This window comes from Dasypus novemcinctus, chromosome 24, assembly GCF_030445035.2.
Source record: "Dasypus novemcinctus isolate mDasNov1 chromosome 24, mDasNov1.1.hap2, whole genome shotgun sequence".
Lineage (NCBI taxonomy): Eukaryota > Metazoa > Chordata > Mammalia > Cingulata > Dasypodidae > Dasypus > Dasypus novemcinctus.
This window is the reverse complement of record NC_080696.1, coordinates 34,360,827-34,432,915: the sequence shown is the minus strand read 5'-3', so window position 1 is coordinate 34,432,915 and position 72,089 is coordinate 34,360,827. Positions and strand designations below refer to the sequence as shown.

General features: G+C 44.2%; 2 protein-coding genes across 2 annotated transcripts in view; both read right to left on the bottom strand.

Annotated features, from left to right (window-relative positions):
* Positions 1–23,609: 23,609 nt before the first annotated feature.
* LOC101430260 (BPI fold-containing family A member 3) lies at positions 23,610–53,479 on the bottom strand. The gene is made up of 7 exons (XM_071211817.1): positions 53,361–53,479; positions 53,225–53,231; positions 49,946–50,010; positions 47,971–48,078; positions 47,199–47,345; positions 45,453–45,577; positions 23,610–23,785 (listed from the first exon to the last, which is right to left on the bottom strand). The coding sequence occupies exons 1-6, from the start codon at positions 53,477–53,479 to the stop codon at positions 45,565–45,567; spliced, it is 459 nt and encodes a 152-aa protein (XP_071067918.1). The 3' UTR covers positions 23,610–23,785; positions 45,453–45,564.
* An 11,367-nt stretch (positions 53,480–64,846) lies between these two features.
* The window catches only part of LOC139437496 (latherin-like), an 18,085-nt gene continuing 10,842 nt past the window's right edge, over positions 64,847–72,089 (bottom strand). Inside the window, exons 6-9 of the mRNA XM_071211637.1 lie at positions 70,209–70,290; positions 69,270–69,333; positions 67,758–67,836; positions 64,847–65,077 (exon numbers count right to left, since the gene is read on the bottom strand). Of these exons, the coding sequence (XP_071067738.1) occupies positions 67,796–67,836; positions 69,270–69,333; positions 70,209–70,290 (187 nt within the window). The 3' untranslated portion in view covers positions 64,847–65,077; positions 67,758–67,795. The remainder of the gene's footprint in view (positions 65,078–67,757; positions 67,837–69,269; positions 69,334–70,208; positions 70,291–72,089) is intronic.

The window sequence follows — 72,089 nt, the reverse complement described above, 5'->3', positions numbered from 1 at the left end:
TTTTTACAAAATGAATAAAATTTTTAAAAAATTAAAAAAATAAAAATAAAAATTAAAAAAAGCAAAAACAAAAAACAGTTTCACATCCAGCTGCCTGAGGATGTTGTTGATCAGAGGACACACCTGGGCCATCAGCACAGAGAGAAGGGTCGGGTCAGGGCTAGAAAGAGGCATCTGGAGTGTCTGTGACTGGAAGTGACAGTGCTGGGCTTCCAGCAGGAATCATGCCAAGAGGGGCTCCTTTGTACTGAGCACCAACTGTATGCAAGGCACTTCCGGAGGATTGTCTCCCTCAGACCTTATGACAACCCCATGAGATAGGGACTATGATGGTTCCCAAGCTGCAGGTGGGGAAACTGAGCCTCAGAGAGGCTAAGTCACTTGCTCAAGCACACACAGCTGGTAGATGGCACAAGTGGAATTTGAATTGAGATTTTTTTTCAGGCTCCAAAGCCCAAGGTTTGACACGCTTTTGCTAAATTGCCAATGTATATGCTCTGACTCCCAGACACAAGGATGCCAAGGGAAGATATTTCCACCAGGTATGGGATAACTCTTTCTAGCATCTCTCTGAGTTCAGAGAAAATGTTTTGTCTTTGGCAGGATATCCCTAGAAGGACAGGTGGGTAGGTAGAACAGAGAAATACAGGACTTCCCAAAGCCTGATGCTGTCTGTCAGGTACACCTTACAGAGTCGTTTACACCTCAGCCAGCTGCATGCAAGACAGATCATTGTCAACAACAAAGGCTGACCCAGAGAAGGGGGTGACTAGGCCTGAGGACACTCAGAAAGTAAGTGCTGGTTAGGTTAGAAGAACCAGGGCCAGGAGAGCACCTACACCAGTGCCTCTGAGCATCTCATGTAGCCTGGGCACTCAGAGATTGTCTGACGAATATGCAAGTGGACATTCACCGAGTCTAAGTTGTATTCAGCATTCTGGGCTTTTGGAGGTGAATTGGACACCAATCCTTCTCTTGAGGGACTCAGAGTCTGTTGCGGTTGACAGATGTGGCCAGCTCTAGTTTTGGTCTGGGTCACCACTGTATCCCTTGTATCAAGCCCAGTGCCTGGTTCATAGTAGGTACTTAGCAAATATTTGTTAAATGGAGGAGAGATGAGTTTTAGAAAAGGGCAGGGCACTCTGGTGAGGGATCAGCATCTGGGAAGGCATGGTGGTGTGAAAATCCAGGATGTGTGGACAGGTGGGTCCTTCCAAGAGACAGGAGGGTAAAGGGTTGCAGAGTCAGGCCAGGAGTGACTGTGGAAGCTTGCATTTCATTGTGCATTGGAGAACCACTGGAGGGTGTGGAGCAGGGGCTGGGAAGTGGCCAGTTCTCCTAGAAAATCACTTCTGCTGCCGGGTTGAGAATGGAGAGAAGGAGGTGAGCTGTGCATCAAGGGAACCTGGGCAGAGGCTAGGAGTTGGGCAGTGACTAAGGGGTTGGAAAGGAAAGAGGAACCGAGGACCACCAAGTTACTGAGGGGCAGTGGGGAGCAGGGAGGCAGAGCCTGGTTCCTGGGAGGGTGAAAGGACCATCCTGGGATGGGGGCACAGGAGGGGGATCAGACCCAGGGAAAGATGAGATCTGCTCTAGCCTCATCCAGGAGGTGGTGAAGAGGTGAGGCTGCAGCCTGGGAAGTGGGGAAGGGGCCCAGCCCTGGGGAGGGGACGCTGGTGCCTCACTCAGTTAGGACTCTCACATGGACAATTGTCCTTCACCAGATCTCTCTGGCTGAGTTCATCTTTCTGCAGCCAGGATTCAGCCACGAGATTCACGTGTAAGCACTTGTGTACGATCTTGTTGTTGGTCCTGGGGATTAGAGCGAGGAGGAAGAGTAAGGAGGAGATTAAGAGCAGAGGAGACAGAAGCAGCAGCAGGACCCGGGTTCTTCCCTCCAGTGGGGCAAAGGCTCCGGGCGACGAGCTGGCCAGGGTGCCCCGCTGGCTCCGCGTGACTGAGCTGTGCAGCCCACGGGCAGCTGCTGCTGAGCTGCCGGCCCAGACGGAGCCTCCTCCTCTCAGGGCATGGCTCCACCCTCCACCCCGTGCCCCATCAAAGGCCCAGGAGCTGCACTGACTTCTTTCCATCCCTCACTGCCCTTCCCCAATTCCCCAACTCAACCCATCAGCAGACCATGCTGGCTCCACAGTAAAAGTTTGGCCACTTCCCGTCACACTGACATTTTGACCTGTCCCAGGTCACCACCACCTCTAGCCTGGAGATGCTCCCACCTTCTGCTCGGGCTCCCTGCCACGATCCTGGTCTCCCTACAACCATTCTCCACAAGGCACCGCAGGGGTCCTAACACTTCCCTGCTGTTTGACATCCTCCACTGGTTTCTCATCGTCCTCAGAATAAAATCTGAATCCCCATCCCAGCTGCTGAGGCCCAGCAGAGTCCAGCCCCAGCTTGCCTTGGCAGTTCCATCTCCTACTGCTCTCTCCCTTGCTCACCAGCCATGAAGGGCTTTTTCTCCTTCAATACGCCTCACTCTTCCCTACCTCAGGACCTTTGTACTGACTGCTCCCTCCACCCAACATGCTGTCCCCCTGTCCTTCGTGTGCCCACTCCCTTCTCTTCACTCAAGGTTCTACTCAAGGGTCTGCTCTTCACAATGGACCTCTTGATCGGCCCCCTCCCTGTAACCCTTGCGTAGCTAAATATGTCCTTAAAACATTTCCTTCCACCTGAAATTAGTTATTTAATTTCTTGGCCTATCTCACTAACTAGAATCTAAGATCCCAAAAGGCAGGGACCATGTCTTGTTCGTAGTCTGGGCTCTGGTACAAACTAGGTGCTCAATGAATAATTTAAACAATTGTTAAGAGCATGAATGAAAGGAAGTGACCATGGCTGCATATCTCATCCAGCAGCCCTGCTGGAGAGAAGGAGGGATTCGAACTAGAGAGAAGGGAGCTCGAAGGCAGAGCGGGCTGTTACAGTGGTGTTGCCGTGGCCCATCTTTCAGACCCCGGAGTCTGAGGACCTTCTTGGGACTGAGCGGAGGAGCTGAAATGGAAGGGGGCAGGACGAGCCCAGTTCTGTGAGTTCAAGCAGAGTGACCAATTGTGATCCGTCCCCTCTGTGCACCAGAGAAGTGGCTGCCTGAGACTTAATCCTCACAACTACTTCTGGAGGGAGGACATACAATTATTATTCCCATTTCCCTGATGAAAATTCAAGGCTGATGCCCAGAGAGCTTGGATGCCTGGCCCACAGCCACATGGCTATAGTAGAGGAGAGATGTCATGCCTGATAGAAGCCTGGGCTTTTTGGTACCCAGATGTTTACCGAGCCTGTGCTCTGGGTACTATTTTGTAGGTGAGGCTTTGTGGAGGCGAAGCAATTTAACCAAGTTTGGTGGCAGAATCAGGATTTAAACTCAGACACTTCTATGTCTGAGCCTTCACTTCACTTTGACCTCCTTGATTCTCCTCAAAGCCCCATGCAGTGGCCCACCCCACCCCCCATCCTTGCATTGGGCTCTCCAGCCCCTCTTCTGTCACTCTGCCTTCCTTTCCCTCTCACAGGCCTTTTAGGTCCACAGGCCTACACCCCACTAAACCCCCATCCTCTGACCCAGGGGACTCTAGAAGCCCAGGGCCACGGGTAAGCATGAGGTCTCACCTGCCTTTCTGCCACTGCTGGATGTTCATGCTGCAGATCAGCCAGCCCACCACCCACCCAGGGGCCCCTGCCTCAAGTCCTTCAGACTGTCCAGGAGGCGGATGTTCTGGATTCTGCCCTCTACATTGTGGTTCATGAGGCCCTGGGCAATAACTGGAAATGGACAGTGTCATGGTAAAGGGGGGTTGGAGTCAAGGGGCCAGAGGCAGCTGGTGCACCACCTCTTGTCTGAATGATTGGAGTGTGACACCCTCTCTGTGATCCGACTTCCTCAGCTATGGGGTTATGCTCTGCAGGACTGATGTGGAGAAGAACACACACTGTCCCAGCAGAGGGTCTGTGTGATGGTTAGTCTAATGTGTGGCTTGTAATGGTGCCCAGTTGTTTGGTCAAGCAAACACTGGGCTAATTATAATACAAGGACATTTCATGGACTTTAGTCATCAGTAAGTTGATTGCATAGATGACTGATTACATCTCCAATCAACCAAGGAAATTACCATCAGCAATGAGTCACATATTATCCAAATAGTTGAAGGGCTTAAAGGAGAAAGTGATTTCAGCATTCAGAGAAAGAATTCTCTCTCTGCAAAGCTCCACTTTGCACAGCCAACATCTCCTGGGGACTCATCAAGGACTTTCATCAGAAGGCCTGGTTTGAAGCCAGCTCTGTGGAGTTTGAACTTTTACATCCCCAGATCAAGTGAGAGAATTTTATAAAATCTCATACAATTTACAAATATCTCCTGTTGCTTCTATTTCCCTAGAAACCCTGACTAATACAATCTGGCAGGCAAGAGCTACGTAAAGGAAATGTTTCCAGTAAAATTTCATCCAGCCTGGAGCTCAGAGCCTAACGTGCAGAGCACAATAAATGTGGTTGAGAGAGAAAAATAGGTGAGTTAATAGGGAGAGAATAAATTTAAATCCCCCCACATCATACCTAGAATCAATTACAGGACTAAGTGGAGCATCTTGCAGGAAAGAATGAATTACAAAAAGAAAGGAGATTTTAAAAGCTATGGACAGGCTTAAGTCCTGCCTCTCTCTACTCTAGACCCCTTTACACAAGATGGGGTCCCATTCTGACCAAGCTCAGTGCTCAACACAGAACACATTTATTTCACTGATTTGACCCTCCCTGTGGTCAGAACTATGCGTTAATTAGATAGTTAGTTTGTTTGTTAGTTAGGAGCAGCAAAAACCATTGCTACATGCCCCCTCCTCCAAGGCTAGCCCCACACCGCCTTTGACCACATCATGTTTCTGCCGCCTACAACAGGAAATTGTGTCTGGAGTCACAGATCTAGTTTCAAATCTTGGCTCTGTCATCTCTCTGGTCTTGATTTCCATATTTGTACAATGAGGGCAAAAATCGTACCCCTCATAGAGTTCTTGTGAATAGTGAAACCATTCAATCATTTGTTCATCTAATGGATATTCTTTGATTATCTGATGAATGTCAGACCCTGTACTGGGCATTAAAACAAACTAGTATTTTGTCTGGCAGGAAAGACATGCATGAACCAAGTAGTTCTGAGGAAAATGTGAAACTCTCTTTGCTTAAAAAAATTTTTTTTTGTTAGGCCAGTAAAAAGAATTTATCGGGAAATGGGAGAAAAGAACAGAGCTTGCTGAGAAATGGGAGAGGACAGAAATATGCATTGAGATTTGGTGTGTGTTCCTCTAAGTTTAGAGACTGGGCTTTGGTTTGTGTAGTCACCTTTTAAGTTATTCATCATTCATTCCCTTGCCAATGCTAAGGGGAGGGACCCCAGATGTTATTGGTTATCCCACCAATGGTGCGGGCGAATGGTAAGACCTGTTTGGAATATCTGGGGCCTCCCCTTGGCCCTGGAAAGAGTCCCATCTGGTTCCTCAAGGTTGACGTCAAGGTCTTGGCAGCATCTCACAGCTATGTTGTCTGTTGGTCATGTTGTCTGTCATAAAATTGTTTTTAAAATGTCCATTACTGTTTGCTTTTAACCACTTTTAGTGGTCTTGGTTAATGAGGATAGTAGCCTGGGAATTTGTGAGCAGCAGATGCCAGTAGTGCCTATGCAATACCCATCCACCCTCCCATCCATCCTTCCATTCTGATCTTCCCAATTGAACCCTAATGTGATCCAGTCAGTCTCCACTTCTCCACTCTTCCTGGTCCAGAGGAGGCTTTGATGATAGGAGCCTTCAATGCATGACTCACCCTTGGTGACTCACCCAGGTCCAAAGTGGGCATGTGACTCAATTTGGCCCAATCAGACTGAATAGAAGATACTATGTTCCAAGTTTGGGGAGAAGGTTGCTTTCTCTTTCTCCTACTGGAAAAGAATGAGGGATCCTGAGCCTTCACGGACCACCATTTTCCTGCCACACTGGGAAAGCAGCTTGAGGATGAAACCATGATGACCACATGCCGAGGGAAGGACAAAACCTGGACCTGCATGGCAGCTTTGAGCTGTGATCACACCAAACCTGGAGCTCATCCTACCTATGACTTTCAGTCATACAACGTGATATTATTTATCATTTAAACAAGGTTGAGTTGGTTTTTCTGTGCAGCTAAGCACACTAAATTACACCTGAGGGGTGGCTGGTTGCACTGGTTAATATATTCACAGTTGAAGAACACTTTACACCCCTTACCCTCTCCCCCACACCTTGTTGTTTTGCTCTCTGTGTCCATTCATTGTGTGATCTTCTGTGTCTGTTTCTTTTCACCTTCTCTACTTGTTTTCTTCTCTAGGATTCATTGGGATTTGATCCCAGGGACTGCTGATGTGGGAGAAAGTTTCCCTGTCACTTGTGCCACCTCAGTTCCTGGTTTCTACTGCGTTTCACCTCGACTCTCCCCTGCGTCTCTCTTTTGTTGTGTCATCATGTTGCTGCATCGCTCACCACATGGACCTGGCTCACTGTGTGGGCACTCCTTTACCAGGAAGCCCAGGGACGGAATCCAAGTCCTCCCATATGGTAGACGGAAGCCCAATTACTTGAGCCACATCCACTTCCCTGTACTTCTTTACCTTCATTGAATTCTCAAAAGCAACTCCATGAAATAGTATTTTAACTGCATGTTTTGTACAAACAAGGAGCCCCTGACCTACAACTACACAAAATATATTTGATAATCTAAGGAAGTGGATATATTTATGGCAAACTGTGAAGTGCCAAAGTTATGATGAGGGAAAATGGAAAACATCAATAAACTAGAACCATTAAGAAAGTGAAATAATTGACAATCTAATTGAAAAGCTTTTGACCTAGAAGCTTTTACCAAACTGTTATCAAGAAGTAATTATAAAAGAAAACAGAAAAAGATAAGGATGCTAAATATTTTTGCACCTAGTATAACTTTTTATGTTACAAAACAGATAAAAACCATGAAGAAAATGCTGTACATCCATTTTATGTACGAAACATTTGCTAAAATCCCAAATCAATTATTAGCGAACAAAATCTAATGTATATTATGAAATGCTTATCCCAGAAATGCTAGCATGTACAACACCAGGAAACCTGCTACTACCACCACATTAATGAATTAGAGGAAACTTAATGCATTATTTAGATTTCCTTATAATTTATAGATACCAAAAAACTTTTGTCAATTTACGATTAAGAAAAATCCAGAAACCTGGGAATAAAAGGCAACTTCCTTAATGTGATAAAAGTGATATTCCAAAAATCTATTTTTAACATAGTACTGGATGCTCTGACTACACTGCCAGGGAAGAAAAAGGTACAAGTAGTAAAAGGTTTAGAAAAAAGGAAATTTTTCACCATTTGCAAATGATACAGTCCTCTACATAGAAACCCAATGGAATAAATAATATAAACCATTAAAACTAATAAGAGTTCAAGGCTTTTGCATATCAGATTAATTTTCAAAAATCAGTTGCTTTCCTCTAGTTCATACTAGCAAAAACTGTCTAGAAAATATAATAGATAATTAGATAGCACTGGCAAAAAAGCAATGAATTCTCCAGAAGTCAGTTGAACAAAGCCTGTTCCAGATGTTTATAAGATTTAAAGCTCTATCAACGGACATAAAATAAAAATTTGAATACATTTTTGACCTAACATTGCAAAGATGACAATACTCCCAAAATTAATAGACAAATTCAATGTAATCACAGTCCAATTACAGGTAAGTTATTATTTTTGATGGAATGCAACATTTGGAAGAATAAATATCAACAATATAGCATTTTACAAATACAGAGTATTTAAAATATTATGTTATTGGGCAGAAATAGACACATAGACACAAAATAGAGAGCTCAGACATGAAACCATGTGCGTTTCAGAACTTGATCATTTCGTAGACGGGTCGAGAAAACTGACTCAATCTATGGGGAGAATTGAGTTGGATCTCTACCTTATATCATATATAAAACTTGCTCCAAATGCGTTAAAATCCTAAATGTGAAAGGCAAGTATATAAAATTATGGGTGGGGGGAGTAGACTATGTCTAGGGTAGGGTACAAGAACTTGAAATTCTTTGAAGTCGAACCTTACCATGAAATATTGATAAGTTTGAATATATTCCTGGCCAAAGAGACCCACAAACAACTTAATAGGTCAACATTTGGGAAATATGCTGGTAAACGACAAGGAAGCGATGTCAAATGTCAAGAATAGATAAATATTTCCTCAAATTCAAAGAGAATTTTAAAAAATGGGAAGTGATAGGAAAATGAAGAAAAGATAAGAACAGAGATTTTAAGAAGTCATCAAAATGGCTAACGAAATTTTGACAAGGTGCTTGAATCCCCCAGTGATTAGACAAAGTGAAGCAAAAACAATTAGATGTTACTTGACTGCTCATTAGACCAGCAAAAATTAGAAAGATGGATACTCCCCAGTGCTGGGGAACCTGGGAGGCAGGCAGGCTGGTTCATTGCTGGACTGTAGACTGGCACAACCATTCTAGAGGAGAACCTGACAATCTTTAGTGAAATTAAATTTTCATCTGCCTCAGGGCCCTGCCATTTCCCTTCTGGATAATTTGTAAGAGAAATTCTCCCACAGATCCTTACAGGAATATGGTAGTGGGTGGCTAAAGACAACCCAAGTGTCCTTCCCTAATGTAATGGCCATGTAAACTGAGTGGATGAACCTTATGGACTTCTCTACACCAGCCCAGAGAACATGGATCCAGACGGCATAGTACTGAGTGAAAATTGGCAAAATAGTATCATCTATCATATCTCTCTCTAATTCTATATAAATTAAGGCATCACATGTTTTCAAGGATGGGTCATATTTAAATGTGCATATTAAACACATTGTAGTAGCTGCCAAGCAGTAGGGGAATGGAAGTGTGATAACAGATGTAGGGGCAAAATAACATGAAAGAAAAGAAAGCAAAAGAGGGGTCTTGCAGTGATTGACGGTGATGATAAAATGCTCTGAATTGCCATAGGTTAATCCTCACTTTTCTGTACCTGATGTCTAAGAGAAAAAACAAAAGTAGAGGGTAAGTGACTGCCCCAAGTTCACTCAGCAAGTGCGTGGTGGGTCCCAGACGATGCCCTCCCCTAACTCCTGTGGGCAGCAGGTGGAGGAAGAGGCTTAGCTTATTTCTTGCCAGGGTGGATCCACTCCCTGCGTGGGCTTGGCCAGGCCAGGCCAGGGCTGCCTGTGTAGTGCTGAGGACATGGCCAGCAGGCTGAGGAGGATGAGGAGCCTCCAGAGTGGATTCATCTCGGGTTCTGGTACCTGCTGCCAGGAAGAGTCAGGTAGCAATCAGGCAGATGGCTGCAGGGTGACCACCCAGATGGATGGGCTCATGGTTTTCTGCAGGAGGATGGCACCAGAGTTAGCACCCAGCATGATTTCAGGGATGTTATGATTAGCTGCCACTGGGGCCTACTCACATGGTGAGAGCAGCAGCTGGAAGCCTAGGAGGAGGCCAGGACTCCAGAGGGAGACTTTATTGCTTGGAGACATCCAGCAGAGCCCACTGTTGGGTCATCCACCAGGAGTGCTCTCTCAGACATTGGCATAGGCCGGCTAATGGTGACTGGTGAAAAATGGGTGAATGAATGAGTGAGGATGGCAAACTTGGGGCTTTCTGAAGGGTAAGATCATCCTCAAAGCTTACCACACTGCTTACATCCTAGAAACTGGTGCTAATGAATGTGTGTTGGGTAACTAAATGACTGAATAAATGAGTGAATGAGGGTGGCTGGTCTCTGAATCCCCCACCCCACCCCAAATTGTGAATTTCTTAGGGCAGATGTGAGTTTAATGAAGCCTCACATCCATGGTGCCTCTTGTGATGCTTGCTACATGAAAGTTACAATGAGTGTGTGTTAAATGATACACATGAGTGAATGAATGAGTGGATGGATGGGTGAATGGATGAATGGATTCTGGAGAGATTAAAGGAGGGGCACAGAGAAGCATGTGGCCAAAGCATTGGGTTTATCTTGGAGAGAATTCAGCGCAAATACCCCTGTCCTCCCCATCTCAAGTAATGGCACCACAATCCATCCAGTAGCTCTGTCTGTAGCCCTGGGAATCATCCTCAACTCTTATTTCATCTTCCATTGCCCATCTGTCAGGAAATCCTGTTGCTTCTGTAATCTGACCACTTCTTCCAGCTTTGTCATCCACCAGCATTGGCCATGAATTATTGCAGGGGTGTGCTGATTCATTTCCTAGCTCTTCCCTTTGCCAACCTACAATCTCTTTTCCACACAGAAGCCTGAGAACTCATTTGGACACGTAAAAGCATGTCACTCCTCTGCCCCAAACAGTTCCAAGGTTCCCATGGCATGGAGCAAAAGCCAAACTCAGGTACCTCCTGGGCCCTGCAGGGCCCCCTGCTTTCTTGACCTCACCTCCTACCACTCTCTCCCTCACCTGCTCCACTCCAGCCACAACAACCTCGGGCACAGGGGCCCCCCAAATTCCATTCTTCTGAGCTCTGAGACAAAGGCACTTTCCACTGTCTTCATGCCAACCTGTGGGGGATGTACAGGGTCCTGCCCAGATAAGACATGGGAACATCCTTTGATAATTTCGCAAGAAAACCCTGGGGCCATTCTTGGTCATTGTTTTATAAGATACTTTATCCTAAACATTAATTCACAGCAATGGCTTTCTCCCATTTGAGGTCCTCTCCCATCCTTTGGGAATGTTTGTAGAATATCAGTTACTGTGAAAAGTACATTTCCTTCCTGATCTTTTGTAACCAGTTGAGTTTTGTTATTTCTTGTCAAGAAAATGGAGAAGAATGGTCAGTGTATGATAGCAGAAACTGGTTGCCATTTGGCTCTTCGGGTGTCTTACCAACTGGTATGCGTGTGGGGTGTCAGACCCATCAGAGGTTGTGGTTCTCAGGGCCACAGAGTCTAAAGAAATGATGAAGAGGAGCGTATGGACTTTGGGGGCTTGATGCAGGATGAGGAAGACAGCTGCAGCATGGAGAGGGGCCGTCCTGGACCTGTAACCAGGTCGAGGCAGAATCAGGTGACACTAAGACAATGGGCTCAAATGCTGGCGCTGTCTCTTGGTAGAGTCAATTTCCAAATCAGTAGAAGGAAGGTGACAATTGTGCAGTCTTCAAGACTGCAGCGAGGATTAAGGGGGATTATGCTTGGATCAGTGCTCAAAAATTGTGGTATTATCATCACCGTCAGCCTCCTCTTCATCTCTCTGATCTTCAGCTCCCTTAATCAGGTGGAAGCTGGTGAAGTAAATGACACAAAGCACCGAAAGTCCAGAGGCAGAGCCTGGGACCCAGTAAGTGCACGATGCATAAAGCAGCCGTCTCTAGAGAACACTTTCACAGGTGAGAGTGGGCCTCTTTCAGCTGCTCTAGTGGGCAGGAACTACCCACTGGGGCTGAAAAAACAGTGAACGACCAACTCTGAAAGGAGTTTTTGTATGACATTAGGTGACAGGAGTTGCTATCTTTCACTGGACAGAGAAACCAGCTAAAACGGTTGTGCTCTGATGAGTGCCGGTGCTATGGGTTTTCTGGGGTCGGGTGGAGAGCGGCCAGGCAGGGCCTCACCCTCATGGAGCACACGTGTCCTTGGGGAGGCTGACAGCCTTGACCATCCCTGCCACTGGGCATCTGATGAGGAGGCATGATGGGGCTGTGAAGGGGGTGGGAGGTGCCATGCGAGAGTACTGTGAGGGGAGACCTGGCCAAAGGTGGAGGTGGCGAGGACAGACCACCTTGAGGAGGCAGAGCTTGGGCTGACCTTTCTGTGTTGGGTGGCAGTGGCCGTGCTAAGCCTGCTCCGTGCAGTGTCTGCCCCATCCTCAGCTACACCGGTGAGTAGACAGGGACCCAGAGAGCCCTGTGGCCTGTCTGAGGTCCCAGCCAGGATGAGGCCATGCTGGCATCCCAGCTGCTCTCTCACCCTCCCCACATGTGCCCAAGAGGCTAATTCCAGGGGAGGTGAAACCAACTGACACCCTGAAAACTCACCTATTAGCAAACTCCTTACTTTTTCAAATACGCTCCTTCAGAACATGTTTGCCTTTTGGGGGTGGGGAGCATTTTGAAAGTGTGATGAAATCTTTCATTTGTCTTTCCAGAAAAATAGACCTAGTGCTAAAGTGTTGCTCACAGAACTGGGCTTTTCTTGGTCCTCCAAAGGCCTGCCCATTGACATGAGGTTAAAACTGGCTTTCAAGGAGTTTGACTTGGGAAACATTCATGTATCTATCCATTCATTCGATCATTATTTGTTGTGTGCCAGGCACTGTGCTTGGCTCTAGGCAGAAACAGACACCTGCTCTCCAGGACAAGATGCAATAGGGGACCTCAGGGACAATGGCAGACTAGAAAGACTCAGGGCTCTCGTCTCCAGAAAAATTGCTAGAGGACAGACTGAAATAGCCTAGAAAAAGATCTTCTAAGGTTTGGGACGCCAGGAGAAGTCTGGACACTGTCCAGAGGAGAGAGGGACAGAAGAGAGTTATCATGACCACAGAACTGTGAGGCCAAACCAGTGGTTGCTGCTACTGGCACCCTCGTCCACACTAAAGACATTTTAGAATGCTCAGGCCTCTGGGCCTGCGGCTACCAACCAGGGGGCTCCAGGGATCCACCACCCCAGGAAAGGGGAGAGAGGGGGACACAGCTAAAGCTGACTCAGCTTCTGACACAGTTTTGGTCCACTGTGTCCAATGAGCCCTTCTAGGCCAGGTGAGGCCGCCCCATTGTCTGTCTTGTGAGCCAGCAAGGGACTGGAGGGGAGAGAAAGTATTTCTTAACCAGGCCTGCCAGAGAAGGCTGGAGAACTGTTTCTGAGAAAGTTTGAACCACAAGGCTCTTAGCCTCGAGGCAGGAACCTCTATGACATTGATTTGGTCTGTGTTGCTGTTGTAGAAATTGAATGAGGTTCAATTATTTGTGTATAGAGACACCAGGACTCAGGAATGATTTTGAGAAGGAAAAATGGTTTATTGATGGCCGGCCGGACTCGGGAGCTTTCTCTTTCAATCCCAAGCCCCTAACAAGATTTTCAAATTTCTTTTATACAGAGAGAAAAAGCCGAATGGTCCCTTTGTTTCAGTTTTCAATAGGCTTGAATTAGCATATATATCTTCCATATCTTAGGTAAGCTTTTAGCATGGACTCCAGACATTCTAGATAAGCTTTTAGCATATTTGGTTTGCATTTTCCCTAAATACTTAAAGTTTATAGACCTTGCATTGTTAAACTGTTTCCTGGGACTGGAGTCATTGCCATTGTCACTAAGGGCAGGACTGCAGCCTCTTACCGTGCCACACCCACAAGTCAAACAGCTTAGGTTATCTCTGAGGAGACAAAGAGCTTCCCACCCATAACCCACATCATTTCCCCCCTTTACCAAAGTTTAACTTGCTAAGCTTTGGCATAATTATTGTTGGAGCTATGAGGTGGATGGCTGTTTATTGTTTTGATTGATTATTTATCAGCCTTTAATGCAGCATCCAGGACTGTTTTTAGAAGTTTAGAACTTTTCATTCTGGACAGCAGAATCTTGGGGCAGGGGCCTCCTGCAGTTATTCTGCTGCCACCAGCACTCACGTGGATTTCCAGTCAGGTTCCAGATTCATCTATTACTTTTATTTTACCCTTAAAGAGTTTACACCTTTAATTTAAAAGGGGTGCTGAAGGGAGATGATCTCTTTTCTGTAACTGCTTTCTGCTGGCCATGGGTTGTAGTCATTGTCTAACAAGGTGTAAACTTCTTATTTTAACTGGAGGAAGATGGATTCGGCATTCTGTACGAAGTTGGATGAAGTTTTTATATGGTTAATAAGATGTTCACTCTGAAAGAAACAAACTTAATTAAAAATTTGGAACACCCGTTTTTAAAAGAGGACATTGGATTACAAAGGTAGACAAGGTTAGGTACCTATAAAGATGGCACTTCTTCTTAAAAGCTGGTGGGAACAGCATATATATTCTTTTTTAAGTTATTTATCTTTAGAGAGAAATTGCAACAGACACTTAACTTTGTCTGAAGACACATTCCAAGCTGTTCAATGATTGGCACTCATTTGCTCCTTCAGATGCTCCTGGTCAACTGGCACTCCTTGGGCAACTGGCTTCATTCAGGATTAGAACACTAAATTGGAAATTCTCTTAGTTTTCAGCTGTGGGAGTGATTAGAACTACAGAATAAAGGTTTTTTACACCTTGGTTTTAACTGTACAATTTCTAGCAATTTTGACTTATTCAATAGGTGACTCACCATCAGCAAGCAAGCTTCACCAGAATACAGTAAGTTGACTGAGCCTGGCTGAGACTGCCACCTTATTCTATAGACATGTTTATTAACTGTTTAGAAAATGAATTTACTAGGAATTTAACATGTTAATATACTTCTGCACTTGATTTAAAATAGAAAAGATAATGTTATAATTATTAGGCATATATTTAGTACAGGATAAAAATACAGCACTTAATATTAACTAATGTATTACTTAATGCATAAGGATTCAGAGTTGCAATTATTAGTTTTAAGTTTCAGGTTTGTAATACTTCACATGTTATCTCTCCATGAGAGCAGGCCATAATGCCAATTGTGTTTAAGTTTTACTTACAGTATCTAGTATCATGGCTCCACTTAGCATGTTCTTCATGCAGTGAGCAAGTGGCAGCATCGTTGATCCTACAGAGATTTTCTAGTATTCTACTAGTTTGGTGCATAGTGCTCTCTGGCACTATGGAACAGTGCCAGTCTGGAGGTGATGTCCATTGTACACTTGGCTGTACTGAGTCATCATTGGCTGCTGCAGGAGCTTGAAACTGCAACATAGTTTCCATCGACTTTAGGAGCAGAACCAGAGGCTGATATAGCAAATATTTTAATTGAGGGGTCAGTGACCAGCCTAGTCAATAACTCACATGGAGAGGCAAAATGCAATGTATACAAGGCCTGGTTAGAATGCACAAGAGTTTCATAATGTTAAAGTTTATTCCTTGTTTTTATATATATTTTTTAAACAATTTAATGCAACACATCATATATTAAATGACTGTTTACTTACACAATTTTACCATGAAGATAATAGTAGGTACTTAACTTTAGTAATAGAGGGGGAAAAATTATTTTTCATTGTTAAAATGAAAACAGAATATTTCCAATAGAATCAAGATAACTTTTTATTACCATTTACTTAAATATGTACCTTACGGTGGCCTTCAGACAGGTTTTATCATCACGAAGTTATTTTTTTTTTGCAACCAATACCAATCTAAGTTTTAGTTAACAATGACTTTTAGAACTGGAACTATTTAAACATTTTTAGTTTGGAAGATGTTTTACAAACTCTTTATAATTGACTATAACCACATTGACTAGCCACCTCATGTTTAAATAAACTTATTAAATTACAATTACCAACCAAAGATATTTATTTATTTAAGAGAGCATATCTACAATTTTTTCTTTTAGCCTAATTTCACCAATGTGAACTTATAATTTTATTACTCTAAAGATTTCGTACATATAATGTTAATTTAGTTTATAAATTAACTATGGGAGATTACACTCAAATTAAATAAAATTGAAACCATTATAGTTTATGCAAGGAATGTTCTCTTTTTCCCTTACAGGAAGCTAAAAACTTCTTTTCTTTGTTTAAGTTACGAAAATGAATAATTTAAAAGCATACTGACTACCAGGTTTTAAAACACATTACACAATTACTTAATTTGTTTAATCATAATCCAGGAAAGATCTCTCCATAGTTTTTATGGACTTTTTTTTACTTACAGAAATTTGTTAATAGAGCCACTGATTAACTTTATTTTGTTGGAAAGAAATCTTCTGGAAGAAAATAAGGCTCACCAGATTGTGGAGAAGAAGAAAATAATTTATTCTCAATCTTGCAAGAAGGGAAGCAGAGCCAGATATGGCTGGTGCCCCGAACAAAGAAAAATGACACAGTTTATACCCCTAAGCCTAGCACACAAGCTCTTCCTCTGTTTCTCCATAGATTGGATACTTCAGAAGTTACAGTTTATCTGAGAAGATTTAAATTTACCGTGCAAAATTTGTGATTTAACTGCTTCCTCTATCACATTCTAACCATTATAGTTTTTACCTGTTCCCCTTTGTTAAATAAGGAATAGAATTTAGTGCTGAAATGGCACCGACCTAACTCCTTCTTGGGCAACCTTTTACTGCCCATAGGACTGGCCTAAGCTGGTCTCCTCCACTGCTGTCCAACCTGGGAGTGGGAGACTGAGGCAGCAGGCCACCAGGTTACACCAATCAACTTTTTTTTTTTTATGTGAAAACTAACCTAATCTTTGTTTTTTTTTACATTTTATGGCTGACAAAAAGTTTAAACTGGGAAATTACTGGGCAAACTGATTCTTAATTCCCTAGCCTAGTAGATAGGTTAATCTGCCACACCTAGTCTTGCCTTAAAGCTCTTGCAAAGAGGAGGCCCTTTCCCAATTGTTTCTATAATCAGATTTCTATATGACTTTTTCATCCTGCTTAGTTTAATTTGGGCTTTAAGAATATTTACATAGATAACTGCATATTTAATTTTTAACAATTTGAATAGAGCTCTTTTAAGAATTTTCATTTGTTAATTTGATATTGTTATCCCAATGTATGACGACATACACTGAGCAAATGGGCAGACAAAGAGTTAGACACAGAAACACAACTCATTGATATTACTTATAATTTGCATTATTTTATATACTGTTTAGCTTAATTTGGGGTTCAGAAATATATATTACTTATATAACTGCATATTTAACCTCAACAATTTGAGCAAATAGGCAAACATGAATAGTTTGACACAAAAACTATAACTTTAGTTACTTTAAACATAATTTTTACAAAACAAGTGTGACTGCGAAACATTTCAAAGACTCTTGAAACTTTTCTTAATTTGCACTATGACTGTGCAGTTTTACACTATGACCATGCAGTTTTACACAAGAATTTTCTTTCTTAATTAATGGTTTGTAACTAAAATGTTTTCAATGCTTTAGCACCATTTTGTTTTAGAACTTTATATTTTACTTTGAAATTAGCAGAATTTTGGATAAGCAACAAGATTAGTTTTATATGTATTTACTGAGGCTATTTGAAGCCTCAGGGAGACAGACTGGTTTCTCTCATGAATTACTACTCTTAGGAACACAGACCGTGAGGGCAGGAGACTTTTCCCACTCCACCCCCCTTTTTGATTTTGGAGATAATAAAACTCTAGTGGTCATTTAACCTTATTTCATCAGGCAGCAATTTATTTAGTTCATACTTGAATTCATGAGAGAAAGGGTTACTAATACTAGGACAGGAGACAGTGATGTCCCAGCTCTTCTCTGGCCTGTAGGGGCAGAAGCTATTATCAAATTACCATAGGCAAAGGCAAGGGGTGAGGTTAGGCTCGAGGTAACCATAAACAAAGGAAAGGTTAGCTTATAATTTACACTTAAATAATAGTTTCAGGCTAAATTCACTCAGCTATAATTTCAGTTATTATCTTTTCACTGTTTTAATAATATAAATGCATTTATAAATGATTTTAACTCTTAGTTACAGTTTTTATTAATTTTTTTAAAAACCTGTTAATTTTAAAACACCTTTAAACACCTTTCATTCGACTTATAATGTATTAAATGAACTTAACCATTACTTTAATTTTTCTTTTAAGGTAAAAGAATAAATCTCTTGCAGTTAGTTTGAAATAAAAAGCTACTTTTCAGGATTTGATTTCTAGAACATAATGTTCTTTTTTAAAAAAAGAGATAAGGCCCTTTCTTTTTCAAACACTGAGAAAATGATGAGGTTAAAGCACAAGAAGCTATTTTGATAAAAGATTTTCTTTGTATATTGATTTTACTCAATTTTAATCACAAAAATTTTCCTTCCACAAACCTTCTACACTTTCAGTATTCAATCAGGTTTTGTCCCACACTCCACTCTTTCCAATAATCAATTTTATCTTAGGACAAAATCATCTTCTGTTTCCTTAACAATAAAAACACATTCCATACATCCCACTTACTAAGTTACCAGGCAAACTTCTTACAACATATAATTGCCGTTAATACTAAACAAGCTTGTTAAAATAATGAACTTTTTTTCATTTTAAATACTTTGGAAGCAAGTTGGCAGGGGAGGCTGGCTGTCGAAGAAACGTTTTCTTGTTATAAAATTACTTTTTATTATTATTATTATCAATTCAGTTTTTGTTTAATAATGACTTTCTGCAATTAGCCATTTAAATACCTTAATTTAAACAATGCTTTGTTAAACTTTTGTAATTATTTATACCTTTAAGACAAATTTTACCTTCACAGAACACATTCTCTTACTTGAAGTTACTACAATACCTTCTAAGAACCTGGGCAGAATGCAAATGTATTTTGGCTTTGACACCCTATGGAGGGAAATTTACTGCCTTTATTATGATTCTGCTTTTTCACCCCCTGCACTTGCCCCCTTCCAGGCAGTCGGGTGCACAACAATCAAACAGGAATGGGACTTATGAATAGAAGGTGTGGACTCACTGAAAAGGGGCAAGCCCCTCCCCTCTTTCCAGCTTTCAGCCAAAATGAGTAGACAGAACCTACTCAAATTCGGCAACTCTCCAAGGGACCCAGCCCCCTAACTGGGGCAGCCCCAACAAACTGGGGTGTGTGGCATGGACACAGATGGCCTCCAAGCCCCGGCAAAGGGGCAGACCAGAGACAGGACAGCAGAGCATGCACAAACATCTAGACTCCGCAAACATCCAGACTCCTCACAGTTTTGCCCCAAAATCATTTCACCCCCTTGTCAATGGCAAGGGAGGGCTTCAGCTCCACTGGATTCTACTTTACATAACCACACAACTCCAACACTAGCATTGAGCTGACAAAGACAGAAGCACAAAGGTCACTAATCTGAACCACAAGTTCTATATATATATTTTCAGCACTGCTGCCCCCACAGCCATCACAACAAACCTTTGAACACTTAACATTTGGTATAAAGCAAATTCATTCACAATTTAGCACTATAACAAAAGATTTCAGCTGGACTTTTTCCACTGTATAACTTTACACCCAGACCAAGCTCCACTAGAAAAGCCGATCCATTTTTCTGTAACCAAGTTTTTGGGGTTTTTTTTCAATCTAGACCAATTTCCAGGACGTTAGGACTCAAACCTATTAACAGCCCTTCCTATTAAAATCAAGACTCCACTCCTTCAGTGGATGTGAGACCAGTACCAACCAGCTTTTAATATGCAGTTAGACAAACCTAAAATACCAGGGCTTTTCCCCGGTTTTTCTCCTTTTCCCAGGCCTAGAGAGAACGGCTTCCCCCCAATTTTCTGGAGCTACTAGGGTTCTCTCAGGAGGTGATCAGCCTCCCCTTCCTAGCAATTAAAGCTAGGGCTTTCCAGAGTGTGCTTACCCAGGGAGTCTTACCTTCTTCCATGTTTAGAGTTCCTTTTCATTCCCAGAATCTTTCTCTTCAGACCTTCCATTGCCCTCGATTTTTGTCAGGAAGATTCTGGTGGGGCCCATATCTTTTCTGGATTAAATTTAATCCAGGGGTGCCCAGATTTGGGGTTCATCAGAGTCCTCCCAGCTTCCTCGGGGATTTGGAAGGGACAACAAAATGCTACCATCTCTGGCCTTCATTTGCTGTCCCAGCGGAGTCACCAAAAATGTTGTAGAATTTGAGAGAGGTTCAATTATTTGTGTATAGAGACACCAGGACTCAGGAATGATTTTGAGAAGGAAAAATGCTTATTAACGGCTGACCAGACTCAGGAGCTTTCTGTTTCAATCCTGAGCCCCTAACAAGATTTTCAAATTTCTTTTATACAGAGAGGAAAGGCCAAATGGTCCCTTTGTTTCAGTTTTCAATCGGCTTGAATTAGCATATATATTTTCCACATCTTAGGTAAGCTTTTAGCATGGACTCCAGACATTCTAGATAAGCTTTTAGCATATTTTGTTTGCATTTCCCCTAAATACTTAAAGTTTATAGACCTTGCATTGTTAAACTGTTTCCTGGGACTGGAGTCATTGCCATTGTCACTAAGGGCAGGACTGCAGCCTCTTACCATTCCACACCCACAAGTCAAACAGCTTAGGTTATCTCTGAAGAGACAAAGAGCTTCCCACCCATAGCCAACATCATTGCCACAAACACACTCCAACCAGGCATTGAACTGAGAGCTGCTAAAAGGTTCCATCTTCTCGCAGGCTAAGGAACTACACGTGAGAAAATTTAAAAAAAATGAGAGGCTTTTTCTGGCCTTTATGGCCTCCTCCTCCAATGCCCTGGGAAGTCACACTGCAACCAATTACTAGGTCCAGAGCTCAGTTTTGGGCAACTAACCAAGACAATCCTAATGACTGAGATTGAAACAAGAATCAAAAGGGAGAAGTAACACACTGGCTCCTGTCACTAAATTCACATGAAAGAGAAAGAAATTGAGCATCTGAGTAAACTGCATCCTAATCATATGCCTAGACATCAAGATGAAATAAACAAAATAATCGCCAACTTTATTAAGGAGGAAAGGCAGGTTGTGAGGGCAGGAATAGGAAGGAGGCCACTGGAGGTAGGGGGTCAGAAAAGGTGTCTCAGAGGAGAAGGCATTTGAGCAGATTCCAGAAGGTACAGATGATGAGGGAGGACACATCCCATGCTGGGATCCACAGGGGCCAAGGTCCTCAGTTGGGCAAGGGCTTGGCAGGGGGGAGGAACAAAGGACAACTACTGTGGCTCTCTACTGGGTGAGCAGCTCCACGGGGTGAGATTAGAAGTGAGCGTCCATGTGCCCAGGGAGAGCCCTCGGCTGATGTCCAGGGCTGCAGGGAAGGGTGGTGCAGAAGGACAAATAGCAAGACCTTCCCGGGCAGAACCCAGGGCAGAGAGCAGGCCTGGGTGCACGTGTGCCCTTCCGCGGCCATCGGGACTCTCAGGCCATAGGTCCCTAGCCCAGGGCGGAGGGTGTGGAACTCTAGGGAACAACAAAAAGGGAAGAAGCATAAATTGCACATTCCTGCATGTGTTTCAGTAGGATCTGGGGTGGGCCCAGGAGCTTGCCTTGGAGCTATCACCCCAGGAGGATGATTCATGGGTTTCACCCATACTTTGAGCATCAACCTTATGACAAATTGAATTTGTTTATTCGTTTCATCATGTATCTATTCCATTCAGGACATTTCTTTGCAAAAAAAAAAAAATACATATATATTTTTAGCAAGAGTCAATAACTAGGGACTAGAGACTTGAACTTTAACCCAAAGGCCAATTTCCTTAAAATAGGGTGTCAGGCACCTTACTTGATGGAATATCAGCTTTGACAAAGGGTGATGATGACACCTCCTCTGAGTTCTGGTGTGGACTGAAAAGAGGCAAGGGAAAGAAAAGAGAGGAGTTTTTGAGGATAAGGCAATGCTATTTTGGGACAGAGATGCTTATTAAAAATGCAGATTCCTTGGCCACCTCTGAGCCATTGAGTCAGAAACTCTTGGAAGAGGGAGCTGGGAAGAGGCTTCTGAGAAATTCTGAAGCACATGATGCATGAACACTACTGAGCAGAAATAATATGAATGAGGCCAGTGAATATTTATTGAGGTACAGGGGCCTTGCTTGTAATCACCTTATTTAATCCTCAACACCACCTTTTGAGGCAGGTGATGTTATAATCAGCTCCCCTTTGCAGAGGCACAGAAAGGTGGGTTAAATTCCCAAAGCCACCCAGCTGGAGAGGGCTTTGGCTGGACAGGAGCCAGGAGCCTGCAGGAGAGAGGTCGGAGGCCTGGTCACTCAGTCCCCATGAACCTTTGCATCCCACACTCCACTCTGCTCCCCAACATCATTCCACATCCCACCATGAAGGCATTGCAAGGAGAGGCATTTCAAGTCATAGCAGCAAGCTGACACTGCCAGGCTTTCCTCAAACACTCCTGGGGGATTGACTAATTATTCAAATAGCCCTGTGAAGGTTGTGCGATTATGCCCATTTCACAGATGCAAAAGCTGGAAGCAAAGGGAGATGGTGGCATTTGCCCAAGCACACACAGCTGGTAAGTGTGTGGCCAGGATTCCAAGCTCGCCTGACTCTACTGTGTCTGTCTTATCTCTGGATAAATTCAGTCCCGGACATTGCCTTGCATCCCAGGATCTGCAAGCCTGTCTTTCCAGAGGTGTTTCCTCTCACAGTCTACAAAGGCCACTAGAGAATATGGGACATTCTCGGCAAATACTGAAGATTGTCAGTGAGCTGGAATTGCTCCATCAGTGGAGTGAAGACTGCAAGTCTCACCATAGCCATGAACTCCGAGGACCTCAGCGGGCAGGAATGGACTGATCAAGCCCAGGGCCTTCCTTGGGATGATATTCTCAGAGGAAAGGAAGAAGAGTGGGCTATGAGCCATGACCAGCCATTCAGAGCCACACCTGCCTTAAATGTCAGCCAGCAGGGAGGAGGAAATGTGCTTGAGTCCTTGCCCTTATCATGCCCATCAGACCTTTGTTTGACCAATAAATTAATTATTCAAACAACTTGGCTTGCTTCCTCTTCCCTGCTTAGCACTGCCTTTTTCATCAGGCACCTGGCTTCCTTTCCTCTTTCTTCTCTTTTCTACTCTCAGTTCCCATTCCCCCTTGTATTATAAACAAACAGATGTCACTCAGAATTTGCTATTTTTGCTTTAACTGATCCTAAATTCTCATGATTGCTGAGAGTGGCTGCAGAATTATATTCTTACTTCGGGAACTGGGGCGCTCCGGGACAAGGATAGGGGTCTCTGGCTGGCAGGAACCTTCCCCATCCTATCATGTGTGCATGGCAGCTCCCAAAAGGGAGACTTTGTTTACAGTGAGTCAGTATATTTTACTGATAATCTCCCTGTACCAATAATTGAACAAAATAGATAAAACCTCCATCCTTACTGAACTTACGTTCCAGCAGGAGAAACAGGCAACAAAGAAGTTAACTAAGAATGAAAAAAGATGACTTCATAGAGAGATGAGTGCTCTGAAGAAAATAGAAAAATGGGATGGCACCTGGAAGGGGTGGAGTTCAGGGGCCCCTCTAGATGGGCATGGGGTCCCTCTCAAAACAGAGACCCGGATATTTACAAAAGACATGTGCAGATTAAGAGGCACAGCGTTCCAGGCCAAGAGAACTGTAACAGGAAAGCCCTGAGGTAGGAATGAGCTTGGCATGTTGTGGGAAGAAAGCAAACAGGTGGTACCAGAATGCGTGAAAAAGGGGAAAAGCGGTGGGAGGTGGGGCCATGGATGGGTGTTGGGAAAGATGAAGTGTGTCCTCACAGCTCATGGTGAGGACACTACATTTTATTCTAAGATAGACAAAGATTTGAATTCTTATGGCTGATTTCTTCTGAGTCTGTTTCCCCAATCTAACAAAGGAGGTTTATCACGCGGATTAAATAAGAATAGGCACAGGTAACTCCTGGCAAGCAGTAAGTGCCCACTGAGAATGTATGCACCCCTTCCCTTCTTACCTGAGACCTTGTTTTATAAAGTGGCAGAACTGGGAACAGAGGACTGCAGATCTCAGGAGTGGCAAAGCCTTGGCTGAGGCAGCCTGCTCACTCTGCTTCTTCACAATCTGCAAATAACATCTCCCCCGGCCTTGAGGTATTGAGGCGTTTAGCCTTGGCCAAAGTTCAGAAGACATGGCAAGCTGAGGGAAACAGAAGTGGAAGTGAGGTCTGATGAGGAGATCCTGGAATGTTCCAAGTCAGGAGGCAAGCTCTGGGACAGGAAGTGGCTGCTCTGAGGGCTGGGCAACACAGGAAAGGCGAGGGACCAGCTAGAAAGGGCAAGAGAAGCAAATAAGCCTCATGTCTATGGAGCTCTCTCTAGCACCAGTCAGGGGATGTCTCCCTCCACACCTCTCATTCTGACCTGCCCAGGAGGCAGGAGAGATTGCATTCATCTGTGGTCTGGGTGGTTTCACCAGCTCCAACCCTGTGCTATGTTGGCCTCACTCATTCCAATGATGACAGTGAAGCAGAAATGAATCCACACAGGTAGAAGAATCAGAAGCAGTCTGTTCGTTGGACTTACCCTGGCCAGCTGACAAGGAGTTCAAGAGGGTCAACCACCACAATATGGAGCCAAGAGTGCCTACAACTTCAAGCAGGAGAATTACATCCATCATCCATGTGGAATTTAAGTCCCCTCTTGATGTAGAGGGAGATTGGATATAACCATCCCAGGGTCCACAGGATTAGATGGATTAGAGTGGACTTACTGGTGATCTGCTGGGGAACTATTGTGATTGTGTAACAGAAGAAATTATAGTGATGTGGAGTGGGTGGCCATGGTGGCTGCAGATGGTAAGGAGACAGAAGAAAAGATATACTTCGGGGGCATTTTCAGGATTTGGAGTTGTCCTGGGTGGTGCTACAGGGACAGATGCTGGACGTTGTGTGTCCTGCCGTGACCCACTGGGTGAACTAGGGGAGAGTGTGGACTACAATGTAGACCAGTGTCCATGTGGTGCAGAGGTGCTCCAGAATGTATTCACCGGGTGCAGTGGATGTGCTGCGATGATGGAAAGTTTGTTTATGTGGGAGAGGTGAGGGGGGTATATGGGACCATCATATATTTGAATGTATCTTTAAACAGAGAGAAGATAAAAAACAATACATGTACAATAAAAACTATGAACACAAAAAAAATTTTAAAAAGAGTCAGAGCAGGCAGAAGTGGGACCAGCTCCAAATGCATCAATTTCTCATGGTGTGATTTTGGGCAAAACACACATAGAAATTTTCTTATTATTTAAATATTTTTAAAGGATAATTGAGCATTTAAACAAAAATAACAATGTAGTAGGGATTATAATATATATATATACACGCAAGAAAACATACTTATGATACATAAAAATTAAAAATAAGAACAATATATCAAAGACTAGGAATTCTGGAACTATTTGTGAAGTGATATAATATCATTTGAAGATATACTATCGTATGTTAATCCTAATTGTTAGGGCAAAAGCCTAAAGCAACCACTCAAATAACAAAGCAAACTCATTTAGCTCATAAGATAACAAAGTTGATAAAATCAAATGAACTCTCAGTTGATGTGACTTCTGGGATGGCCATGTGAGAAGCTTGATAGCTCTCTCTCCAGAAAAACAGCCACTTAAGTGCTAAAAAAGATTAAACAAAACAAAACAACCAGTTAGCTTCTGGAAATTGTTCTGAGGGCATACAGCAAGTGGAGAAACATTTATTCAAGGAAATTGAGTCTGTGCATTTGAGTCACAACATGCTCCCATATCTGCACCCCAGATAAGTGTCATGAAGGTGATTTCCAGGTTTGTATAGTCAAGACAATGGGGCTTCCTCTCTCCCCAGCTCCCAATCTAGGGCTGTAATTTTAATCCAGAAGGAGCATACCACTGGAATCTCTCACGACCCTGAGCTCAGTGTTGCATTAGCTCTCTTCCAGTCAGGTGTAGCTAAGAGGACTACGGCTCCAATTCCCCACACGGACCCGACTTGTACAACAGATGTTCTAGCCCAGACATGGCAAGCTGAGAACACTGGGATCCAATTGCCCTCATATCAGCTCGCTTGTAGGGTAAAGATTCCACACATGGAGTGAGAAGCTGTGAAGACCAGTGGCTACCATGCCCACCCAGAGCCCCACTTATAGAGCAGGTATGCCACTATGGGACAGTGGACTGCTGTCCCTGAACCCAGCTACAATGGTAGAGGCATGCTGTAAAAACAGGAAGATGTCCCTAAGGGGACTGACTTTATTTGGAACAGAGCCTGGGGAAGAGCCTGCCTAAGGGCATTGGCAATAAACAATGGAAATTTTGGTGTTAAGAAAATGATAGAGAAAATCAACAAAATCAAATGCTGGTTTTTATACATGACCAATAAAATGGAACAAACTCTAGTCAGACTGATCAGGAAAAAGAGAAAAGACGTAAATTTTCAGGAATGAGAAGACTGACATCATTACAGAACCTATAGATATTGAAAGGATAATGGGATATATGTGAACAACTTTATGCCAATAAATACAACAAGTTGCTTAAAAGGACATACCACCAAAGCTCACTCCAGAGGAAATAGATAATCTGATCAGTCCTACCTCTATTAAAGAATTTCCATTTGAAGAGAAAACCTTTTCACACAGAAACCTTAGGCCCAGACAGCTTCACTAGTGTAGTCTATCAAATATTACATTCTACTCCAACTATTCCAAAAAACTAAAGAGGAGGGAATACTTCTCATATAATTCCACGAGGCTGCCCTTATTCTGATATCAAAACCATACAGTCATTACAAGCAAAGAAAATTCCAGACCAATATCTTTCATGAATTAAAATCAAGGCTGAGTAGGAGAGAAAGTGGGAGCAGGAGAAATTCTGCCTGTAGATAGTAGCTGCAGTCAACCATCTTCCCTTCCCAATGACCTGCCTTATGGATTTTGGTCTTGCATAACCAATCCCCATAATCACTTGCAAGTAATTAATCACGTTAATTACTTGCAATAAAGCTCCCTCAGGTCCAATCTGTGCTTACTTCTTTGTGTTTCTCTGGGTGAACCCTGACTGATACTAGCATTATCACCCTTTCATCCTTAAGTTTAAATCATGGTATTTCTCTGTGAAATTCCCCCAGTGAAGTAGTGTTGCTTTAGGTTTATTATCCTGTAGAGAGAGAAAGCACCAGGAGTTTTCTACCTAGACTTTCCTACAAAGAAACTTTAACTCTATGGATCAGAGAGTCCAAACGGGCATTCTGCCAGTTCCTTACCATGTGTATTCCAATTATGCATTTAGGAACTGTTGAAATAATCACAGAATGGGTCCACAAAACTATGAGGCAACTTTGAATCAAATTTGTGCCAGAACTCCATTTAACACTTGACAACAAGACATGTTGACTATAAAGGTATATAAAGGACTATAAAGGTGTTTTGGGTTCCTGGGAAATTGCATAAATTCAGAGTCAGTATCACATGTCTCTGTAAGTCCTGGGCATTTCCTTTTCCCAGTGCACCACAACTCTAATAAATGACAACAGGTTCACTTGGGAAAGACGTGAAGATTTACAGCATATGCTTGTGGCAGTATTATAGGATCATTTGCCTCTCCTTCAATCAAGAGTTTTATTTTTCATTTTTTGAACAGCCTTAGAAGTGGAAATTGGGTGAGAAACTCTGACTCTCCATTGTGGTAACCCAAGGCAGGTTTCTCCAAAACCAGAGATTTTTCTGATCAAGTAACATTTTATTAGGATGTTCCTCTATTTCCTTTCTAGGAAAACTGTGACCAACCCATCTGGTGAATCAAATATTCATATTGCCCATTCAGCCTTCTCGTTCACTACAATGAATACGCTATCTTGCTTCTGCCAGTTGAGCTTTGCCACTTGCCCTCTGCTACTGTTATATCACAGTTCTAACTCTATTCCTCCAGGGGGAGCTCTGTCACATTCCCCAATGGAACAGCAAAAATCACCCAAGTGCAAGGGCAAAGACCAGTGAAGAAGGAAGGTCCAATAATGAGCCCTTGATACTGATGACTATGCTTATAAACCTGTGTGCCTGAAATTTCAACTAGGCCTAGAGCTGCCAGGTGCCTAAGAGTTACCTACTGAGAGCCTCCATGTTGCTCAAATGTGGCCACTCACTAAGCCAAACTCAGCATGTAAATGTATTCAATATCTTCCCCCCAGCGTGGGACATGACTCTCAGGGATAAGCCTCCCTGGCACAAAAGGATTGCTACCAATCACTAACTTGTGATTCAACTAGAAAAAGACTTTGAATAAAAGGGGGAAATGATATGGGAAGCGGACTTGGCCCAATGGATAGGGTGGCCGCCTACCAGTTGGGAGGTCCATGGTTTGAACCCTGGACCTTCTTGACCCGTGTGGAGCTGGCTCATTTGCAGTGCTGATGCACGCAAGGAGTACCATGCCATACAGAGGTCTCCCACACGTAGGTGAGCCCCACGTGCAAGGAGTGTGCCCCATAAGGAAAGCCGCCTAGCGTGAAAGAAAGTACAGCCTGCCCAAGAATGGCACCACACACACACAGAGCTGACACAACAAGATGATGCAACAAAAAGAAACACAGATTCCCAGTGCTGCTGATATGGATAGAAGCAGTCACAGAAGAACACACTGCAAATGGACACAGAGAGCACATAAATTGGGGAGGGAGGGGGAACAGGAGAGAAATAAATTAAGAAATAAATAGATCTTTTTTTAAAAAAAGATGGAAATGATAAAGACAAATGAGTTTATATTGCTAAGAGTCTTCAAAAAAGAGTTGGGAGGTCATCAGAGGGGTTCCACTTATGCACGCCTCAGCAGGATCCCAGAGGCAGCCAAAGTAGATGCAACCCTAGGTACTTGTGATCTTGAGGGCTATGAAGACACAGAGGTTCTATGGTCATGGGGGCTGGCTCTGGATTTGTGGATTACTTTGGAATTTGTGTTCTGAGTGTGATAGAATTGGACTCAGATGTGACCTTTCTACACATGCCTCTTCAGTCACTTTTACTGAACTTATGGTTGTTGGGGTTGGTGTATACTCAGGAGGCTTGAATCTCTGGACAGGGCATTTGTCAGCTGGGCCCTGAGCCTCAGCAGAGTTGTATCTCCTATTCTCCATTTCATTGGACTTACCCAGATCAGCTAATAGGGAGGTGAAGATTGTCAACCACCACACCAGGGACCTGAGAGTGCCTACAACTCCAAGCAGGAGAATCGCATCCATTAACCATGTGGGATATAAACCCCGTCTCAATATAAAGGTGGATTGAACATCACCATCCTGGAGGAATAAAATATGGATTAAAGTTGAATAATTGATATTCTACTATAGAACTATTGTGACTATTCATGGAAGAAATTGTAGCATTGATGTGGAAAAACTGGCTATGGTAGTTGCAGAGGGCTGGGAGAGGGAAGAAGAGATGTGATGTGGGGGCATTTTCAGTACTTGGAGTTGTCCTAAATAATATTGCAGGGATACATGCAGGACATTTTATATCCTGCCACAACCTGCTGAAAGTATTGGGGGAGTGTGTGAACCACAATGTAAACTGTAATCCATGCAGTGCAGCAGTGTTCCAAAATGAATTCACCAAATGCAATGAATGTGCCACAATGATGAAAGAAGTTTTGGATGTGGGAGGATTGGGGTTGGCATGTGGGGTACATGGGGACCTCTTATATTTTTTAATGTAACATTCTTTGATCTACATATCTTCAAAAACAAACTAGGAAACAAACAAAAAGAAATGCTTTTGAGCTCTCTTTGAGGGTGTGTGTGAACAAAGTCATAGCTTTCCTACTATGTGGCAGCTGTGTCCACTGGCACCAGCAGAGGCTCCAAATGAAGTTGGTTTGCTAATCTCTTTGTACCTTTCCTAGACTCTGTAACCCTCTTGGACTTGAATGTCTTACTCTTTGCTTGTCTTGAATTCGTGAAGGTCAGCAGGGGGACTGGGGGGGGGCCCATGACATGCCTCCCTTGAAGTCACCCACAAGGGTGTGTGTTCCTGTGTGAACACTTACTACTTAGTCACCTGAGTGACTCCAGGAGAGAAGGAGGAGGTTACAGTTAGGAGCCCAGGCCTTGGAGTGGGTGAACGGGGAGACCCACCTGACCGGGGTGCATTGCGGGAGTGTGTTGAACATCAGTGACAATCAGGAAGCAGCCCCCTCCTTTGAGCTAAACTCTATTTTCAGCGTCCTCTGCTCCTGGGCATGCTCTGAGAGAGCCCATTCCAGGGTTTCCTCACAGAGTGGGCCTGCCTTCTAACCTGTTCCACTTGTTCCCCACCTTCTGAGTCTCCCCACAAATGGTATCTCTGGCCATTCCTGCTCTCCACACCCACTACCCATTCCTCACCTTGGCCTATCACCTCTTCTGGCACAATTGCAGTAGTCTCCTCACTGGCCTCCTTGCCTCCAACTTGACCCCCTCAAGCTTATCCTCTGCATTGCAAGAACCACCTTTCCTCTCCCCAATATTTCATTGTGGAAAATTTGAAACACGGGGTGACGTTAAAGGAATTTTTGCAGTGAAAACCATGTATCTATCACCTAAATTCCACGACTAACTTTTTACAGAACTTGTTTTATTACATATCCATCCATCCATCCATTCATCCATCCACCTTTTTATTGTTTTTGATTAAGTTATTTTTCATAATCATAAACTTTGCAATCCAGCTACACTCGGAAGGGGAAGAAAAGGTGGAACCCAAGGAACTGTAGTGAGAGCGCAGCGATTATGGATACTGAGGGTGGACAGGGGGTGGTGGGTGTTCTCCTGAGCTACTGAAGGAATAGTCTGATGGTTAAGAAAAAGCACAAAGGAAATTTCCTGGACTTGTCCACAGATGGCAATGGTGTCCACAGTATTGCTGGTCTTGCCGATCCTGGACCCAAAGTGCTCCTTGGCTTCCACAGTACTCACACCCTCTGTCACCTTGCCAGTGACCACGTGCTTGCCATCCAACCACTCAGATCAAAAACCGGAAACCCTTTGTGTTGGGTCCAGCACTGGCCATGGACAGGACTCCAGGAACAGTGTGCTTCCAGAGGAAGCTCTGAACATCACACTTCTCGCTATGCACAGAATTTCCACCATTGCCATTATGGCGTGTAAAGTCACCACCCTGGCACACCAACCCAGGAATAATTCTGTGAAAGCAAGGGCCTTTATAACCAAACATTTCTCCCCAGAGGTCAGAGCATGTAATTTTTCTGTTGTCTTTAGAACTTTGTCTGCACACAGCTTGAAGGAGACTCAGCCCAAGAGGCCTTGTTGTAGACAAAAGTGTTGCAAACGTGTAGAGTTGACATGGACTGCAGCAACAGGTGGTGGCATCTGCATGGCCTTGACTTATTTATTTTTTGATTTTTATTTTTAGAAGGTGCTGGGGATTGAAACCAGGACCTTGTTCATGGGAAGCAGGTGCTCGACCATCAAGCTACACCCACTTCCCCCAACTTAGTTTTTCATGCTCTTCAAAGTAAAGTGCAGAGAAGCAGATGTGGGACAAGCAATTGAGCTCCTGTCTACCATATAGGAGGTCCAGCGTTCGATATCCAGGGCCTCCTGGTGAAGGCAAGTTGGCCTGTGTGGGAAGCTGGCTCACACAGAGTGCGGGCCCACGTGGAGTGCTGCCCTGCCCAGTAGTGCTGGCCCACGTGGAGAGCTGATGTAGCAAGGTGACACAACTAAAAGAGACACAGAGAAGAGATGAGAAGAGACGCAGCAGTCTAGAGAGCCGAGGTGGCACAAGAGAATGACCGCTTCTCGGCCACTCTGGAAGGTCCCAGGATTGGTTGCTAGAGCCGCCTAATGAGAATACAAGCAGACACAGAAGAACACACAGAGAATGGGCACAGCGGGCAGACAGTGGAGGGAGGGGGAAAAATAAATAAATAAACCTTTAAAAAAACAACAACAACAAAAAGAAAGTAAAGTGCAGATATGAGTACATTTTTCCTTAAGCACTGTAGCATGCATTCATTACCTAGAGAGCAATATTAGTTTTTCCTTCATTTTTATTTAGTGGTATGATTTATATTCAATGAAAAGCATTGATCTTAATGTCCATTTGTTGAGTTTTGAAAAATGCATGAAACAGTGTAACTCAAACCCCTATCAAGATATAGAAAGTTTCTTTATGTCCCTTCCCAGTCAATCCTCTGGTCCCCCAAGGGCAGACAGTCTGATTTTTATCCACCGTACATTCGTTTTTTTTTTGTTTTGTTTTGTTTTGTTTTTAAAGATTTATTTATTTATTTAATTCCCCCCCTCCCCTGGTTGTCTGTTTTTTTTTTTTTTTTTTTTTTTTTAAAGATTTATTTATTTATTTAATTCCGCCCCCCCTCCCCTGGTTGTCTGTTCTTGGTGTCTATTTGCTGCGTCTTGTTTCTTTGTCCGCTTCTGTTGTCGTCAGCGGCAGGGAAGTGTGGGCGGCGCCATTCCTGGGCAGGCTGCTCTTTCTTTTCACGCTGGGCGGCTCCTCACAGGCGCACTCCTTGCGCGTGGGGCTCCCCCACGCGGGGGACACCCTTGCGTGGCACAGCACTCCTTGCGCGCATCAGCACTGCGCATGGCCAGCTCCACATGGGTCAAGGAGGTCCGGGGTTTGAACCGCGGACCTCCCATATGGTAGACGGACGCCCTAACCACTGGGCCAAAGTCCGTTTCCCATGGTTGTCTGTTCTTGGTGTCTATTTGCTGCGTCTTGTTTCTTTGTCCGCTTCTGTTGTCGTCAGAGGCACGGGAAGTGTGGGCGGCGCCATTCCTGGGCAGGCTGCTCTTTCTTTTCGCGCTGGGCGGCTTTCCTCACAGCGCATTCGTTTTGTCAGGTCAAGGACAATCTGACCTGTTTTGCATCTGGCCCTTTCATTAAGAGTGCTGGTTTTGATATTCATCCATGCTGCAGATCTTGGCAGTTCATTCCTTTTTCTAGGTGCACAGTTTTCCATCACATGCACATACCAGTGTGTTTATTCATTTCATGCCTGATGATAGATGCATAGGCTGTTTCCAGTTTTTGGCTATTTTGGATGCAGGTAGTATGAAGGTTTTTTTCCTTCCTTCCCCCCCTCTTGTACCCCCTCCCCTCCGTGTCCCCTCCCCTTCCTTCTGTTTTTGCTGTCTCTGTCCACCGCTGTGTGATCTTCTGTATCTATTTCTCTTTTTGTCTTCTCTTCTTGTCTTTCTCCTCTAGGATATAGAGGGATTCAATCCTGGGGACCTCTGATGTGGAGAGAGGTTCCCTGTCAATTGCACCCCCTCATTTCCTGGTCTCTGCTGTGCTTCACTTTGACTCTCCCCTTAGTTTCTTTTGTTGAGTCATCATCTTGCTGCATGACTCACTTGCACTGGCACTGGCTCACCATACGGGCACTTAGCTCCCCATGTGAGCACTGGTTCACTATCTGGACATTGGCTCACCATGTAGGCACTCACATGGGCATACGGCTTGCCACACAGGCATTGGCGCAGGAACTCCGCTCACTTTGCAGGCACTCAGCTCGACAAGTGACACTTGGCTCTCCATGTAGGCACCTACATGGGCACTTGGCTTGCTGAGTGAGCACTTGGCTCACTGTGTGGGCACTCAGCTCACCACGTGGGCACTGACTCGACACAGAGACAGGCTTCTCTTCTTCTTTTTCACCAGAAGACCCCAGTTGAACCCAGGCCCTCCCATATGGTAGGCAGAGGCTTTATCACTTGACCCACATCCACATCCCCTGTCAATATTTTTGTACATGTTTCTTTTCTCCTATCCTGGGCCCTAGGGTAAATGTATGTTTAATTTTATAAGAAACTGCCAGAACTTCTTCCAAAGTGGTTGAACCATTTAACACTTCTGCCCACGGGGTATGAAAGTTCTGGTCACTCAGCAGCCTCAGCAACATTTGGTGTTGGCAGTCTCTCTGATGTTAGGCTTTCTAGCAGGTATGCCAGTGTCATCTTTTTAAATATGTCCCTGGCTCCATATGGCTCTCAGGAGAAAGCTCCTAACCTGGCATTCAAGCCCTCCAAGGTCCAGGCCTTCTTCGACCAACCTCACCATCTCCACCTCCCATTTAATTTTCCTACTATGTTGGCCCAAGCCGTGTTTTCCTGGATACAACATGCCAGGTCATTTTTCCTTTGCTGTTACACACTGTTCTTTCAGTCTGAAATGTGCTCCTGGTCTTGCCCATCTGGTGACTTCCCAAGTTTCTTTTTTGACTCAGTTTAGGAGATCTCCTGCACGAAGGCCTTCTGGATGTCTCATGCAGAGGAAGTCACGCCCTCCTAAATGCCACGATGGCAACTTAAAGATATTCTACTCTAGCGCAGATCTCCCTATTCTTTAATTGCCTCATACTTGACTATGAACTCCACAATGGTACATGCCCATCTGATTTACCCTTGTTTCCTTTGCACCTAGTGCAGGGCCTGGAAGATGGTTGGAGCTCAGGATGCATTTAGTGGCACTGACAGTGTCAGAAATGGTAAGTGTAAAGAGATATTCTCATCCTTGCTCACAGCTGAGGAATCCAAGACTCAGAGCGAAGAGGCTTCTTAAGGAAATAGGCAGGATGTGTCAAAGCTGGGATGTGTTTGGGATCTTCAGGTCTTTGCTCAAATTTCCCTCTTTAGAAGGACTGTCTTACATTTTCTTCCCAATTCCCCACACCCCCTGCCAACTGTCCCAATGACAACTCCCCACTTTATGGATTTTGTAGCCCTTATTGTAGCCTGTAATGATTGTAATGCTTATGAGCTGACATATTCTCGTGTTAGATGCTGACAAAATGCCACCTTTAGTAACTACTTGCTTTTTAAGATTTATTTTATTTTATTTTTTAAATTTTATTTATTGCACTCACCCCTCATTGTTTAGGCTTGCTGTCTGCTCTCAGTGTCCATTTGTTGTGTGCTCCCTTTGTCTGCTCCTCTTCTCTTTAGGAGGCACTGGGAACTGAACCTGGGATTTCCCATGTGGGAGAGAGGCACTCAATTGCTTGAGCCACCTCAGCTTCCTGCTTTGTTGTGGGTTTTTTTTGTGTTCTCCTTGTTGCACAACTTGTTGCATTGTTTCGCACACCAGCCCATTGCGCCAGCTTGCTGTCTTGCTTATCTTCACTAGCAGGCACTGGAATTCGAACCTGGGACTTCCCTTGTGGTAGGTGGGCGCTCAATCACTTAAGCCACATCCATTTCCCTGGTGACTCTTGCTACTGACAAACCACAAGCGTGCCTGTACCCCTGGCAAATGGGTGACAATTATGATCATATTCATTGACTCACTTTGTACTTCTAGGATTACATATATGTCTGGACATTTTTTCCCATGTTGTATGGGCGTATGGGTTTTCCTGTCAATTGCCAGCTCATATCTGCCTTAAATCAGGTTCCCTAGAAGTGGAGCCTGAAGTGGGGATTCTTGGGCATGTGATTTATTGAAGGGTTGCTCTTTGGAAAAAAGTTACAAAGGAGAGAGAAAAGCAAAATACGGCAGAAGGAAAAAACAGCAACTTGTAGTTGTACTAAAGTCTACTCTTGGGGGCTCTGGAGTATAAAGCACAACAGAGTGGTCCTGCCTTGAGGCCAGGGTCCTAGCATTTTTACCTCATATCATATTATGTCCCATAATATCTCAGGTGAAATCTCACCTGTAAATTGAGGACAATTCCACAGAGAAGGGGGAGGCTGTGAGCTGTCAGCAGCCTACACTCGCAGCCACTGGGGGATGGTCCCAGGAGGAGGGATCTGGGCAAAGCAACCCAAGTGTCTACAGTACACCCCTTGAACTGCTCACATCAACTTGTTTTTCACATTAATTTCTAGGCATAGCTCCTCCAGGATTCTGAATGTTCATAACACTTGGGATAGTTGCAAGATTGACTATAGTCCGTGATGCTGCAGTTGACCAAGAAGCCACAATCTCTTTATTCTATTACCTCTACTACCTTTTTCTGAATTGTCCTAATCCTCAGCACAAATGCTAGTGCAGGTGGCTCGTCTTGGTCAGGTAACCGAAACTTCAAGTCTGAGGAGTATGACCCTCTGGTTACCATGGCCTCAGCAAGCCATGATAATTGTACTTGTCTCTTTAGAGTTAAAACTCGGCATGGGGACTGGGGACAAGATGGTGGCTGAGTGAACTTCCCTGATAGTATCTCCTGCAGGGAGGCGGCTGGGCGGCATTGGAGGCTCTTTGGGACCGGGCTGTTTCAGGATTTTTGCTGGTCGGGAGGTGTCTGGACATCGATTTGGAGGGAAGGTAACAGAGAGGATGTGTCTGTGAAATATACACCGAGGTCCCAGCTGCGCTCGGAAGATTCCCTCCTTGGGTGGGCAGAGCCGTAGCATCGGGTGCTGCCGCAGCGTGGGGAGCCGCTGCGGCGGGGTTTTTTTTTCTTTTCTTTAGGCTCTGCAGTACTGGGAGTTCGTGGGCCCTGGGCGGCCTATTGGGGGGTTGGTGGGACAGGAGGCGCTTGCAGACCGATTTGGGCAGACGGACGGGAGTTTTGTGGCAAAGCGGGGAGAATTTTTGATTGCAGTCACAAACAATAGCGCTTCCACCTAGAGCCACGCCCCCCCCCAAGCACGGCCGCTGATCTACAGCAGTCTTAAAGTGATAGCAACAAAGAGACACACCAGGGTCTTGTAGGGTGGGAGACATTTGGAAGCTGATTAGGGGAATATTTTGTGAAGCGTGGGAATTTCGGGTTTGGACTCTGTTATTAGCGTTTCGGGCTGGAGCCCCTCCCCCGGACCTGGATATTGATCTGAGTCATTAAATTGGCTGCAGCCTAGAGGCGCCCCCAGGTGGCCATTCCGGGGGACCACAGGGTGGGAGGGTTCCTGAAGTCAATTGGTGACCACACAATAGACCCTAGTGAGTGAGTGAAGTGTAGGGTACAGAACACAGGATAGAGCTTGTGGATGTGACCTCACCCATAGGGCTGGCACCCAGCTGCAGGGATCCCTGAAGGCTGTGATGCACTGTGGTGCTCCCAGGCTTCCTGTTAACTGGACTTGAGGTTGCCATGTCTAAGTCCCCTGAACTCTGGTGGCCCACACCCCAGAGACTCACACCTCTTGAGTCCTCAATATCTGAGACATTCCATCCCTGAATCCACCACACCCTGAGGTCCATTTGAGGTCCTTGAATGTCCTAGCCCTCAACATTTGCATTTTTTCTTCTTTGTTTTGTTTTGTTTTTATTTTTATTCTATTTTTATTTTTTATTCTATTTTTTTTTATGTTCTGATTCCTGGCATTGCATTATCCCCCAGACTTTTCTCCCAGCGTATCCCCCAAAGTCTTTTTTTTTCCTCTCTCTCTTGCCCCCCATCTTCTTCTTATTCTATTTTATCTTAACAATACAATAGGTGCTGTAGGAAACACCTCACATTTGCTGGGTTTCCTCATCCTCCACTGCCTCATTTCTGTGTGACTAGATTTTGGCTATCTACACTATCCCCTTTCCCCTACATCTTGATATCCTCCATCATCTACTATCTCTCCTATATTCCACCTCCCTTTCTTTGATCCACAAAGTGTCTAACTCTTAATTTCTAATACCTTTGTTTTGTTTTCTGTCTGGTACCCACTCTTGAAACTATTACCTTTTTTCCCTTTCCCTCTCTCACGAAAACAATAGCTTTTTAGTTCATACCATATTCCTCCATATTCGGTCACCTACCTCATTATAGGTACTCTACCTACTGCTATAACTCTACACAATTTACATGAATCTAACCTCCATCCTCCCAGAACTCATATTGTTGCTTTGTTAACATATATCACCAATACTACTTTTCACTTTTTCCTTCCTTACACAATTGCCTTTCCCCGCCACTAATACTTTCCTTTAAAGTGAACTTAACTGGCAATAAGAAATTAGAATAAGAAGAACAAAGTGACAAAGAGAAGATATAACACTTACGCAAAAACAACAGCTAATTAATCTCCAAGACTAGACAAAGAAGCTAAGGAACTGATTAAACCCATCAAGATAAAATGATGAAAAGACAGCAACAAAAATCTACAAACCAAATCAGTAATCAGGAAAACATGGCTGAATCCAATCAACAAACTAAAAACCAGGAAGGGGAGCAGAACTTTGCACAAGCAATGAAAGATCTCAGAACATTTATCACCGACAAATTTGATGAAGTAAAGGAAGAGGTTAACAACATGAAGACAACACTTAGAGGGGAAATTGCAGACATACACAAAAAAATAACAGATATGATGGAAATGAACACCACAGTTCAAGAAATCAAAAATACACTTGCAGGAATATCAGCAGACTAGAAGAGGCAGAGCAGAGAATTAGTGATGTGGAAGACAGTGCATTGGAAATCAAACAGATAGTAGAAGTGGTCAATAAAAAGATAGAAAAAATCCAGCTAGGACTTAGGGACCTGAATGATAATGCAAAACACTCAAACATACGTATGATAGGCATTCCAGAAGGAGAAGAGAAGGGAAAGGGGTCATAAGGAGTGTTGCAGGAAATAATGGCTGAAAATTTCCCAAATCTACTGAAACAGACAGATGTACATATCCAAGAAGCACAGCGCACTCCACTGGTCATAAACCCCAACAGGCCCACCCCAAGACATATACTTGTCAAATTATCCAAAGCTCAAGACAAAGAGAAAATTCTAAAAGCAGCAAGAGAAAAGAAAACCATCACATACAAGGGAAGCTCCATAAGATTAAGTGCTGATTTCTCATCTGAAACCATGGAGGCAAGAAGGCAGTGGTATGATATAGTCAAGGTACTAAAGGAAAAAAAATTCCAACCAAGAATACTCTATCCAGCTAAACTAGCATTCAAAAATGATGGAGAGTTCAAAATATTTGCAGATAAACAGAAACTGAAAGAGTATACCAACAAGAAACCTCCCCTTCAAGAAATTCTAAAGGGAGTTCTGCAGGAAGAAAGGAAAAAAACAGGAGAGGCAGAGTTGGAGGAGAGTGTAAGAGCAACAAAAAAGACAAAAAGAGAAGGGAAAAAATAATAATACAAACAAAATATGACAAATAAAAATTCAATCAAAATATGGCTAACACAAATAATTCCCTGAAAGTAATAACAATGAATGTCAATGGATTAAACTCACCTATCAAAAGATTCAGACTGGGACATTGGATAAGGAAATATGACCCATCCGTATGCTGTCTACAAGAGACACATCTTAGACCCAGAGACTCATGGAGACTGAAAGTGAATGGTTGGAAAACAATCATACAAGCAAACAATAACCAAAAAAAGACAGGAGTAGCTATATTAATATCAGACAAAATAGACTTTAATTGCGAAACAATTGTGAGAGACAAAGAAGGATACTACATATTAGTAAAAGGGACAATCTGTCAAGAAGATCGAACGATCATAAATATTTATGCTCCTAACAAGGACGCCTTTAAATATGTGAGGCAAACACTGGAAAAACTAAGTGAAAGAATAGATGCATCTACAATTATAGTGGGAGATTTTAATACACCACTATCAACTCTGGACAGAACATCTCAAAAGAGAATCACTAAAGAAACAAAATATTTGAACAGTATATTAGAGAAGCTGGATCTAATAGACATATATAGAGCATTACACCTAAACACAGCAGGATATATATTTTTCTCAAGTGCACATGGATCATTCTCCAAGATAGACCATATGCTAGGCCACAAAGAAAGGCTTAATGAATTCAGAAAGATCGAAATCATACAAAATAATATCTCTGACCAGAGTGGAGTGAAGGGAAATTTGCAAGGGCCAGAGGCCCAGATTTCACACCATGATTTGGAAATTAAATGGCACACTCTTAGAAAAACAGTGGGTCAAAGAGGAAATCTCAAAAGAAATCAATGACTACCTTGAAACAAATGATAATGATAACACAACATACCAAAATTTATGGGATGCAGCAAAAGCAGTACTGAGAGGGAAATTTATAGCCAAAAAATTCATACATCAAAAAAGAAGAAAGAGCAAAAATTGAAGAACTAACTGCACATTTAGAGGAATTAGAAAAAAAACAACAAAGTAATCCAACAGGAAGAAGAAGGAAGGAAATAACAAAGAAAAGAGCAGAACTAAATGAAATAGAAAATAAGAAAGCTCTTGAAAAGATAAAGAAGACCAAGAGCTGATTTTTTGAGATCAACAAAATTGACAAACCTTTAGTGAGACTAACAAAGAAAAAAAGAGAGAAGATGCAAATACACAAAATAAGAAATGAGAAAGGCGATATCACCACTGACCCCACAGAAATAAAGACTATCATAAGAGGATACTTGGAAAAACTATATTCCAACAAAAATGACCATTTAGAGGAAATGGACAAATTCCTAGAAACACATAAGCAGCCTATATTGACAAAAGAAGAAATTGATGATCTCAATAAACCAATCACATGTGAAGAGATAGAATCAGTCATTAAAAACCTCCCAACTAAGAAGAGCCCAGGGCCAGACGGCTTCACAGGTGAATTCTACAAAACATTCCGGAAAGAACTAACACCAATCCTGCTGAAACGCTTTCAAAAAATTGAAACAGAAGAAACATTGCCGAACTCCTTCTATGATGCCAACATTACCCTAGTACCAAAGCCAAACAAAGACACCACAAGAAAGGAAAATTACAGACCAATTTCTCTAATGAACCTAGATGCAAAAATACTTAACAAAATACTTGCTAATCATATTCAACAACACATTATATGAATTATACACCATGACCAAGTGGGATTCATTCCAGGTATGCAAGGATGGTTCAACATAAGAAAATCAATCAATGTAATACACCATATAAACAGATTGAAGGAAAAAAATCACATGATTATATCTATAGATGCAGAAAAAGCATTTGACAAAATACAGCACCCCTCTTGATAAAAACATTCCAAAAGATAGGAAAACAAGGAAATTTTCTGAACATGATAGAGTATATATGAAAAACCTACAGTCAACATTGTTTACAATGGAGAAATCCTAAAATCCTTCCCTCTAAAATCAGGAACAAGACAAGGATGCCCACTGTCTCCCCTTCTATTTAACATTGTCTTAGAAGTACTTGCTTGTGCACTGAGGCAAGAACCAGATATAAAAGGCATTCAAATTGGCAAGGAAGAAGTGAAAATTTCACTATTTGCAGATGACATGATCCTATACATAGAAAACCCTGAGAGGTCTACAACAAAGCTTCTAGAACTCATAAATGAGTTTAGTAAAGTCGCAGGTTATAAGATCAATGTGCAAAAATCAGTAGCATTTCTGTACATCAATAATGAGCAAGATAAGGAGGAAATCAAGAAACAAATACCATTTACAATAGTAAATAAAAAATCAAATATTCAGGAATAAATTTAACTAAAGAGGTAAAAAACTTATACACTGAGAACGATGCAAGACTGTTCAAGGAAATCAAAGAAGACCTAAATAAATGGAAGAATATTCCCTGTTCATGGATAGGAAGACTAAATATTATTAAGATGTCTATCCTACCAAAACTGATCTACACATTCAATGCAATCTCAATAAAAATCAAGACAGCCTTCTTTAAGGAACTAGAAAAACTAACTATGAAATTTATTTGGAAAGGAAAGAGGCCCCGAATAGCCAAAGACATATTGAAAAAGAAAAATGAAATTGGGGGAATCACACTACCTGACTTCAAAACACACTACAAAGCTACAGTAGTGAAAACAGCATGGTATTGGCATAAGGAGAGACACACAGACCAATGTAATCGATTTGAATGTTCTGATATAGAACCTCATATATATAGCCATATAATATTCAATAAAGCCACCAAACCCTCTCAACTGGGAGAGAATGGCTTATTCAACAAATGGTGCCTGGAGAACTGGATAGCCATATGTAGAAGAATGAAAGAGGATTACCATCTCACACCTTATACAAAGATCAACTCAAGATGGATCAAAGACCTAAATATAAGAGCCAAGACCATAAAGACCTTGGAAAGCAGTGTAGGGAAACATCTACAAGACCTTGTAATAGGAAATGGATTCATGAATATCACACCAAAAGCACGAGCAGCAAAAGAACAAATAGATAAATGGGACTTCCTCAAAATTAAAGCCTTCTGCACCTCAAAGGAGTTTGTCAAGAAAGTAAAAAGGGAACCCACACAATGGGAGAAAATATTTGGCAACCATATATCCGATAAGAGACTTATAACTTGCATATATAAAGACCTCATATATCTTGAAAATAAAAAGATAAACAACCCATTTTTAAAAATGGGAAAAAGATTTAAACAGGCACTCTCCAAAGAAAAAATACAAATGGCTAAAAAGCACATGAAAAAATGCTCCAAATCTCTAGCTATCAGGGAAATGCAAATCAAAACTACAATGAGATACCACCTTACTCCCATAAGATTGGCAGCTATGAAAAAAAACACAAGAATACAAATGCTGGAGAGGATGTGAAGAAATGGGAACACTCATCCACTGCTGGTGGAAATGCAGAAGGATCCAACCATTCTGGAGGACAGTATGGCGGTTTCTCAAAAAACTAACCATAGATTTGCCATATGATCCAGCAATACCACTGCTGGGTATATACCCAGCAGAACTGAAAACAAGGACACAAACCAATATATGTACACCAGTGTTCATAGCAGCATTGTTCACTATCACCAAAAGTTGGAATCAACCCAAATGCCCATCAACAGATGAGTGGATCAATAAAATGTGGTATATACATACAATGGAATACTACTCGGCTTTAAGAACAAATACACTACAAACACACGTGATAACATGTATGAATCTTGAGAACCTTATGTTGAGTGAAGCAACCCAGGCATTGAAGGACAAATACTACATGACCTCAATGATATGAAATAAGCAAGATGCCTCAGAGAGCTAGAGACTGGAAGATAAGCCTACAGGAAATCCGGGGGTGGAGGAAGGATGTGAGCTAACGTCTGCAGGGGTGGAATCTATGATGGGCTGGCGGTAAATATGAGCACAAAGAAGAGATAAAATGGGGGCAAGGGGTTTCCTTTGGGTGGGGCTTTGCGGGTTTGAGGGGGGCTGGGGATGGGCGGATGGGTAATATTGCCCAAAAAATTGCGGGGAGGGAGGGGCAACATACAAACATAGGAGAGTGACAGGTGTTGGTTGAGAGTAAAATGCTGAAAAAACCGTATCAAAATATAATTAGGAGGGTTACCTGTTTAGGATGCTCAGAGGGGATGGTCTGACGCGGGACGGACTCCCTCCTGGGGAATGTTTGAATGCTCATTTTGCCAGGGTGGGTTGTACCATTGGGTAGAGACCCAAACAGTGAGAGTGGGGGTGGACCCACATCCTGGGGAGGACTAATGCCATCAAATAGAGGGAACTGTATCTCTCAAGAGAAAGGGTGGCTCCCAGGGCATTAGGGCAGTTGAGCAATCAGGCCCTGAACACTGTTGCAAGTATCTCTGGACGTGGCTCCTCGGGAAATGGAGATTGGCTGTCGCTGTGGGCCCCAAGGGGAGGGGAAAATGGATGTTGAATGGATGGAACCAAGGTAAATGTGGGGGCAAGAGAGGAGTTTTGCAAGAGTACACAGGATGAATATAAAACATGCAATATTACACCAAAAACATAGAGGGGACGACAGACTAATAATGTAAACTATAATGTAAAACATAGGATAACTAAAAAATTTAGAAAACTGTATAGCCTAAAGTATGGACCACAATGTAAACACAGATCTCACCTTGTTTGAAAGCTATTGTCTCAATATCTGTACATCAGTTTCAGTAAATATGATATCAACAAGTTAAAAGATTATTGCTGTGAAAGGGAAAAGGTTTTATGGTGGATGTGTGGGAGTACTGTATATTGTATATATGAATTACTGTGATCTAAGGCTCTTGTGAAGAGAAGCTCAATAATTAGGGGAAAAAAGAAAAGAAAAAGATAGGATGTAGAATTTTTCCAAATCAATATGTATTCTATATCTAACCTTTAAACTCATCTCTATATTCCATTTTACTAGTAAGGGAACCTGACATTATATTGGGCTTCACTTTTCAGGAATACTGGTATGGGATGTTATTGACAGGCGATATATGGTTGACAGGGAGTTATACAGGGCATGTGTCCAGGGTGAATTGAAATGTTTGGATATACTCATAGTGGAAACAATTAAAAACAACAGCTGGGGTTGTACTGGGTTACAGGCCGGGGGGGGCTCTGTCATGGTCCCTAGGGGAGCAGCAGCAGTCCCCCAGGTGCAACAGTAAGGACCAGGAAGGAATGAGGGTCCAAAAGTGAGCCCCTGATACTAATGACTATGCTTGTGAGCCTATACACCTGAAATAAGAACAAGGCCTAGAGCAGCACTGTGCCTAAGAGTTCCCTCCTGACAGCCTCTGTGTTACTCAAATGTGGCCAGTCTCAAAGCCAAACTCAGCATGTAAATGAAATGCCTTCCCCCCAGCGTGGGCATGACACCCAGGGATGAGCCTCCCTGGCACCGAGGGATCACTACCAAGTACTAGCTGATGATGCAACTAGAAAATGACCTTGAATTAAAGGTTCAACGCAGACCAGCAGAATATCCCTGTCTACATGTAATAACAGGAGTTAAAAATGCTGTTTGACCTAAATTAAGGGGGAAATGGAAAGGACAGATGAGTTTATATGGCTATGAGTCTCTAAAACAGAGTCTGGAGGTTATCAGAAGGATTGCCCTTATGCACACCTGAGCAGAGTCTCAGAGACAGATAAAGTAGATAAAATCCCAGGTATTGGTCCTTTTGAGGGCTAAAGAGACCCACAGGTTCTATGGTCATGGCAGATGGGGTTCACTGCCATGTCAGTTGACCCTTCTTTGGAGCTGGTGTTTCTGCATGATGGAGCTGGACTCAGATGGGATCTCTTTTCACAAGCCTTTCATGCTACTTTACTGGAATTGTAGTTGGTGCTGGGGCTTAAGATATATCTAGGGGATTTCAATCTCTGGACTGACAATATGATAGCCAGGCCCTGACCTCAACAGACTTCAGCTCCTACACTCTTATTTATTGGACTTAATCCACTCAGCTAACATGGAGTTGAAGAATGTCAAGCACCACACCATGGAGCCTAGAGTGCCTACAACTGAAAGCAGGAGGATTCCAATATCCATATGGAATCTAAACCCCTTCTTGACATAGATGTGGAATGGACACAACCAAGCCAAGGTCCACAGGAAGGAGGAATACAGTAAGGATCAGAGTGGACTTAATGATATTCTATTCATGAACTATTGTGGTTAATAATCGAGAAAATGTGGCATTGATATGGAAAAAGTGGCCATGGTGGCTGCTGGGTGTGGGGAATGGGAGGAAGAGAAGAGATGTGGAGGCATTCTCGGGACTTGGAGTTGTCCTGGGTGGTGCCCTAGGAACAATTGCCGGATGGCCCATTGACAATTGCCCATGGCCCACTGGATGGAACGTGGGAAAGTGTGGGCTATGGTGTGGAACATGGGACACGGGGTGCAGCGATGCCTGGAGATGTACTCACCAAATGCAATGATGTGACATGATGATGGGGGAGAGTGTTATTGTGGGGGGAGTGGTGGGGTGGGGGCGGTGGGGGCGAATGGGGACCTCATATTTTTTTAATGTAATACCTTTTAAAAAAATGAATAAATTGAGTAGAATTTGAAAAAAAAAATAGTCTTCTGTGCTTTTTTTCTCTTCTTTATTTTATTTTAAATGTTCCATTCAAAAAATATGAGGTCCCCATATACCCCTCACCCCTCAGCACGCCTCAGGGGGCTCCGGTGGGGGGGTCTTACCTCTTCTGGCCTTCACTGGCCACTCCTGAGTGGTCCCACCTCACTATACGCAGACACTCATCCATGAGGCTTTTCAACAGTTTCACATCCAGCTGCCTGAGGATGTTGCCGATCAGAGGACACACCTGGGTCATCAGCACAGAGAGAAGGGTCAGGTCAGGGCTAGAAAGAGACATCTGGAGTGTCTGTGGCTAGAAGTGACAGTGCTGGGCTTCCAGCAGGAATCATGCCAAGAGGGGCTCCTTTGTATTGAGCACCGACTGTGTGCAAGGCACTTCCAGAGGATTGTCTCCCTCAGACCCTGTGACAACCCCGTGAGATAGAGACTATGATGGTTCCTAAGCTGCAGGTAGGGAAACTGAGGCTAAGAGAGGCTAAGTCACTTGCTCAAGCATACACAGCTGATAGATGGCACAAGTGGAATTTGAATTGAGGTATTTTTCAGGCTCCAAAGCCCAAGGTTTGACACCCTTTTGCTAAATTGCCAATGTATATGCTCTGATTCCAAGACACAAGGATGCCAAGGGAAAATATTTCTACCAGGTATGGGATAACTCTTTCTAGGATCTCTCTGAGTGCAGAGAAAATGTTTTGTCTTTGGCAGGATATCCCTAGAAGGACAGGTGGGTAGACAGAACAGAGAAATACAGGACTTCCCAAAGCCAGGTGCTATGTGTCAGGTACACCTTACACAGTTGTTTACCCCTCAGCCAGCTGCGTGCAAGAGGGATCATTGTCAGCAACAAAGCCTGACCCAGAGAAGTTGGGTGACTAGCCTGAGGTCATTCAGCCAGTAAGTGCTGGTTAGGTTAGAAGAACCAGGGCCGGGAGAGCACCTACACCGGTGCCTGTGAGCATCTCGTGTAGCCTAGGCATTCAGCAATTATCTGACGAATATGCAAGTGGACATTCACCGAGTCTTAGTTGTATTCAGCATTCTGGGCTTTTGGAGGTGAATTGGACACCAATCCTTCTCTTGAGGGACTTACAGTCTGTTGAGGTTGACAGATGTGGCCAGTCAGTCTACAGATCTTCATTAAGCTCTAGTTTTTGTCTGGGTTACCACTGTATCCCTTGCATCAAGCACAGTGCCTGGCATAGTAGGTACTTAGCAAATATTTGTTAAATGGAGGAGAGATGAGTTTTAGAAAAGTCCCTCACCTCCCCAGTGGTGAGGGATCAGCATGTGCAAGAAGTTTTAGAAAAGTCCCTCACCTCCCCAGTGGTGAGGGATCAGCATGTGCAAAGCCATGGTGGTGTGAAAATGCAGGACGTGTGGACAGGTGGGTCCTTCCAAGAGACAGGAGGGCAAAGGGTTGCAGAGTCAGGCCAGGAGTGACTTTGGGAGCTTGCATTTCATCGAGAGGGCATTGGAGAACCACTGGAGGGGTGGAGCAGGGGCTGGGAGGTTGCCAGTTCTCCTAGAAAATCACTTCTGCTGCTGGGTGGAGAATAGAGAGAAGGAGGTGAGCTGCACTTCAGGGAAACCTGGGAGAAGACCAGGAGCCGGGCAGTGACTAAGGGAATGTAGAGGAAAGAGGAACCGAGGACCACCAAGCCACTGAGGGGCTGTGGGGAATGAGGAGGCAGAGCCTGGTTCCTGGGATGGGGGCACAGGAGGGGAAGCAGACCCAGGGAAAGATGAGATCTGCTCTAGCCTCATCCAGGAGGTGGTGGAGAGGCAAGGCTGCAGCCTGGGCAGTAGGAAGGGGGCCCAGCCCTGGGGAGGGGCCGCCAGCGCCTCACTCAGTTAGGACTGTCACACGGATACTGCTGGGCTCTGAGCGACAATTGCCCATCACCAGATCTCTCCCATTGAATTCATCTTTCTCCAGCCAGGATTCAGCCACGAGATTCATGTGTGAGCGCATCTGTACATTCTTGTTGTGGAGCCTGGGGATGAGAGCGAGGAGGAAGTCAGGAGGAGACTAAGAGCAAGAGGAGGCAGAAACAGCAGCAGGACCTGGGCTCTCCCCTCCCGTGGGGCAAAGGCAGCCGCCGCCCAGGGGCCCCGCGTCTCTTCCCCAGAGGTTAAAACCTCAAGTCGGCCATTAAGGAGAAAACCACGAGTACCCAGAGTGGCTTTGGAAAATCCTTTCAATAGATCAGATTAGGGGCCTTTGGAAATTCAGAAGTTGCTAACTCATGTCTCTTGAAAATCTTCATCGTTTAGCTGTGGTGTCTCTTTCACTGGGTCCAGTGGACTTTAAAGGAGAGTTTGGATAGGAGGGAAAAGGGAAGAGGTAACTAAAATGGTTTCCTCTTTCTTTTCTGTAACCGAGCCCCGTGGAGGGGCTTAAATGAGCAAACGGTGGCCTGCCCTGACCAGTGATCTCCAAGGCTCAGAGGCGTGAAGTGACACACAGCGGGCGAGGACAGAGGCCAGGTATGAGACCCAGGGTGGGGTCGGAAAGATCTGGGCTCCCCAGGTGGCCAACCCTCCACCCCCGACTCCCCACTAACACTCAGGCTCCCAGGGAGGAGGGAGGGCCTCACAGACCCCTTCAGTGGGACTCACAGTCTAAATTCCACGTCAAATTCAAGAGAAATATTTGCCAAAAAACACTCTTTGTGGAAAGACAGCCGGACCCCGACGTAGTCCAGCTGGACGTTGGTGACATTGATGCTGCGCCGGGAAGACCAGAGATCCTCATGGGCCCCGGGCATCGGGCGGGCAAGGCCACATGCCGAGGAGCCGCAGGGGGTCCTGGTAGGGGGCTTCGAAAATTCAGACCCGTTAACAGACGCCCTGGGCCAGAGCCACCGACAGGCGCCGGGTGGCAAGCTGGCCAGGGTGCCCCGCTGGCTCCGCGTGACTGAGCTGTGCAGCCCACGGGCTGCCAGCCCAGACAGAGTCTCCTCCTCTCAGGACACGGCTCCACCCTCCACCCCGTGCCCCGTCAAAGGCCTAGGAGCTGCCTTGACTTCTTTCCATCCCTCACTGCCCTTCCCCACCTCCCCCGACTCAACCCATCAGCAGATCACCCTGGCTCCACTGTAAAACCTGGTCTGAGTTTGGCCACTTCCCGTCAAGCTGACACTTTGACCTGGCCCAGGGCACCATCGCCTCTAGCCTGGAGGTGTTCCCACCTTCTGCCTGGGCTCCCTGCCACGATCTTGTCCTCCCTACAACCATTCTCTACAGGGCACCAGAGGGGTCCTAACACTTCTCTGCTATTTCACATCCTCCACTGGTTTCTCATTCCCCTCGGAATAAAATCTGAATCCCGACCCCAGGTGCTGAGGCCCTGCAGGGTCCAGCCCCCGCTTGCCTCGGCAGTACCATCTCCTACTGCTCTCTCCCTTGCTCACCAGCTGCAAAAGGCTTTTTCTCCTTCAATACACCACACTCTTCCCTACCCCGGGGCCTTTGCACTGGCTGCTGCCTCCACCCAACATGCTCTCGCCCTGTCCTTCGTGTGCCCACTCCCTTCTCTTCACTCAAGGTTCTACTCAAGGGTCTCCTCTTTACAACGGACCTCTTGATCAGCCCCCTCCCTGTAACCCCTTGCCTTCCTAAATTTATATTTACAATATTTCCTTCCACCTGAAATTAATTGTTTCTTCTCTTGGCCTATCTCACTAACTAGAATGTAAGATTCCAAAAGGCAGGGACCATGTCTTGTTCATAGCCCGGGCCCTGGTACACACTAGGTGCTCAATGAATAATTTTAACAATTGTTAAGGGCATGAATGAAGGGAAGTGATAGTGGCTGCACATCTCATCCAGCATCCCCGCTGGAGAGAAGGAGGGATTCGAACTAGAGAGAAGGGAGCTCGAGGGCAGAGCAGGCTGTTACAGTGGTGTTGCCGTAGCCCGTCTTTGGGACCCAGGAGGCTGAGGACCTTCTTGGGGCTGAGCGGAGGAGCTGAAATGGAAGGGGGCAGGATGGGCCCAGTTCTGTGAGGTCAAGCACAGTGACCAATTGTGATCTGTACCCTCTGTGCACCAGAGAAGTGGCTGCCTGAGACTTAATCCTCACAACTACTCCTGGAGGGAGGACATACAATTATTATGTTAATTGCCCTGATGAAAAGTCAAGGCTGATGCTTGGAGAGCTCTAATGCCTGGCCCACAGCCACATGACTATAAAGTCATAGATGGGGGATGTCATGCCTGATAGAAGCCTGGGCTTTATGGTACCCAGATGTTTACCTAGACTGTGCTCTGGGTACCATTTTGTAGGTGAGGCTTTGTGGGGGTGAAGCAATTTAACCAAGGTTGGTGGCAGAGGTACAGTTTAAACTCAAGACACTTTTATGCCTGAGCCTTCACTTCACTTCGCCCTGCCTTGATTCTCCCCAAAGCCCCAAGCAGTGGCTCGCCCCAGCCTCCATCCTTGCATTAGGCCCTCCAGTCCCTCTTCTGTCACTCCACCTTCCTTTCCCTCTCACAGGCCTTGTACGTCCACAGACCTGCTCCCCGCTACCCCCCATCCTCTGACCCAGAGGCCTCTAGAGGCCCAAGGCCATGGGTGGGCCTGGGGTCTCACCTGCCTTTCTGGCCCTGCTGGATGTTCATGCTGCTGATTAGCCAGCCAACCACCCCCGAGGCCCCCTGCCCCAAAGTCCCTCAGGCTGTCCAGGAGGCAGACCTCAGTTCCTGGTTTCTGCTGCATTTCACTTGACTCTCCCCTTCGTCTCTTTTTTGTTGTGTCATCAACTGGCTGCATCGCAGACCGCACAGACCTGGCTCGCTGTGTGGGCACTCCTTTACCAGGAAGCCCGGAGATGAAGGCCAGGTCCTCACATATGGTAGACAGAAGCCCAATCACTTGAGCCACATCCACTTCCCTGCACTTCTTTACCCTTATTTAATTCTCAAAAGCAGCTCCATGAAATAGTATTTTAATTGCATTTATTGTACAAACAAGGAGCCCCTGACCTATAAGTACACAAAATACATTTGATAATCTAAGGAAATGGAAATATTTATGGCAAACTGTGAAGTGCCAAAGTTGTGATGAGGGAAAATAGAAAACATCAATAATCTAATACCATTAAGAACGTTAAATAATAATTGAAGGTCTCATTGAAAAGCTTCTGAACTAGAAAGTTTTACCAAATTATTATGAAGAGGTAATTGCAAAAGAAAACAGAAAAAGGAAAAGATGCTAAATATTTTTTGAAGCTAGAATAACTTTATTTTTTAAAAAACAGATAAGAACAGTAAAGAAAAACCTGTATATCCATTTTATGTATGAAATATTTGCTGAAATCCCAAATCAAATATTAGCTAACAAAATCTAAAGTATATTATGTAATGCTTATCCCAGAAATGCTAGCATGTTCAATACCAGGAATCCTGCTACTACCATTTATCACATTAATAGATTAGAGGAAAATCTAATCCATTATTTAGATTTGCTTATAATTTATAGATGCAGAACAAACATTTGTTAAATGCTGATGATAACAATTTATGATTAAGAAAAATCCAGGGAAACAAACTTGGCCCAGTGGTTAGGGCCTCCGTCTACCACATGGGAGGTCCGCGGTTCAAACCCCGGGCCTCCTTGACCCGTGTGGAGCTGGCCCATGCGCAGTGCTGATGCACGCAAGGAGTGCCATGCCACGCAGGGGTGTCCCCTGCGTAGGGAAGTCCCACGTGCAAGGAGTGCACCCCATAAGGAGAGACGCCCAGCGCAAAAGAAAGTGCAGCCTGCCCAGGAATGGCACCACCCACACGGAGAGCTGACACAGCAAGATGACTCAACAAAAAGAGACACAGATTCCCGTGCTGCTGACAACAACAGAAGTGGACAAAGAAACAAGACACAGCAAATAGACATAGAGAACAGACAAGCGGGGTGGGGTGGAGAGGGTAGAGAAATAAATAAATAAATAAATCTTTAGAAAAAGAAAAATCCAGAAACCTGGGAATAAAAGGCAACTTCCTTTATGTGACAAAAGTGATATTCCAAAAATCTACAGAAAACATCTCATTTAGTGGGTAAATTCCAAATACATCCCCATTCCTATCTAGTAAGGGCACTATCAGTGCTACTTTTTAACATAGTAGTGGATGCTCTGACTACGCTGCCAGGGAAGAAAAAGACCCAAGTAGTACAAGGTTTAGAAGAAAGGAACATTTTCACCATTTGCAAATGATACAGTCCTCTACATAGAAACCCAATGGAATAAATAATATAAACTATTAAGACTAATAAGAGTTCAAGACTTTTGGATATCAGATTAATTATCAAAAATCAGTTGCTTTCCTCTAGTTCATACTAGCAAAAACTGTCGAGAAAATATAATAGATAACTAGATAGCACTGGCAAAAACAGCAATGAATTCTCCAGAAGTCAGTTGAACAAAGCCTGTTCAAGATGTTTATAAGATTTAAGCTCCATCAAGGGACATAAAATAAAAATTTGAATACATTTTTTACTTAACATTGCAAAGATGTCAATTCTCCAAAAATTAATAGACAAATTCAATGTAATCACAGTCCAATTTATAGATAACTTATTATTTTTTATGGAACTCAACACTCTAAAATATATTTGGAAGAAAAAGATCAACAATATAGCATTTACAAATACAGAATATTTAAAATAATTTGTTATTGGGCAGAAACAGACATGTAACACAAAATAGAGAGCTCAGACATGAAACCATGTGTGTTTGGGAACTTGATCATTTAGTAGATGGGTTGACAAAACTGACTCAATATATGGAGAGAAGTGAGTTGGATCTCTACCTTATGTCATATATAAAACTGGCCTCCAACTGGGTTAAAATCCTAAAAGTGAAAGGCAAGTATATAAAGTTATGGGTAAGGGGGGTAGACTAGGTCTAGGGTAGGGAACAAGAACTTAAAACTCTTCAAAGTCAAACCTTAACATGAAATATTGAAGAGTTTGAATAATTTCCTATTCAAAGATATCTACAAACAAAATAAATAGGGGACAACTTGGGAAGTATATAGGTAAATGTCAAAGGAGCGATATCAAATGTTAAAAATAAATAAATATTTCCTCAAATTCAAAGACAATTTTAAAAAATGGGGAAGTGATAGCAAAATGAAGAAAAGATAAAAACAGAGATATTAAAGAAGTCACCAAAATGACTAATGAAATTTTGACAAGGTGTTTGAATTTAGATAAAGTGAACCAAAAACAATTAGATGTCACTTGACTGCTCATTAAAACAGCAAAAATTTAAAGATGGATACTCTCCAGTGCTGGGGAACCTGGGAGGCAGGCAGGCTGGTTCATTGCTGGACTGTAGACTGGCACAACCATTCTAGAGGAGAACCTGACAGTCTTTAGTGAAATTAAATTTACATCTGCCTCAGGGCCCTGCCATTTCCCTTCTGGATAATTTGCAAGAGAAATTCTCCCACAGATCCTTATAGGAATATGGTAGTGGGTGGCTAAAGACAACCCAAGTGTCCTTCCCTAATGGAATGGCCATGTAAACTGAGGTGGATGAACCTTAAGGACTTCTCTACACCAGCCCAGAACACGTGGATCCCGACGGCACAGCACTGAGTGAAAATTGGCAAAATAGTATCATCTATCATCTCTCTCTCTAATTTCATATAAATTAAGACACCACATGTTTTCAAGGATGGGTCGTATTTAAATGTGCATATTAAACACATTGTAGTAGCTGCCAAGCAGTAGGGGAATGGAAGTGTGATAACAGATGTAGGGGCAAAATAACATGAAAGAAAAGAAAGCAAAAGAGGGGTCTTGCAGTGATTGACAATGATGATAAAATGCTCTGAATTGCCATAGGATTAACTCTTCACTTTTCTGTACCTGATATCTAAGAGAAAACAGAAAAGTAGAGGGTAAGTGACTGCCCCAAGTTCACTCAGCAAGTGCGTGGTGGGGCCCAGACGATGCCCTCCCCAAACCCCTGAGGGCAGCAGGCAGAGCAAGAGGCTTAGCTTACTTCTTGCCAGGGTGGATCCACTCCCTGTGTGGGCCTTGGCCAGGCCAGGGCTGCCTGTGTAGTGCTGAGGACATGGCCAGCAGGCTGAGGAGGATGAAGAGCCTCCAGAGTGGATGCATCTCGGGTTCTGGTACCTGGTGCCAGGAAGAGTCAGGTAGGAATCAGGCAGATGGCTGCAGGGTGGCCGCCCAGATGGATGGTCTCATGGTTTTCTGCAGGAGGATAGCACCAGAGTTAGCCCCCAGCATGCTTCAGGGGATGCTATGATTGGCTTTGGCAGCTGCCACTGGGGCCTGCTCACATGATGAGAGCAGCAGCTGGAAGCCTGGGAGGAGGCCAGGACTCCAGAGGGAGGCTTTGTTGCTTGGAGACGCCCAGTAGAGTCCACTGTTGGGTCATCCAGCAAGAGTGCTCTCCCAGACCCTGGCACAGGCCGGCTACTGGTGACTGTTTGGTGAAATAATGCATGTATGAATGAGTGAGGATGGCAAACCCAATCTCCAACTGGATTGGGGCTTTCTTAAGGGCAAGATCATCCTCAATGCTTACAATGCTGCTTACATGTCAGAAAGTGGAGCTAACGAATGTTTGTTGGGTAAATAAATGAATGAATAAATGCGAGAATGAGGATAGCTGATCTCTGAATCCCCCACCCCAGCCCAAATTGTGAATTTCTTAGGGCAGATGTGAGTTTAATGAAGTTTCACGTCCTTGGTGCCTCTTCTGATACTTGCTACATGGAAGTTAACAATGACTGTGTGTTAAATGATACACATGAGTGAATGAAGAAGTGGATGGATGGGTGAATGGGTGAATGGATTCTGGAGAGATTAAAGGAGGGGGACAGAGAGGCATGTGGCCTAAGCATGGAATTTATCTTGAAGAAAATTCAGCTCAATTGCCCCTGTCCTCCCCATCTCAAGAAATGGCACCACAATCCATCCAGGGGCTCTGTCCCCAGCCTGGGAATCATCCTCAACTCCTCTTTCATTCCCCATAGCCCCTCTGTCAGGAAATCCTGTGGCTTCTGGAATCTGACCACTTCTAACAGCTTCCTCAGCCACCAGAATTTGGCCCTGAATTATTACAGGGATGTGCCGATTCGTTTCCTAGCTCTGCCCTTTGCCCACCTACAATCTCTTTTCCACACAGAAGCCTGAGAATTCATTTGAACACAAAAACCAGGTCACTCCTCTGTCCCAAACCATTCCAAGGTTCCCGCGGCATGGAGCAAAAGCCAAACTCAGGTACCTCCCAGGCCCTGCAGGGCCCCCTGCTTTCTTGACCTCACCTCCTACCACTCTCCCTCACCCGCTCCACTCCAACCACACTGACCTTGGGCACAGGGGCCCCCAAATTTCCACTGCTGTGAACTCTGAGCCAAAAGCACTTTTCACAGTCCTTATCCCAGGCTGTGGGTGATGTGCAGGGTCCTGCCCAGATAAGGCATGGGAACGTCCTTTGAAAATTTCACAAAAAACCCTGGGGCCATTCTTGGTCACTTCACTTCTGGTTTTATAAGAGATTATATCCAAAACATTAGTTCAGGGTGATGGCTTTCTCCCATTTGAGGTCCTCTCCCATCCTTTGGGGAAGTCTGTAGAATATCAGTTACTGTGAAATGTACTTTTCCTTCCCAGTCTTTTGTAACCAGCTGGGTTTTGTTATTTGTTGTCAAGAAAAACAGAGAAGAGTGGTCAGTGTTCCGAAGCACAAATCGCTTGCCCTTTAGCTCTTTGGGCATCTTATCAAGTGGTATGTGTGTGGGGTGTCAGATCCATCACAGGTTGTGGTTCTCAGGGCCACAGAGTCTAAAGAAATGGTGAAGAGGAGGGTATGGACTGTGAGGGCTTGATGCAGGACGAGGAAGACAGCTGCAGCATGGAAAGGGGCCTCCCAGGACCTGTAGACAGCTCGATGCAGAATCAGGTGGCACTAAGGCAATGGGTTCAAATGCTGGCTCTGCCTCTAGGTAGAATCAGTTACCAAATCGGTAGAAGGAAGGTGACAATTGTGCAGTCCTCAAGGCTGCAGCGAGGATTAAGGGGGATTATGCTTGGATCAGTGCTGAAAAATGGTGGTTTTATCATCACTGTCAACCTCCTCTTCTTCTCTAGGAGCTTCAGCTCCCTCATCTGGTGGAAGCTGGTGAAGTAAACGACAAAAAGCATCGAAAGTCCAGAGGCAGTGCCTGGGCCCAGTAAGTGCAGGATGCATAAAGCAGCCGCCTCTAGAGAACACTTTCACAGGTGACAACAGGCCTCTTTCAGCAGCTCTAGTTGCAGGAACTACCCGCTGGGACTGAAAGTGCGCGAGGACCTGATGGTTCAAAGCCTGGAAGGAGTTTGTTTATGACATTAGGTGATGGGAGTTGCTATCTTTCACTGACAGAGAAACCAGCTAAAACGAGTGCCGGCGCTGTGGGCTCTGGGGTCGGGTGGAGAATGGCCAGGCAGGGCCTCGCCCTCACGGAGCACACATGTCCTTGGGGAGGCTGACAGCCTTGATCATCCCTGCCACTGGGCATCTGATGAGGAGGCATGACGGGGCTGTGAAGGGGGTGGGAGGTGCCATGCGAGGGTACTGTGAGGGGAGACCTGGCCAAAGGTGGAGGTGGGGAGGACAGACCACCCTGAGGAGGCTCAGCGTGGGCTGACCTTTCTGTGTTGGGTGGCCTGCTCCGTGCAGTGTCTGCTTCCATCCTCACCCACACCGGTGAGCAGACTGGGACCCAGAGAGCCCCTGTGGCCTGTGTGAGGCCCCAGCCAGGATGAGGCCATGCTGGAGTCCCAGCCGCTCTCTCACCCTCCCCGCATGTGCCCAAGAGGCTAATTCCAGGGGAGGTGGAACCAATTGACACCCTGAAAACTCACCTAGTAGCAAACTCCTTCAGAACATGATTCTTTACCTTTTGGGGGCGGGGGGTATTTTGAAAGTGTGATGAAATCTTTGGTTTCTCTTTCCAGAAAGAAAACCTAGTGCTAAAATGTTGCTCACAGAACGGGGCTGTCCAAGGTCCTCCAAAGGCCTGCCTAATGACACGAGGTTAAAACTGGCTTTCAAGGAGTTTGACTTGGTAAACATTTATGTATCTATCCATCCACTCAATCATTATTTGTTGTGTGCCAGGCACTGTGCTGGCCTCTAGGCAGAAACAGTTCCCCCTGCTCTCCAGGGCAAGATGAAATAGGGGACTTCTGGGATTGTGGCAGACTACAAAGACTCAAGACTCTCTTCTACAGAAAACATAACTGGAGGACAGGCTGAAAGAGCCTAGAAAAAGATCTTCTAAGGTTTAGGACACCAGGAGAAGCCTGGACACTCTCCAGAGGAGAGACGAAAAAAGAGGGTTATTGCGACCACAGAACTGTGAGGTCAAACCAGTGGTTGCTGCTACTGGCACCCTCGTCCACACTAAAGACATTTTAGAATACTCAGGCCTCTGGGCCTGCAGCTACCAACCAGGGGGGCTCCAGGGATCCACCACCCCAGGAAAGGGGAGAGAGGGGGACACAGCTAAAGCTGACTCAGCTTCTGACACAGTTTTGGTCCACTGTGTCCAACGAGCCCTTCTAGGCCAGGTGGGGCCGCCCCATTGTCTGTCTTGTGAGCCAGCACAGGACTGGAGGGGAGTGGAAATATTTCTTAACCAGGCCTGCCAGAGAAGGCTGGAGAACTGTTTCTGAGAAAGTTTGAATGACAAGGCTCTTAGTCTCCAGGCAGGAACCTCTATCATATTGATTTGGTCTGTGTTACAACAAACACACTTGAACCAGGCATTGAACTGAGAGCTGCTAAAAGGTGCCATCTTCTGGCAGGCCAAGGAAGTGAACGTGAGAAAATTAAAAATAAGTAAAAGAGGCTTTATCTGGCCTTTATAGCCTCTTCCTCCAGTACCCTTGGAAGCCACACTGCAACCAATTACTAGGTCCAGAGCCCAGTTTAGGGCAACTAACCAAGACAATCCTAATGATCCAGATCGAACCAAGAATCAAAGGGCAGCAGTAACACACAGGCTCCTTTTACTACATCCGTATGACAGAGAAAGAAATTGAGCATCTGAGTAAACTACATCCTAATCAGATGCCTAGACGTCAAGATGAAATAAACAAAATAATTGCCAACTTTATTAAGGAGGAAAGGCAGACTGTGAGGGCAGAAATAGGAAGGAGGCCACTGGAGGTTGGGGGCCAGGAGGGGTGTCTCAGAGGAGGAGGCATTTGAGCAGATTCCAGAAGGTACAGATGATAGGGGCGGGCACAGCCCATGCTGGGATCCACGCGGGCCAAGGTCCTCAGTTGAGAAAGGGCTTGGCAGGTTGGAGGAACAAAGGACGACAGCTGTAGCTCTCTACTGGGTGAGCAGCCCCACAGAGTGAGGTGAGAAGTGTCTGTGTGCCCAGGGAGAGCCCTTGGCTGACATCCAGAGCTGCAGGGAGGGGTGGTGCAGAAGGACAAAGGGCGGAGCCTCCTGGGCAGAAGCAAGGGCAGAGAGCAGGCCCAGGTGCACGCGCGCCCTTCCACGGCCATCAGGGCTCTCAGGCCATAGGTCCCTAACCCAGGGCGGAGGTTGTGGAACACAACGGGCAAAAGCATAAATGGCAAATTCCTGATTCTGCTTCAGTAGGATCTGGGGTGGGCCCAGGAGCCTGCACTTGGAGCTGTCACTCCAGGAGGATGATTCATGGGTTTCACCCATACTTTGAACATCAACCTTATGACAAATGAAATTTCTTTATTTATTTCATTATTCATTTATTCCATTCAGGACTTTTTTTTGTAAAAAAAAAAAAAAATATATATATATATATATTTAGCAATGTTAGACTCAATAACTAGGGACTAGAGACTGGAACTTTAACCCAAAGACAAATTTGCATATAATAGGGGATGGGTTACCTTACTTGATAGAGTATCAGCTTTGACAAAGGAGGAAAATGACACGTCTTCTGGGTTCTGGTGTGGTGTGGAAAGGGAAAGGAGAAAAGTGGAGTTTTTGAGGATGCGGCAGTGCTTTTTTGGGAGGGAGGCGCTTGTTAAAAACAGATTCTTTGGCCACCTCTGAGCCATTGAGTCAGAGACTCTTGGAAGAGGGACCTGAGAAGAGGCTTCTGGGGAATTCTGATGCACATGATGCATGGACACTACTGAGATGAAATAATATGAATGAGGCCAGTGAATATTTATTGAGTTACAGGGCCTTACTTGTAATCACCTTATTTAATCCTCAACCACCTTTTGAGGCAGGTGACGTTATTATCAGCTCCCCTTTGCAGAGGCACAGAAAGGTTGGTTAAATCCCCAAAGCCACCCAGGTGGAGAGGGCTTTGACTGGGACAGGAGCCAGGAAACTGCAAGAGGGAGCTCGGAGGCATGGTTACTCGTCCCCACCAACCTCGCATCCCACACTCCACTCTGCTCTCCCACATCATCCCACATTGTACCATGCAGGCATTGCAAGAAGGCATTGCAAGGAGGGTTGTGTGATTACAGCCCATTTCACAGATGCAAAAGCTGCAGGCAAAGGGAGATGATGTCATTTGCCCAAGGACACACAGCTGGTAAGTGCAGGACCAGGACTCCAAGCTTGCTTGGTCTACTGCGCCTTTCTCATCTCTGGATAAATTCACTCACAGCCCTTGCCCTGCATCCTGGGATCTGCAAGTCTGTCTTTCCAGAGGTGTTTCCCCTCACAGTCTACACAGGCCAGTAGAGACTATGGGACATTCTCGGCAACTACTGAAGATTTTCAGTGAGCTGGGATTTCTCCACCAGGTAGAATGAAGACTGCAAGTCTCACCATAGCCATGAACTCCGTGGACCACAGCGGGCAGGAATGGACTGGTCAAGCCCAGGGCTTTCCTTAGGAGGATGTCCTCAGAGGAAAGGAAGAAGAATGGACTATGAACGGTGACCAGCCATTCAGAGCCACACCTGTCTTAACTATCAGCCAGCAGGGAGGAGGAAATGTGCTTGAGTCCTTGCCCTTATCATGCCCATCAGACCTCTGTTTGAGCAATAAATTAATTATTCAAACAACTTGGCTTGCTTTCTCCCCCCTGCTTAGCACTGCCTTTTTCATCAGGCACCTGGCTTTCCTTTCCTCTTTCTTCTCTTTTCTGCTCACTGTTCCCATTCCCCTTTGTATTGTCAACAAACAGATGTCACTCAGAAGTTGCTTTTTGCTTTAACTGATCCTAAATTCTCATAATTGCTGAGAATGGCTGCAGAATTAAATTCTTGCCTCCGGGAACTGGGGGGCCATGGGCCAGGGATAGGGGTCTCTGGCTGGGAGGAACCTTCCCCATCCTATCATGTGTGCACGGCAGCTCCCGAAAGGGAGACTTCGTTTATAGTGAGTCAGTGGGTTACACTGAGCATCTCCCTGTACCAATAAATGAACAAAATAGATAAAACCTCCATCCTTATTGAAACTACGTTCCAGCAGGACAAATAGGCAACGAAGAGGTTAACTAAGAATGAAAAAAGATGACTTAATAGAGAAATAAGTGCTCTGAAGAAAATAGAGTAATGGGATGGCACCTGGGAGGGGTGGAGTGTGGGGGCCCCTCTCAAAACAGAGACCTGGATATTTACAAGAGCCACGTACAGATTAAGAGGGACAGTGTTCCAGGACAAGGGGACTGCAAACAGGAAAGCCCTGAGGTAGGAATAACCTTGGCATGTTGTGGGAAGAAAGCAAACACATGGAACCAGAATGCATGAGAAAGGGGAAGATTAGTGAGAGATGGGGCCACGGATGGGTATCGGGACAGATCAAGTGTGTCCTCACAGGTCATGGTGAGGACTCTACGTTTTATTCTAAGATAGACAGAGATTTGAATTCTAGTGACTGATTCCTAGTGGTGTGATTGCTGCATATCCCTGCCTCTTCTCAGTCTGTTTCCTCAATCTACACAAATGATTATGAGGATTAAATAAAAATAGGCACAGATAAAGCCTGACAAGCAGTAGGTGCCCATTGAGTATGTAGGCATCCCATCCCATCTTATCTGAGTCCTTGTTTTATCAAGTGGCAGAACTGGGAACAGAGGACTGCAGATCTCATGAGCGGCAAGGCCTTGGCTGAGGCAGCCCGCTCGCTCTGCTTCTTCACCATCTGCAAATAACATCTCCCCCAGCCTTGAGGGATCGGCCTGTGGCCCTAGTTCAGAAGTCATGGCAAGCTGAGGGAAACAGAAGTGGGGAAGTGGGATCTGATGGGGAGATCCTGGAATGTTCCTAGTCGGAAGGCAAGGTCTGGGACAGGAAGTGGCTGCTCTGAGGGCTGGGAAACACAGGAATAGCAAGAGACCAGCTAGAAAGGGCAAGAGAAACAGATAAGCCTCATGTCTATGGAGCTCTTTCCAGCACCAGCTCAGAGGATGTCTCCCTCCACACCTCTCATTCTGACCTGCCAGGGAGGCCGGAGAGGTTGCGTTCTTCTGTGGGTCTGGGTGGCTTCACCAGCTCCAAACCTGAGCTATGTTGGCCTCACCCATTCCAGTGAAAACAGAAGTTAATCCACACAGGAGAATCAGAGGCAAGCACAACTGGGACCAGCTCCAACTGCATCACTTTCTCATGATGTGATTTTGGGCAAGTCACACATCAAATTTTTCTTATTATTTAAATATTTTTAAAGAATAATAGAGCATTTAAACAAAAATAACATTGTAGTAAAGGGTTATAATATATATACATCAAAAATAAACATACATATGATACATAAAAGTAAAATGTAAGAACAGTATATCAAACGCTGGAAATTCTTGTACTATTTGTGAAGTGGTATAATATCATTTGAAGGTATACTATCATATGTTAACCCTAATTGTTAGAATTAAAGCCTAAAGCAACCACTAAAATAAAAAGGCAAACTCTTTCAGCTTTTAAGACAACAAAGTTGGTAAAATCAAATGAACTCTCAACTGATGCAACTCTGGGATGGCAGTGTGAGAAGCCTGATAACTCTTTCCCCAGAAAAATAGCCACTTAAGTGCTGAAAATGATTAAACAAAACAAAACAAAACAACCATTTAATTTCTGGAAATTGTCCTAAGGGCATACAGCAAATGGAGAAACATTTATTCAAGAAAATAGGATAAATCTCCATAACAACAGTAAGAGTCTATGCATTTGAGTCACAACCTGCTCCCAACTCTGTACCCCAGATCAGTGTCATGGAAGTTGCATCCCAGGTTTGTATAGTCAAGACAATGGGGCTTCCTCTCTCCCTGGCTCCCAGTGTATGGCTGCATTTTTTAATCCAGAAGGAGCATGCCACTGGCATCTCTCACGACCCTGAGCTCAGTGTTGCATTAGCTCTGTTCCAGTCAGGTGTAGCTAAGAGGAATAATGCTCCCTTTCCCCACCCGGACCCGGCTTGTGAAACAGAAGCTCTAGCCCAGGCATGGCAGGCTGAGAACACTGCATTCCAATTGCCCACATATCAGCTCGTTTGTAGGGTAAAGATTTCACACTGGAAGTGGAAAGCTGCGAAGACCAGTGGCTACCATGCCCACCCAGGGCCCCACTTGTAGAGCAGGTATGCCACTATGGGACAGGTGGGCTGCTGTCCCTGAACCCAGCTCCAATGGTAGAGGCATGCTGTAAAAACAGGAAGCTGTCCCTACGGGAACTGACTCTATTTGGAACAGAGCTTGAGGAAGAGCCTGCCTAAAGGGCATTGTTAAAAAATAATGGACATTTTGATGATAAGCAAATGATAGAGAAAATCAACAAAATCAAAAGCTGGTTCAGGTGGCAGACTTGGCCCAGTGGTTAGGGCATCCGTCTATCACATGGGAGGTCCGCAGTTCAAACCCCAGTCCTCCCTGACCCGTGTGGAGTTGGCCCATGCGCAGTGCTGGTGCGCGCAAGGAGTGCCCTGCCACACAGGCGTGCCCCCCCTGTAGGGGAGCCCCATGCGCAAGGATTGCGCCCGTAAGGAGAGCCACCCAGTGTGAAACAAAGTGCAGCCTGCCCAGGAATGGTGCCGCACACACGGAGAGCTGACTCAACAAGATGACGCAACAAAAAGAGACACAGATTCCAGTGCCGCTGACAACAACAGAAGCAGACAAAGAAGATGCAGCAAATAGACACAGAGAACAGACAACCAGGGAGGAGGGGGAAGGGGAGAGAAATAAATAAATATTGTTTTTAAAAAGCTGGTTCATATAGAAGATCAATGAAGTTGATAAAACTTCAGGAAAAAAAAAAGAAGACATAAATTATCAGGAATGAAAGGAATGACATTGTTACAGAATCTACAGATATTAAAAGGATAATAAGGGGATATTCATGAATAACTTTATGCCAATAAATTCAACAACTTGCTTAAAAGAGACATACCACCAAAGCTCACTCCAGAAGAAATAGATAACCTGATTAGTCCTAAATCTATTAAAGAAATTCATTTTGAAGACAAAAACCTTTGTACACAGAAACCTTAGGCCCAGACAGCTTCACTAGTGTTGTCTACCAAATATTACATACTACTCGAACTATTCCAGAAAATTGAAGCACAGGGAATACCTCTCAAATAATTCCACGAGGCTAGCCTTATTCTGATATCAAAACCAGACAAAGATATTACAAGCAAAGAAAATTCCAGACCAATATCTTTCATGAATTAAAATCAAGGCTAAGTAGGAGAGAAAGTGGGAGAGGGAGAAATTCTGCCTATAGATAGTAGCTTCAGTCAGTCATCTTCCCTTTCCAGTGACCTGCCTTATGGATTTTGGTCTTGCATAACCAATTCCCATAACCATGTAAGTTAATTACTTGCAATAAACCTCCCTCACCCCCAACCTGCACTTACTTCTTTGTGTTTCTCTGGGTGAATCCTGATTAATACAAGCATTATCACCCTTTCATCCTCAAGTTTAAATTATAGCATTTGTCTATGAAATTCCCCCAGTGAAGTAGTATTGCTTTAGGTTTATTATCCTGTAGGGAGAGAAAGCACCAGGAGTTTTCTATTAATCCTTTCCTATAAAAAAAACCTTTAACTCTATGGATCAGAGAGCCCAAATGGGGATTCTGCCAGTTGTTAATCATGTCTATTCCAATTATGCATTTAGGAACTGTTGAAATAATCACAGAATGGGTTCACAAAACTATGAGGCAACTTTGAATCAAATTTGTGCCAGAACTCCATTTAACACTTGACAACAAGCTCATGTTGACTATAAAGGTACATAAAGAACTATAAAGTCTTTTGGGTTCCTGGGAAATTGCATGAATTCAGAGTCAGTATCACATATGCCTGAAAGTCCTGGGTCTTTCCTTTTCCCAGGGCACCACATCTCTAATAAATGACAACAGGTTCATTTGGGAAACACTTGAAGATTTTTAGAATTTGCTTGTGGCAGTATTACAGGATCATTTCCCTCTCCTTCAATCAAGGGTTTTGTTTTTTTTTAATTGCCTTAGAACTGGAAGTTGGGTGAGAAACTCTGACTCTCCATTGTGGTAACCAAGTCAGGTTTCTGTTCTCCAAACCAGAGTTTTTTTTATCAAGTAACATTTTATTAGGTTGTTCCTCTATTTCCTTTCTAGGAAAACTATGACCAACTAATCTGGTGGATCAAATGTTCTGATTGCCAATTCAGCCTTCCTGTACATTCCAATGAATATGCTATCTTGCTTCTGCCAGTTGAGCTCTGCCACTTGCCCTCTGCTACTCTTATATCTCACCATTCCCGTTGAACTCAGGGAGCCCACCTCCATGGTGGTATTTCACAGTCTACAGAGAACACCCACTGTAAAGAAATTGAAGCTCTTCTCACTAATGTGTTTCTCAATTCCTTTGTGAAGAGAGTGTCCTTTGGACCCTCTCAGGAATGTAATGGTGGGCAATGAGGGCAGTTGCAGAAAACAAATTCACTTCAACATTCTCTTCTCCCTAAGCCTTTGGATTCCACACTTTACATCATACATGAGAAATTCTGGCATCTCAGCCTCATTGAATGAAGGCCACCATTGAGTCCAATTTTCAGTAACCAACATAGTTTACTATAACTCTTAAAGCCATTTCCAGCTATGTGAACTAACACATTAAATCCAGGCTCTTTGGTTAATATACCTAGCTACCAGGGCTGGGATAAACTTTCTCCCACAACTACAATCTTATAAACTGTTCTTGCCTCGGGATACATAGAAGATGAGACCAAGACATCACTTCACATTGAGGAGACTGTGGTCAAGAGGAAGGAGTTATCAAGGTCACAGAATGATCAGAAAAAAATATATAAAGGAAAACAAAAAGGAAAATATCCCAGACAAGACAGAAAGCCTTGCTACTTAACTTTTGGGATACTCCAGGCCAGAGTATCCCAAAAGTTTTTGGGATGAGGCTGAATTAACCCAGGTACTCCTCTCCCCCCACCTTCCAGACTTTTGTCATCATGACCAGACCCACCACCCTCTCTGGCTACTGTGGCCTCCACCCACACAATGCTGTGGAAGAACAGTCCACAATTCCAAGCTGCAAAAAAAGTTTATTGTGGAAAGATTACGGGGAATCAACTCAAAGATTCTGGTGGGGATTTACAGGGAAACGGGCTCTATACCCAGAGAAGTAGGGGATCTTTGGGTCCAAGGTGGACAATCAAATACCAGGCAGCCGCTGAATAATCAACATTAATGTCTTTAAGTGGTGGCTTAGAGTGTGGAGGACATTCCAGGGAGGCCAGCAAACAGGACCTGGTTCTGTGTGAGAAAATCCAAGTATTAATCATCTTCATGCCCTTTCTAAGTAGGCTATAAGCCAGAATTGAGAGCCATTCGCCAATCGCCTCCTCCCCCCACGGCCCTCTGGCATGGGGCCTGCTGTCCACTATCCATGGTGCTGAACCATATTCCTGCCCAGGTGCCCCATCCACTGCCTATTCCTGGAACCATTTTCCAGCTGTTTCCTTAAACTCCCTCTCACCGACTAAGGTAAGCCTTCCACCTCACCTTGGTCTACTTCATGACACAAGGATGCAAAATCTTGCCAGATGGTCAAAGGAGTTTTTATTACTTTTAATATTGGTGATTAATTCACATTTATCAAACACTCTCTAGACTAAGCCAACTATGTCTGTGGGCTGAATATGATATATTCCCACTAGTTTGGGATTTCTGTGATGGATGGAAGACTAGCTGGATTTGCTGAGGATAAAATGAGATGCTGTGTGCCTTTTAAAGTTCTACAGCTGTCAGAAAATTAGCTTAGAGTGCGCTGTCCACTATGGCAGCTACTAGTCACGTGGCTACTGAGCACTTGAAATGCAAATGGAAATGTTCTGTAAATATAAAATACAACCAGATTTCAAAGATTACTACAAAAAAAAGGAATGTAAAATTATTTCATTAACTTTTATATTGATTATATGTTGAGATGATAAACTTTTGGAAGTATTGGGTTATATAAAACATATTACAAAAATTAATTTCAGGGAAGCGGATTTGGCTCAATTGATAGAGCATTCACCTACCAACATGGGCGGTCCACCTACCACATGGGTTCAAATGCAGAGCCTCCTGATCTGTGTGATAAGTTGGCCCACGCGCAGTGCTGCCATGTGCAAGGAGTGCCCGCCACTCAGGGGTGTCCCCCGTGTAGGGGAGCCCCATGCACAAAGAGTGTGCCCTGCAAGGAGAGCTGTCCTGTGCAATAAGAGCACAGCCCACCCAGGAGTGGCACTGCATACACAGAGAGCTGATGTAGCAAGATGATGCAACAAAAAAGAAACACAGATTCCCAGTGCTGCTGACAAGAATGCAAGCAGACACAGAAAAACACACAGTGAATGGAAACAGAGAGCAAACAACTGGGGTGGAGGGAGAGAAATAAATAAAAAATAAATCTTTTTTAAAAATTAAATTCACCTGTTTATTTTCACTTTTTTTAAGGAGGTACTAGGGATTGAACCTGAGATCTCACATATGGGAAGCTGTGATTAAACTACTGAGCGATGCCCACTCCTCTATTTTTACTTTTAAAATGTGGTTAGTAGGAAATTCAAAATTACATGCATGGCTCATGTTTTGTTTTTATTGGACTGCACTGATTTAGAGTATTATATTAATAAGCTAATCAAGCCAAGAACATGGGTTCAACTGAGGTGTTGTTAACACAGTTTCTTATGTCCCTTGTCATGGCTGAATTCCCTTCTTGGTAGCTCAGTCTATCACATGTGCCCTCATCTTTAGAAAGTATGTGCACAAACTTATCCTTTCCTGAGAGGTGGATTTCCCTATGATTAACCTTCTGACCAGCCACCCAGAGCGTCTTCTCATTGCCCAGAGCACCAGGTCCTTTTCCAGACCTACGTATTTGCACGTACTGTATTCTCTGCCTATCATGCCTTTCTCACCAAAGAAACTCTAACTGTCCTTCAAAAGCCACTTTAAATCCTGTCTCCTCTGTGAAGACTTCCTGGAAGTCCCCTGTCAGGGCTGCTTGATATCTCATCTCTATTCCCATAGAACCTTAACCACAGCATATTATGGCCCATGAAATTGCCTGCTTATTTGTCTCATCCCTTACTAGGTTGCAAGCTTTTGAGGTGAAGAGTTACGTGTGATTCATCTTTGTAAATCCAGCACCTGGGATAAAACAGGGAATAAGACAAAGCCTCCACCGTCATAAAGATTACATCCTACTGAGAAAGGCAGAAAATAAACAAGTAATGTAATATGAAGTCAGGTAGTAATGAAAGGTATGAAGAAAAATAAAGCAGGGAAGAAAGTGGCAGGTTTGCCTATTTGAGAGCCCTGAGATGGTGACAATTGAGCGGAGTGTGTTCGGCACAGAAGAGGTGCAAATAAACATTGATGAATGAGTAAAGGACATCTCCTTTTGCAGAAATCTCCTTTCCTTTCTTCGCCAAATACTGCTCTTGCCAAGGTGCCTCCTCTAAATGAATCCCACCACACCCCAGCCCCACTGCCTTCCTTTCTTTGCTTCCAAAAGGAAATCTTGTTCCTGCACTTTTGCACGTGCTCACCTCCTGCCTGTGATGCCATCCCCCAGGTCTTGGCACAACTCCTTCTGCCTCATCATTCAAGACTCAGCTGAAATATGTTCTCTTCAAAAAGCTTTCTACCTGATCGCCTTCTCTTAATCTGATGCTTTCTTCCCCACCTCCACCCCAGTCACCTCCCTCTGGAACTAAGCTGACTATGTGTTCATCACACTCGTTGTTAGTATGCCCAATTTGAAGACAAGCTCTGGGAGAGCTCTTGTTGGTCTTGTTCACTGCTGTGTCCCCAGCATCTAAGACAGTGTAGCTCATAGTAGAGGTACAGCTAAACTATTATGAATGAATGACTAGCAGACTTATAATGATCTTAAAGCATGAGCAGCAACACGGAGGAGAGACAATCTTCTCTGATCTCTCACCAGATTGATTCGACCATGGCTCCTTTACGTTGAGGATATTAACGGCTGAAGCGATAATCCCTTTGTGGCTGCATCAAGTCTGGAATACAAAACAGACACCTCAGACAGGGGAATGGAGAACCCAAGAGGTCAAAGCAGTTTCCTCCTGCTCCAGCTGGGGCCAGGGCAGGGTCATGGAATGAGCCACAGCCTTGGAGACAGGGTGCTGGGCATGGAGTCCCAGCTTTGTTGCTGGCTGCCCCACCACGTTCACTGACAGGTTTTTTGTTTTTGTTTTTGTTTTTGTTTTTGTTTTTGTTTACTGGCAGTGCAGCAGTTTATGATGTGGGCTTTGTACTTGGATGATGTGGGCTCAAAAGCTGGCTCCGGCATTTTCTTCCATGGAAATTCTGGTGAACATTTTTATTGCCTACTTCCTCCTCTTTAAAATGTGGATGGTGATAATGCCTACCTCACACCATTGTGGTGTGAACTGATGGAGTTGATATGCATAAAGTCTTTAAAGTATCTGGCACATAGTAAAGTGCTTAATAAAACTTAGTTTCAACTATTATTATTTCTTACTGAATATTCTGGGATCAATTGCTTAAACTTTCTGGGTCTTGGTTTCCCCATCCAGAGGTTGGGAACAACCACTTCCTCCCACCTCAGTTATGGCCCCAAGTCAGCAAGCAAGGGTGTTGGCTGTCCTAGGTACTCATACACACTTGGGTAACCCAGGAGCTCAGGCTTAGGGAGCTTTAACACTCATTTAGATCAACTGCCTTAAGCTTTCTACCTCATAAGCAGTGCGCTCCCCAGCAATGGAGGTGCGTAAGCACAGACCAGAAAATTACTTGCTGGGAGAGACATTTAAGGGAACTTTAAAAACTCTAGTACCTAATATGTAGAGGACTAGTGAATATACAGCAAATGAAGGAAAAGTCCTTCCAACCCAGACACTATTGGTTTTTTGGATTCCCACTGGAGGCCCAGGGCACTGAGATTCAATCTTGCATTTGTTGCTTTGGGATCTGGCAGGCATGAAAACTCTGGGTGCTGGGGGTAGAGGCTACTGAAAAGAGGCAGATTGATGTCAGAGCTGAAAATGGGCCCGATTTTGGCTCATAATGCATTGTCATTTAATTAAGGAGTCCTTAAATGAAGGATCTGGTGGCTCCCCTGGGCCCCTTCCCAGAGAAGCCTCCATTCATACCCCAGCTGCCCTGGCACTTAGGATCAGAATGGAGTTGAAATCAGCATGTACTCAGCTGGTGGTGGGGATTCAATGCTAGTGCAGGCAGGTGCTCAGTCCTGAATTAGGCGACAGGACTCCCTCAGTAAGTGGCAGCTGAGCATATTAGGATTGTCACTATTAGGGGCCAATCTGCTTCAGCAGGAAAGAGATGTGTACCTGGTTTTGGTTTGGAAGAAGCATTGGAGTGAGGTAAGGGGAGATGAGAAGGAGAGGATCAAGGGGAATCGAGCTTTCTTCTTCGGAGTGTCCCTGCCATTTCCCACCCCCACACTTACTAGTCAGTTCTCTAATCATACTCAGATCCAAGTTACGGAACCAGTTATTGAGCATGGGACACACCTGAAAAACAAGGAAACATGCAAGAGTCAGGAGGAGCCCTCCAGTGATGGAGCCTGAGAGGAGGTGATCAAGGCACTTCTCCCTTTTGAGGCCAACTCATCCTAGGGGACAGTCAGGTACAGAGTTTTTAAAGAAAGACTGCCTTGGGTTCACGTCAGTTTAGTCACCTGGCAGCTATGTGACCTGGGTAAGTAATTGACCCTTTCTGGAAATTTTAATTAAGCCTGGAAAAAAGGGATCGTATTGTTATCTACATTAGGAGTTTGTTTAGAGGATGAGATGAGACAAATTCACGTAAGATACTTAGCAAAATGCCTACATGTTTAAGAAATGTTAGTTGTGCATTATATGATTACATATTCCCGTTTTACAGATAAAGAGGCTATCTTTTAGAGAGGCTCAGTGACTCACCTCTGATCACATAGACACTGATTTTTTAAAATTTTATTTTATTATTATGATTAGTTTTTATGGTACCAGGGATGGGAAATGAGCCTGGGACCTCATATGTGGAAAGCCAGTACTCAACCACTGAGCCACATCAGTTCCCCCGAGTTGGTTTTTTTGTTTGTTTGTTTGTTTGTTTTTAGGAGACACAAGGACCGAACCCAGGATCTCCCATGTTGGAAGCAGGTGCTCAACCTCTTGAGCCACATCTGCTCCCCCAGCCACTGATTTTGGCATGAGGAATTAAATAACGTGTAAAGCACTGAACCAATCCCTGGCTACAGAATGGAGCTTAATAAGTGCCATTTCCTCTCTCCAACCCCTCTCCCTAATTTTCCTTCCTGGGAGGTTTCCCTTCACTTTACCAAGACAATCCAACCCACCAAGCTCTGAGTCTCAGACTCAAAAACTGAAATGTGTATACGTACAGCTGCTGCCAGTTCACGAGGTACTACATTTTGCAGGGCCTTCTCAACGCTTGAGAAAACCATACTTGCAAATGGGATGATTCTAAAAGAGGAATGAAGGAAATTTGCAACAGATTAATTTTTCTCAAATACTCCTTTCTCTAAACCAGGATTCTTAACCTTTTTTGTTCCACGGACCCCTTCGCCAGTCAGGTGAAAACCACAGACCCACACCAGTATTCCTCCCCTGCCATTGTTGAACCTCTCTGTGATCCAAAACTTCTTCAAAAGTAAAGCCCAATATATTGCCAGGTTCCATTAATAGTGAAATTAAATATAATGATGATACCGGACATTGTATGTTCTCCCATGGTCCACTGGGTGAAGTGTGGGAGAGTGTGAGCTATGATGTGGACCATTGACCATGAGGTGCAGTGGTGCTCAGAGATGTATTCACCAAAAGCAATGAATGTCTCATGATGATGGAGGAGGTTGTTGTTATGGGGGGAGGAGTGGGGTGAGAGGAGTGGGTGGTATATGGGGACCTCATATTTTTTTAATGTAACATTAAAAAAGTAAATAAAGACAAAAAAAAAAAACCACAGACTTCTTGCTAAGTCCACACTATACTGTGTATTATTTAATAAATATATCCCACCCACTAACCAACATGTCCCCAAAGAATAATGTAATTTGAATTTCAACTCAAGCTCATAGGCCCCTGGTTAAGAACCCCTCCTTTAAACACTACTTTACTCAATGATATCCAGTAGGTTAAAGTCTAGAACTGGTCTCCACAGTGCTCCATCATCCAGCCTTACCTTACTACTCTCACCTACCCTTCTAGAACTCCTTAAAATTAAGCCTTCAATTTAAACTTTCCTGTCACGGCACCATCATTTTCACCTCTGCTCCTGTTCTGCTTCTCCCTCCTGGAAGCCTTCTTTACCATCTACCTCCTTGTTAGGCTTCCAGAAAGCCCTTCCTGACCCCCCAACCAATGCGAAGTTGTAACTTTCCTCTTTTTCTCTTATGATCTAAAGCTACCAGAGGACTTATCTCCTCAGCCAGAAGGTCAGTGCTTTCGTGGAAGGAACAGTACAGTATCCCCCTTCTGTCAGGGAGGATGGAGAAAGCAGCAGGAATGGGGACAACAGGAAAGCTGCCTTCATGCTTCTGACTCACTGTCCCTAGTCTTTACAGGGGAGGGGAAATTGCTCTAATTCTCAGGCACAGGGTTTATGTCTTTATTCTATAAAGAGCTTGCATTACAAGTCAGCTGATTGACTGCTCCCACCCTGAAAATGCTTTCCAGATTTCCTACAAAACAAGGACTTATTTGTGTCAACCTATCACAAGAGAAGGGAGCCATATTTGCAGAGTCAAGGATTTTGTATTGACCTGATTTTCACATATGTTTGGAAATGACAGTAGAATATATCCATAGTGAGGGATCAGAAAAGATCCTACACCTATATCTTTCTTGAAACAAAGAGCAACAGAGAGATGAGTCAGAATAAAGAATTCATGAATGAAAAAGACAGGGTATAAATGGATCCCTGTTGATTATTGGATCAGTTAAACATGGAAGTCAGTCTAAATTTTCAAAAAATCTTAAAAGAGAATATTTTTAAAAGGCAATTTTAAATTTAGAAGCAAACAATAAAATGCAAGTTAATAAAAGGACAAAACCTCTGAAGACAGTTCCTTTAAAGAAGATATGTAATAGACTAGTAACAAATGGTGAAATGTTTGCTCTCACGGGTGGCCAATGGAATGAAAATCAAAACTTGCATGGGATTTTCCACCCATTGACAAGAAAAGTTGTGAAAATGAGAATAATCAGTACTGATTGTGTAGGGGGATGAAACTGACAATGTCCGTTAGAGACAGTTATTTGTT

Bases quoted from the DNA above. Each gene is read 5' to 3' on its own strand.
- LOC101430260 (XM_071211817.1), bottom strand. From the start codon at position 53,479: ATGCATCCACTCTGGAGGCTCTTCATCCTCCTCAGCCTGCTGGCCATG. The intron at 48,079-49,945 runs GTGAGACCCCAG...TTCCCGGCGCAG, and splicing joins CAGCAGGGCCAGAAAGGCAG to CATCAATGTCACCAACGTCC. The intron at 47,346-47,970 runs GTGAGTCCCACT...TCTCATCCCCAG, and splicing joins TTTGACGTGGAATTTAGACT to GCTCCACAACAAGAATGTAC.